The sequence below is a fragment of the Chiloscyllium plagiosum genome, unplaced genomic scaffold, assembly GCF_037043375.1.
Source record: "Chiloscyllium plagiosum isolate Xiang-an unplaced genomic scaffold, Cpla_swu_hap1 HiC_scaffold_6, whole genome shotgun sequence".
Taxonomy (NCBI): domain Eukaryota; kingdom Metazoa; phylum Chordata; class Chondrichthyes; order Orectolobiformes; family Hemiscylliidae; genus Chiloscyllium; species Chiloscyllium plagiosum.
The window spans coordinates 7,366,928-7,439,016 of record NW_028270144.1 but is presented as its reverse complement, the minus strand read 5'-3'; the positions used below and the strand labels follow the sequence as shown (position 1 = coordinate 7,439,016).

Here is a 72,089-nt window from a genome sequence, read left to right as displayed (position 1 = left end):
TTCTGGTTCCATAGCGTTTAGCAAAACAATGCTGAGGAGAAGGAATTAACCTCCTCCGAACCAGCCAATTATGTCAAAGAATGAAATGTTTAACATTTTGGGAAAGTATTTGACATTTGGAAGCTACGTTGCTGGAAAACTTCCATACAAATACTCCGCTTAAAGGGAATAAAACAAAATACTACAGATGTGGGCAATCCGTAGTGCGAGGAATTTTCTGCAAAATATGAGCTATATTGCACTGGAAAGGTTAACACTTCCTCTCTCCACAGATAGCTGCTAGACCTGGTGAGGATTTCCAGGGCATTAAGTTCACATCGCTGAAGAAACTATATTCCATGCTTTGTTCTATTACCCTTATGGTATCTGCCTGTACCACACACAAAACAAAGGTTTTTTACTGTACCTAGGTACATGTGACAATAATAAACCAAATCAAAAACATCCCAATGTTTGGGTTCTATTTAATATTTATTTCACTAACAATGGAGTTAAAGATGGAAGATTCAAATGGTTTCCAACTCACCTGCTATCAAATTGACAGTACGTGTGCCAAGGCAGTTTTGCCTGTGATCTAGTCTGGACTGTTACTAAAATTGGCAAACTTCAAGAATTGCACTTGATTGTAGATCATAATGAATTGCATTGGTAACCATCATGACTAGAATCAAAGTAATGCACTTATTCAATTAACAATGCTACAAAAATTGAAATCTTAACAAGAGGAAAGAAGTTTCCAATTTGTATTACACCTAATCTGACAGATAATAATCACAAAAGAGTGTATTGGGAATTAAGCTCAACTGTTCACTAGGAGACGAGGGTACAAGTCCCACTAGTATTTTTAATGAGCCTGTTTAGGTGGGACTTGAACCAGGACTCCTGGTTCAGAGGTAGGAACACTGTCCCGCCCCACAGGAACCACAATTTTCTAGCCAACATATTCAGAGAAGGAATTAGACATACCTGAAGAAGGTAGGACTTGAACTCAGGCCTCCTAAGGTGTGTATTTCTGAGCAGGTTGATTAAAAACAAAATTGAATCACTAAAATGGTTAATGCCATGACTTTGACTGCTACCTCAAAACATTTAATCAATGAATATGAAAACAAAATTCAGTTTTTGTAAGCAACTTATCCCTTAACAAATGGCAAAATGGATTATTAGTGGTGCCATGGACACTTAAATCCCCTTCCAACACATATGCACACATTAATTCACAACTAGGTCAGATAAACCATTCTCCTGCTCCTCAGATGCTGCCTGACCTGCTGTGCTTTTCTAGCACCACACTCTTGACTCTGATCTCCCACATCTGCAATCCTCACTTTCTCCTCTCTGAAAGAATATCATGGTTGGGAAACAACTTTGTGGATCGAGAGTCCCATAAGCCTGGAAATGAAGTGACTTTCTCAGTTTTGTTTTTAGTGATACGTTGTTGTCATAGAATTATAGAATCCCGACAGTATGAAAACAGGCCATTTGGCCCAACAAGTCCACACCGACCCTCCAAAGATTATCCCATCCAGACCCATTCCCCTACCCTGTTACTTTATGTTTCCCCTGACTAATGCACCTAACCTACACTTCCATCAACACTTAGGGCAATTTAGCATGGCCATTTCACCTAACTTGCTTATCTTTGGACTATCAGAGGAAACCCACACAGGCATGGGGAGAATGTGCAAACTCCACACAGACAGTCACCTGAGGCTGGAATAGAACCTAGCACTGTGAGAGAGCAGTGCTAACCACTGTGCCACCATGCCACCCATGGTGGAGGATGCAGGCAGTCTCAGAAGATCCTCAATTCTGTGGCTGGTCAGTTGGACCTAGGTTTTTTGTTTGAGTTATAATATTTTCTTTTCAGAGTTTTGAGAGTGTTTTTGTTATATATCAAAGAGGGTGGGAAAGAGAGATCCATTTTGGCTTGGAAGCTTTCCACAAGTCTGAGTGCACCAGCTTGTTTCACAAAACAAAAACAGTTTGACTTCTCCAAAAACCACAGGATCTTTCACAACCAGGAAGCTCCACTTCTGCACCTTTGTGTTTCAACAAAAAAAGGTTCATTTTCTGGAATACTTCCATTTCTATCATTTTATATTCCAAAAAATAAATAGCCTTTACACTTAAACAAACAAAAAAAATCTGTACCTTAAAAGGAGCATTTATACATTGTATATTTTAGGTTACTACTATCAGAATCGTATAGTACTCTGAAGTTCATATGCATTTGAAAGTCTACAATGATCGTCAAACAAAAAGCTGGAAATAATCAATAGATCAGGCAGTATTTGACAAGGCACAAAAAAATTAATATTTCAGGTCTATGAACTTTCATCAGAAATGAGATGCTGCTTGACCTAATGAGTACTTTCTCTTTTTAAGGTTTTGTTTCAGTTGTTCTGGAATTATTGTATGTATAGAATGTTTATTTAACACAAGAAATTGGAACCAACCATGTGATGCTTTGAGTCTGTTCTCCCAATCAGTACCATTCAGACTGCTCTTCAGCCTCAAACCAACTTTACTGTTCACTCCCAATATTCTTTCATTACCCGAGAGATGAAAAAAAATCCAACTATCATTGTCTTACCCACCTCTGGTTCATGTCTTTTGATATGCTACCTAACAAAGATCTATCATATCAATCTGAAAAATTTTAGTATACAGCACTATGATGCATATAATTAATGAAGTCTGGATTACCTCTTGAGTTATATAGCATGGAAACAGATCCCTCCGTCCAACTGAGGGGTGACCTTATTGAGGTTTATAAAATCATGAGAGGCATAGATAAAGGTGAATAGCAAGAGTATTTTCTGTAGGGCAGGGGAAAATCTAGGGAGCATATTTTTAAGGCGAGGAAAAAGTTTTAAAAGGGACACAGGGGCAACTTTTTTACATTGCAGGTTATTCACGTGCGGAATGAACTGCCAGAGGAAGTGATGGATGCAGGTACAATTACAATGTTTAAGAGACATTTGGATATGTGCAAAAATTGGAAAGGTTTGGAGGGAAATGGGGCAAGCATAGGCGGGTGGGGCTAGTTTAGTTTAGGAACATGGTTGGCATAGACTAGTTGGACTAAAGTGTCTATTTCAATGCTATATGATTATATATAGAAGGATTAAGGATTCAAGATTGGGGAAGAGTGACTGCAAAGGTGCTGAAATTCAAATACCATTAACCCCAGGGCTGCCGCTAGGGTTAATCAACACTGGCAAAGTCCCCACTTGGTTGGATTCATGTTAACAGAAAACACTGGCAAGTTTCCTGTACTTAACAAGAATTACTGTCTATTGCAAGTAAGTAAATTCTAATCAAAAGTAAATAGCTATAAACAATTAACTAATGCTTCTACCAGTTGAAATTCTAGCTCACTTTTAAAACCCCCTATACTGACGTCTTGATACACACGCAATATCATTGGCTTTATGGGCAGAGAAAAAAAAGAATTGAGAGCTATAGTTCCAAAGGACAACTCCAAAGAGGTCATGACAATAATCCTTTTGCCTTGCCCAGACGTTTTCATCTCCAATTTGCTTTTTCCAAATTCCATCGCTTCTTTATAGGAGGCACAGAGTAACTGGAACCTAAATGACAAAGTCTCTTCATTACTGGTTAAGGGGAACAGTTTACCACAATTGTGTGGGAGAAAAAGTTGGCTTTTTTCATAATTTAGGTATTTATATTGCAGAGAGGGTGGCATGCAACCTGCTCTGACAGTGGTCTGAAGGCTTCTCACTGCATTGTTCACACCCAAAAGCTGTTCAGCTCCTCAGGAACCAATGAGAGAGTTGTTTAAATAATCTACAGGTGTTAGGATCTGTCATCAAGTCACCCTTCATTTACACATGAAAGTCCTATACTTTAGTATTACCTCAGTTCAAAGTCAAATACCAGAATGTCAGCATCCCTGACATTCCCCTTTTTTATCTGTCAGCCAGGACTCCGTGATTGGATCGGATTAACATCCCTAATAAGTGAACTCATATTGGATGAGCTCCAGCAGGCTGACTTCTTTACCGTCACTGCATTCCTCCACCTCTGAGTCGAAGGACATAGGCTGGTCCTTTTCCTTGGAGAGACTCAGGGCGTGTTGGCACTGGGTCAGGTTTCTCTGACTCAGTACGGCTTGTGTGTAACACACGGGAGCTCGTCTCTTTCACCAGGAGCACCTCAGCAGAATTTTATTCATTTCTTCCAGTGGCAAAGGTGTTGAAGCAGCTACTTCTGTAATGTCCACCTTGGATTCTGAGGACTCAACAGCATTTGAAGGACAGGGTGAACCCATGGATTCCAGCAGCCTTTCTGAGGGGCTGTTCTGAGGGGAAGGGCACATTTTGCTACCTCACCATTTGCAAATTTGCAGCTTTTGTATGGTCCTCATGCTTGTTCAGGACCATCACACTTATCCAAACTTTATACGTCACACGTCAGAAAAATAAGACTTAACCTAGTACGGAGCTTCCTACCTATTAACAACTTTGCTGATGCTATCCCTATAGTGGGGTGGTCTTATAATAATATGAACAACTGTGATAGCTTGGTATCTAGTGATGTTGTAGGCTGTTTCTTCAAACCAGCCTCCAAAGTTTGGACTGCTCTTTCTACCGGGCCATTGGATGTTATGGAACTGGAAATGTGTTGCTGGAAAAGCGCAGCAGGTCAGGCAGCATCCAGGGAACAGGAGAATCGACGTTTCGGACACAAGCCCTTCTTCAGGATGGTATGGAACTGTCCTTTATGTCAAATCCCATTCAACTTTAAGAAATAATTGAATTCTTAGAGTCTGCTGGAAAAACTGATCAAGCTGCACTACATTGCCCTAGCCAATGGTCTTCAGCATGAACAGAAAGGCAAAAAGAGATCAAGGGTCCTGGACCTCATCAAAATGCCCCTTTCTCACAATGAGACAGAGTAGTTCCAGAGGATTTACCACACTCAAGTCTTCCAGCAGGACACTTCGAAGATGGTCATCCTTCCACCTCTACCCTGCCTGCCAACTTCAACCCTTTGAGAGCCCATGCTGACGTGGGTGCACTTGTCTCTGGCAAAGACACACTCAGCATCTCTGGACTCTCTAGAAACAAATGACTTTGTGCTTGGCCAAACAAAGCCATTGGGGTCCGCTATCAAGCAGGATCCCTACACCCCAGCTGCAGACCAGGGACGAGATATAGATAGAGTACGTGTGTGTGAGAGAGAAGACTGAGAGCACATGGGTGACCCTTAACTGTAAATAAGTTCTCATGTATGGCAAAATAGGGCAAAGTCAGCATGGTTTTATCAAGGAGAGATTATGCCTGACAAATCTGCTAAAATCCTTTGAGGAAGTAACAAGCAGGTTACACCAAGGACAGCCAATGGATGTTACTTACCTGGACTTCAAGAAGGCCTTTGAAAAGGTACCCGCACAGGAGGCTGCTGAGTAAGATAAGGGCCCATGGTGTAAGAGTCGAGACTGTATTGCTGGGAAAGCACAGCAGGTCAGGCAGCATTTGAGGAGCAGGAGAATTGATATTTTGGACATAAGCACTTCAAAGCCACAGAAAATGGGGGAGATACTAAATGAATATTTTGCATCAGTATTTACTATGGAAAAGGATATAGAAGATATAGACTGTAGGGAAATAGATGGTGACATCTTGCAAAATGTCCAGATTACAGAGGAGGAAGTGCTGGATGTCTTGAAATGGTTAAAGGTGGATAAATCTGGACCTGATCATGTGTACCTGAGAACTCTGTGGAAAGCTAGAGAAGTGATTGTTGGGCCTTTTGCTGAGATATTTATATTATCGATAGTCACAGGTGAGGTGCTGGAAGACTGGAGGTTGGCAAACATGGTGCCACTGTTTAAGAAGGGCAAGTAAAGACAAGCCAGGGAACTATCGACCAGTGAGCCTGACCTCAGTGGTGGGCAAGTTGTTGGAGGGAATCCTGAAGGACAGGATGTACATGTATTTGGAAAGGCAAGAACTCATTAGGGATAGTCAACATGGCTTTGTGTGTGGGAAATCATGTCTCACAAACTTGATTGAGTTTTTTGAAGAAGTAACAAAGAAGATTGATGAGGGCAGAGCAGTAGATGTGATCTATATGGACTTCAGTAAGGCGTTCAATAAGGTTCCCCATGGGAGACTGATTAGCAACATTAGATCTCATGGAATACAGGGAGAACTAGCCATTTGGATACTGAACTGGCTCAAAGGTAGAAGACAGAGAGTGGTGGTGGAGGGTTGTTTTTCAGACTGGAGGCCTGTGACCAGTGGAGTGCCACAAGGATCGGTGCTGGGTCCTCTACTCTTTGTCATTTACATAAATGATTTGGATGCGAGTATAAGAGGTATAGTTAGTAAGTTTGCAGATGACACCAAAGTTGGAGGTATAGTGGACAGTGAAGAGGGTTACCTCAGATTACAACTGGATCTGGACCAGATGGGCCAATGGGCTGAGAAGTGGCAGATGGAGTTTAATTCAAATAAATGAGAGGGGCTGCATTTTGGGAAAGCAAATCTTAGCAGGACTTATACACTTAATGGTAAGGTCCTAGGGAGTGTTGCTGAACAAAGAGACCTTGGAGTGCAGGTTCATAGCTCCTTGTCAGTGGAGTTGCAGGTAAACAGGATAGTGAAGGAGGCGTTTGGTATGCCTTCCTTTATTGGTCAGTGTATTGAGTATAGGAGTTGGGAGGTCATGTTGCGGCTGTACAGGACATTGGTTAGGCCACTGTTGGAAGATTGCATGCAATTCTGGTCTCCTTCCTGTAGAAGGATGTTGTGAAAAGAGTTTCAGAAAAGATTTACAAGGATGTTGCCAGGGTTGGAAGATTTGAGCTATAGGGAGAGGCTGAACAGGCAGGGGCTGTTTTCCCTGGACCGTCGGAGGCTGAGGGGTGACCTTATAGAGGTTTACAAAATTATGAGGGGCATGTATAGGATAAATAGACAAAGTCTATTCCCTGGGATTGGGGAGTCCAGAACTAGAGGGCATAGGTTTAGGGCGAGGGGGAAAGATATAAAAGAGACCTAAGGGGCAACTTTTTCACACAGAGGGTGGTACGTGTATGGAATGAGCTGCCAGAGGATGTGGTGGAGGCTGGTACAATTGCAACTTTTAAGAGGCATTTGGATGGGTATATGAATAGGAAGGGTTTGGAGGGATATGGGCCGGGTGCTGGCAGGTGGGACTAGATTGGATTGGGATATCTGGTCGGTGTGGACAGATTGGACCGAAGGATCTGTTTCCATGCTGTAGGTATCTATGAGGAATGAGGCTTGTGGGCTAGGGGCTGATAGATAAATGGCTGGGGGTTGGAGTTGGGGGCAAGGTAGCTGAGAAAGTGACAGGTGGATGAAGGTGAGGGAGAAGGTGATAGGTCAGAAGGGGAGTGATGGACAGGTCTGGAAGGCTGTGCCGAGTTGGAGGCTTGGGACTGGGGTAATGTTGGGGAAGGGAAATGAAGAAGCTGTTGAAATCCACATTGATCCCCTGTGGTTGCAGGATCCCCAGGTGGAATATGAGGCATTCTTCCTCCAGGCGTCAGGTGGTAATGGTTTGGAAGTGGAGAGGCCCAGGACCTGCATGTCCTTGATGGAGTGAGAGGGGGAGTTGAAGTGTTCATCCACGGGGCGGTGGGATTGGTGGGTGTAGGTGTCCCAGAGATGTTCTCTGAAATGATCCGCAAGACGACGTCCTGTCACCCTGGTGTAGAGGAGACCACACCGGGTGCAACGGATGCAGTAGGCAACATTGATAGAGGCACAGGTAAATTTCTGGTGGATGTGGAAGGATCCCTTGGGGTCTTGGATGGGGGTGAGGGGAGTGGTGTGGCAGCAGGTTTTGCGCTTCCTGCAGTGGGGCACGGAAAGGTGCCAGGAGAGAAGTGTGAGTTGATGGAGGATGTGGACCTGATGAGGGAGTCACAGAGGGAATTGTCTCTCTGGAATGCTGATAGGGGTGGGGAGAGAAATATATCTTTGGTGGCGGGGTCTGTTTGGAGGTGGTGGAAGTGACAGAGAATGATGCAATGTATGTGGAGGTTGATGGGGTGGAATGTGAGCACCAGGGGTCCTGTCCTTGTTATGTTGGGCAGGGTGGGGTTCAAGGGCAGTGGTGCGTGAAGTCTAAGAAATGGGCCGAAGGGCATCATCAACCACGTGGGAAGGGAAGTTGTGATCTTGGAAGAAGGAGGCCATCTGGGACTTTCTGAGGTAGAATTGGTCATCCTGGGAACACATACGGCGGAGGCGGATTAATTGGGAATAAGGGATGGCGTTTTTACAGGAGGTAGAGTGGGAGGTGGTGTAGTCTAGGTAGCTATGGGAGTCGGTGGGCTTGTAGTAAATGTCTGTGGTTAGTTGGTCACCGGAGACGGAGAGGTCCAGGTGAATTTGAGGTTGGGGTGGAAGGTGTTGGTAAAGTTTTTTCATCAGGAATGAGGCTTGTGGGCCGTCCTCACTTTCCCATGCTGTAAGAGGCAAGGTCCTAGGATGGAGGGACGCTAGGCTGTCTGGCAGAAAGCAGAGAGTGGGGATAAAAGGGTCCTTCCCAGGATGGCAGCCAATGCAAGTGATGTTCCACAAGGGTCAGTGTTTGGACCACTGCTTTTTACTTCATACAGTAACGATCTAGATGAAGGAACTTAGGGCATTCTGGCTAAATTTGCAGATGATACAAAGATAGGTAGAGGGACAGGTAACTGAAAAAGGATTTGGACTGGTGCGGAGAGTGGGCAAAGAAGTGGCAGATGGAGTGCTTTGTGGGAAAGTGTGAGGTCTTGCACTTTGTTAAGAAGAATAGAAGCCCGGACTATTTTCTAAATGGGGAGAAAATTCAGAAGTCTGAAGTGCAAAGATACTTGGGAGTTCTAGTCCAGGATTCTCTCAAGATAAACTTGCAGGTTGAAATCAGTACTTAGGAAGGTAAATGCAATGATGGCATTTATTTTGAGAGGGCTTGAATATAAAAACAGGGATGTACTTCTGAGGCTCTATAAGGCTCTGGTCAGACTACGTTTGGGCCCCTTATCTCAGGAAGGATGTACTGGCTCTGGAACATTTTCAGAGGAAGTTTGCAAGAGTGGTCCCAGGAAGGAAAAGTTTAACATATGAGGAATGTTTGAGGACTCTGGGTCTATACTTGATGGAGTTTAGAAAAATTGAATGAGGATTTAATTGAAAGTTACAGAATACTGGATGGCCTGGACAGAGTGGATGCTGGGAAAATGTTTCCATTGATTGGAGAACTGGGACCTGAGGGTGCAAAGGGGAGACCTTTTAGAACGGAGACAAGGAGAAACATCTTCAGCCAGAGAGTGGTGAATCTATGGAATTCACTGCCATAGAAGGCTGTGGAGGCTAGGTCATTGACTATATCTAAGATAGATATAGATAGGTTCTTGATTGCCAAAGAAATCAACGGTTATGGGGAGAAATCAGAAGAATGGGATTGAGAAACTTGTCAGCCATGATTCAGTGGAGCAGATTCAGTGGGCTGAATGGCCTAATTTCAGCTCCCATGTCTTATGGTCTTATGTTTGGGAATACATGCTCATTTCTGACCATCACCTATTTGTAAACTGTATAGCTTTAAATGCAACCTTAAAGGTCCTGAATCCATTCATCCTCATCTCTAGATGATGGCCCATTGACCAAGGTGTGAAGTCAGCAATTGCTGCACCCAGAGCAGGCAGTGAGGTAATCACAGGGCCTCTGACTTGCGCAACTCAACTCCATCTTTCCAGACAGTGCTCTTGTCTCACAGGCATCAGTGAGATTCAGGCATAAAATGGTCAGGGAGGATTGGGGCAAGGAGCTGGGCAGCGCATGGTCAGCTAATGACTGAGATCACCAGGGTCGCTATTCTCATAAGTGTGTTCACCTTCACGGTATGTGTGTATCTGCTGGAGTTGCCCTTTGAAGGACACAGAAAGCTTTTCCTTGCAGCTCTACCCTCAGATAACAACACTTACCCACCCAATCCTAGTGTGGTTATAGCCATTTTCATTCTCATTGTGCACTTGTAATTGACAAGATGATTGAAGGTCACAGCAGCCACTTCTCAGACTGAGAGTTCCGGGCCCTTCCTGGTGCCTTCACTGTCAATCTTATAGACATTGTAGCTCCTCAAGTCCCCACTCAACCCATTTCTTTGAGACTGAATCTGCCCACCTTTCCCCACTCCTGGTATATAAGGTGAATGAGGCATCAACCACTGTTATTCCCCAATCCATGGAAACCAGGATGCTGCTTGCTATTGACATCTCCCTCTCCCATGTGACCCTTTACCCATGATCATATCCTATCATCTCTTCCCCCCGCTCCTCATATAATGAGTTGACCCCCCCCCCACTATTCTAATTTCTCTTTGCATAATGCCTCCTCACCATTAGGTGCCTCAGCTTCCGTCTGCACTGTCAGCCCCCCAATAAACCCTTCCTAAGTTGACATTTAGTAAATAGGCCCTTCCTCCCGTACTAACCATGGGTCTTAAACAACTTACTCAGATAGCCCTGAATGTTGAATGATCAGATCTCTGACTGGTATCTTGTTAGCTCCCTGAATTTATTCCCACAACTCCCCAGACTGACTGCATTGGCAAGACCATGACCCACTTCCCAGTCTGTAGAGGTACTCTTGACTGTGCCCTGCATGGAAAATGGACTGTTCTCAAGCCCTTGCACTGATATTGGAAACAACCCCTGTCTTACTGTACCAGGACCCTGGGCTGATGGGTGCCTCCCTTGACATGAGCTGAGGACTACTTCCTTAAGGCTTACAGACATGGCCATTTGTTTACAGGTCATGCAGTGTGTTTGCCATGTTAGCTGCAGGGATGAGATGGACATTGAAAGAAGGGTTATGGTGAAATGTCCACTCCCTTGACTGATGACTGCTGGTGACCATAACAAGTTGCCTGGCTTCATATTAGCACTAAACAGCAAGGCAATACTCTGAGCCGTGCTCTGAACCTTTATGCTCTGGCTGAGGGGGGGATATGCAAAAAAAAGCAAGGCAAAGTAAGAGGTGAGGGGCAAAGTGTGTGAGCTCTAAGAAATGCAGCCTGGACCAGTCTTGATCAGGATGCTTGCCCTTACAAATTAAGTGTCTTTGCAGTTGCTCTGCAATTATTATTACCAATGTGCACTAAAGGGCAGCATCACAGTGCCGAGGCATTCTGTAAGTGGATTAGAGTCTTTCAGACTGGAGGGCTGTGACCAGTGGAGTGCCACAAGGATTGATGCTGAGTCCACTACTTTTCATCATTTATATAAATGACTTGGATGTGAGCATTAGTTAGTGAGTTTGCAGATAACACAAAAATTGGAGGTGTGGTGGACAGTGAAGAAGGTTACCTCAGATTACAAAGGGATCTTGATCAGATGGGCCAGTGGGCTGAGAAATGTCAGGTGGAGTTTAATTCAGATAAATGTAGGTGCTGCATTTTGGGAAAGCAAATCTTAGCAGGACTTATACACTTAATGGTAAGGTCCTAGGGAGTGTTGCTGAACAAAGAGACCTTGGAGTGCAGGTTCATAGCTCCTTGTCAGTGGAGTCGCAGGTAAATAGGATAGTGAAGGAGGCGTTTGGTATGCCTTCCTTTATTGGTCAGTGTATTGAGTACGGGAGTTGGGAGGTCATGTTGCGGCTGTACAGGACATTGGTTAGGCCACTGTTGGAATATTACATGCAATTCTGGTCTCCTTCCTGTCGGAAGGATGTTGTGAAATTTGAAAGGGTTCAGAAAAGACTAAAAGGATGTTGCCAGGGTTGGAGGATTTGAGCTATAGGGAGAGGCTGAATAGTCTGGGGCTGTTTTCCCTGGACCGTCGGAGGCTGAGGGGGTGACCTTAAAGAGGTTTATAAAATCATGCGGAACATGGATAGGATAAGTAAGCAAAGTCTTTTCCCTGGGTTGGGAGAGTCCAGAACTAGAGGGCATAGGTTTAGGGTGAGAGGGGAAAGATATAAAAGAGACCTACGCGGCAACATTTTCACACAGAGGGTGATATGTATATGGAATGAGCTGCAGAGGAAGTGGTGGAGGCTGGTACAATTGCAACATTTAAAAGGCAATTGGATGGGTATATGAATAAGAAGAGTTTGGAGGGATATGGGCAGGGTGCTGGCAGTTGGGTTGGGACATCTGGTTGGCATGGACGGGTTGGACCAAAGGGTCTGTTTCTGTGCTGTACATCTCTATGACTCTATGACTCTTGAGACGTGTCATGGTGGCGGTGAGGCTGGCAGGTGTCCAATGCCAGTGTGTTTATGTATGGGGTACGTGTGTAAGCTGTCCATAGAGTTTGCCCTGAGATGTTTTTGTTGTAGGTCCATTAAGGTGGTTTGGAGGAGAAGATGGAAAGCTGGAGTTACCACCAGGCACATGCTCTGACTCCCGTGTCAGGATTTCTCAGTTTCTAGTTTCCAAGTGGTAGATGGTAGATCTGATCCCATTTATTAATGAGGTGTGATTTAATGTTAATGAGGGTGATAACCAGCAATAATTTCCCTTAATAGGCATCTCACCTTTGCCTCGTGAGTATCTTGTCTCAACATATAGAACGCTGTTGGTAAATGTAACTATTTGCTCCTGATTTCGAGAAATACACCATTTGATTTCTATTCCTGAAGAAGGGCTTATGCCCGAAATGTCGATTCTCCTGCTCCTTGGATGCTGCCTGGCCTGCCGTGTTTTTCCAGCACCACACTTTTCAACTCTGGTCTCCAGCATCTGCAGTCCTCATTTTCTCCCATTAGATTTCTAGCACAGTTTTCCCAGACTTCTTGCTATTGCCCATGCCATTTAGATCTCTACAAGTTTCCACCCATTGTCTTTCTCTCCATAGACGCTGCAGACTGATGCATTTCCTTCACATTTTCTGTTTTTATTCCAGTTTCTATTAACTATTTATTTAAAAGTTTATTTTAAATAAATCTGGAACCTGGTAAAGACAGCTGTGCAGAGATTAGCTGCAATCTGTTTATATTTACATTTCTCATTCCAAGCATTCACATGTACAGCAGAGTTATTTAAATATTATCCAAATGAAATGCATAAACAAAAGTTCGCCATCAATGTGCTGGATTTGCGAGAAGTTGCCTCACTTTTGATGAACTTTGCTTCTCTGGTTCTGGAATATTAGATATTACATATGCATTTGACCTAAGGTAGGTCACAGCAAAAAAAGCCACTTTTTTAAATTTCAAAAATATACTTTATTCAGAAAAAATAATCTTTAAATACATACATAGTCACGGGAGCAGTTTGGTTCTGTACAGTCTTAGCATGGAGTTTTACTTTTCCAACAGTTCCAACAACCCAAAGACACATCTTACTTATGTAGCATATTATATACATATATCTGAGGCACCAGGAGGGTCCAAAAAACTGAATGGAACCCTACTGTAATTTGGCCAAAAGACCTCAGACAGTGGTCTTTCTCCACTGCGAATTGGCAGCAGTTGCCCCAAGGCTTTAGTATGTCCCTCAGCTGGTAGTCCTGAACCTTGAAATGTACAAGTCTGCAACACTTAGTCAAGGTCAACTCCCTGCTCTGGAACAGCAACAAGTTTCAGACAGACCAAAGATTGTCTTTTACTGAGTTAATGTCCTCCAAGCGCAGTCGATGTTTGTTTCAGCATGTATCCCAGGGACCAGACCGTAGGGACGAACTTCAGTAAAAACCATAGCATCTTTCTTCAGTTTCCTTTGCAAAGGCACATTCCAACAGGAGGTGTATGACAGTCTTTACTCCCCACAGTACTTCAAGGGCAGCGTGTGGTGACACAGAGAATCTGGGCGTACATGGAGGACCTCACAGTTGGTGCCCCTTTGATCACCAGCCAAGTGATACCTTGGTGCTTGTTGGAAAGTTCTGGTGATGAGGCATTCTGTTGCGACTGCATCAAGCTGAACGTCGACCCTTGGTACACAAACACCAAGTGTCTCCATGTACTGAGGTTCTACCTGTCCCCGATGTTGCAAAGGATAGACTGGCCTCAGCACCACAGAATGCTCCAGGTAATTGGACTGTTCTGCATCATCTGTCCTCCATGGCGAATTTTGCAAAGAAAAACATTTTTGACCACAAGTCCATCTGGAAGTGGTCAGCCCATAGCACCCTCAAGATCCTGTGGGGAAAGGAGAAAGTGGATCTGTTGCATGGTTTCCTGAGCACATTGTCAAAGTTCACAGCAAACAAAGCCACTATTGACAGTATGTTTACAACAATGGATATTCAAGAGCTAGATTACTAATCTGTCCTCTGAATTATACCTCCATTTCTGACTAGATGTTATATTGTAACATATTAACAGGCAAGGTACCTTCAGCATGAAGCCTCATTTGGCATCTGTCTGTTGCAGGTTTCTTTCTGGCAATTTTCTTTTGTTCTTTTCAGACCAACCCTAGAAAAACCCACCTCTAAATATGTATTCAATATGAACGACAGCACTATCTGGAGAGCTGTACAGCTACAAGTTATATAATCCAACTGGGATCTTTTATGTTGAAAATTAGACCATTTACATGCAAAAACTTTGTATAACTGCCTTATGTATATGCAAGCACAAATTTCCTTGTTATAAATGACACTGATTTAATGAAATTCTGATCTGCCCTCAGTGGTGAATACATTTAGTTAATAATACATAACCTCAGAAGTAAAGAAAGGCAAAGGCATATTGTCATAGAGTAGATACAGACATCCAGTAATGACCTGCTTGAATATCTGGAAACCTACTTATTTTAAGTAGGTACCTGCATATTATATTTGAAAAGAAACATGAGTTATTGCAGAAATTTGAGTACATTATTAATATTGTATGTGTTATTCAAACATAAAATGACAAGCAAGAACCTATACCTAGATGGTTTCTTTTGCATTCTCAGCACACTCCAAAGCATTGCCTATTCGACAAATTATATTGAAACAATTTCAAGGTTGTTCTAACTTGCTTTCTGACAATGATTTCCACGGAGATTATGTCTGTATCTTAAGGTACACACGTAAGTGTGGCTGCGAAAAATGGAAATCCTGTTTTCTCTCCCAGTAGCTAATGATTAATGTCTTCATGATGTGAACCATTTGCATGCTGAGATTGTTAGGTCTGTGATAGTATGGCTAGACATGGTTTATACCCCATTTAGCACTCATGTTCCCAAGAGTTCTGCCAGTATATTGTGGTCCATTGTGAAATACAATCTCTTTCGGTGTACTGCACCGACAAAGTACTGCACTAATTTTGTCTGTCATGGATGGGTCTCAATTATCCATCAATAAACCAAGAAACCATAGTTCCAACCTTTGTTGAAAAACTTTAAATTTGTGTAAGGCATTCATGGCCTTTAAGTCCACATTAAGAGATTTGGTCATCATCTTCTGATGTTGCCTTTCTTTTCCAATACTGTCAATATGTTGCGGATTTACAATCTTGCTATTCTGCAGGGAGATTCAGCAATATATTTGGTGTGTTTCTTTCTGTTTGTTTTCTCCTGTTCTGTTTTCAAATGAGTTTTCATGTTTTACACTTTTTTCTGTTTGGGAATGACATCAGCAAATCTATAAATCTTATATCTCACTGTTTAGTTAGAACAGTTTGTAGAGGAAGTTTTGGGGTTTTATTAGATTAGATTAGATTACAGTGTAGAAACAGGCCCTTCGGCCCAACAAGTCCACACCGACCCGCCGAAGCGAAACCCACCCATAACCCTACATTTACCCCTTACCTAACACTACGGGCAAAAATTTAGTGTGGCCAATTCACCTGACCCTGCACATCTTTGTGATGTGGGAGGAAACCAGAGCACCCGGAGGAAACCCACGCAGACACGGGGAGAACGTGCAAACTCCACACAGTCAGTCGCCTGAGGCGGGAATTGAACCCGGGTCTCTGGCGCTGTGAGGCAGCAGTGCTAACCACTGTGCCACCGTGCCGCCCACTGTCTCTGTATTGTACAAAGTTTTGCCAGTGGCTCTTCCTGTGGTCTTTAAACTTACGTTGCTGCCAGCATGTTGTGTTTCTACATTTGCTTAATATTAACTTACCAATCTCACACCAGGACATGTAAACCAAATGTAGATTCTATTTATCTAAGATATATTGCAGGATAACTCAGCTGACAGGATCACTATAAATGTTCAACAATTGTTGTTACAAGAAAGCATAGCTAAACTCTCTTAACTACATGGTACAAATTAGATTGTGCAATGGCTGCTGGTCACATGATTTAGATCCCAGTTACTTTCTTATGAACATTTTTCCTCCTATCACATCAGTACCCATTTTCCACAATGACTTAGGAGAACAAAGTATGTTGATATAATTTTCCTATTACTTCAATATATGCTATAAATTGTGGCAATATGCAAAAGAAAATAAAAACCCTCAGGTTGGGTAAGTAACAAAAGATAATAGATACCGCATTAATAGATGATCCATAATGGTATTTCCTAAGACAAACAGCAGATCAGGGCCAGGCATGTAGGAATGTAGAATCCATGATTATAGTGTAATGAGAAAAAAAGTCCCATGACAAACTCTGACTCTGATTCAGTGTGAACAAAACCCAGGATTATAATGAATTTGACACCACATTCAAAGTCATGATGTTGTCAAATTGAAAATCTGTTGGAAGGGGAATTTCAACTGAACTAAACACTGAAAAAATTTCACTGATTTTCAACTGTAAAAATGATATTAAATTCAGAACAGACAACCCCAGCTAGGAATAGATACAAAGAGCTACTGAAGGAAATTAATGAAGGAAAGGGTCAATTACATGCAACTGTGAAAATTACAATATGTGATTTTAAGAACAAGTGGTAACCTGGTGTATTGAATGATATAAAAACATTGAATTATAGGAAAGTACAGCATGGCAACAAACCCTTCAGTCCAACTTGTCCATGCCGACCATATATCCTAAATTAATCTAATCCCATTTGCCCAGATCTCTCTAAATCCTTTCTATTCATGTATCCATCTTGGTGCCTTTTAAATTGTACTCATCTCCACCACATTGGTAGTTCATTCCATACACGTACCTCTGCTCCTTAGATCCCTTTTAAATCTCACCTTAAACCTATGTTCTCTACGAGACTCCCTTACCCTGGGAAAATGACTTTGACTGTTCACCCTCATGATTTAATAAACCTTTATGAGGTCACCCCTCAGCCTCTGACGCTCCGGGGAAGACAGCCCCAGCCTATTTAGCCTCTCCCTATAACTCAAATCCTCCAACTCTGGCAATATCCTTCTAAATCTTTTCTGGACCCTTTACATTTTGCAACATCCTTTCTGTAGCAGGGAGACCAGAATTGAATGCTGTATTCCAAAAGTGTCCTAACCAATCTCCTGTACAGCCACAACATGCCATCCCAATTCCTATACTCAGTGCACTGACCAATAAAGGCAAGTGTGTCAAACGCCTTGTTCACTAACCTATCTACCTGTGACTCTGTTTTCTAGGCATTATTAACCAGCACTCCAAGGTTTTTTTGTTCAGCGACACGCCCAGGAACTTACTATTAAGTGTCTAAGTCCTGCTCTGATTTTCCCTATCAAAATGTAAAAAGAAAATTCACCCTACTCACTGTTATAGATTTCCAAAAAAAAAGGTTCAACTTTAAAAAAACTGAGCTGTTCCCTGCTTTGAGGAGTTCCCCATACTGAGTTTCTCCAAGGTCAGCTGTAATTTCACTGTTTGTTTATTTCTCTAAGAGGAACTCTGATGTCCAGAGACATTTGGAACCAAACAGCACAGGCAGTCAGCGGTGAAAGTTCACTGCTCTGTATTTTAGTTTCCTCTCACATGGCCCTTGCTCCCCCTCTTTTTTTTTAATGTACCGTTGTTTTAACCTTTTTTCTCCAAAGTTCCAAAACAATGCAACAGCTTATAAAGCATCTGGGGAGCAGGAGATCTCTGTTTCGGGCATAAGCCCTTCATCAGGATGTCAATTCTCCTGCTCCTCGGATGTTGCCTGACCTGCTGTGCCTTTCCAGCGCCACACTCCCGACTTTGATCTCCAGCTTCTGCAGCCCTCACTTTCTCCAACAGCTTATCAAACAGTAATTACTGCTCCAACAATTTGAGGAAATCAGCTCCAATACTCAAAATATATCAAGAAAGGAACAGCTCTTATTGCCATAATTCTCTTCTGTCCTCCATCTGGGCTTAACATATATCAGTAACTATCTACAATGTGCTAGAATTAATGCAAATCAAACAACAAATTCTGTATTATACTGGTGAAGACATTGAAATAATTTTTGTAAATCTTTGAACCAAATTCATGCAAAATGTATGTGGAACTGCAGCAATGATAGGGGTTGAGCAAGTAAAGGATAAGGTTTACCTGGAAATGAAACAAAAAACAGGAAGCTCAGTAGAGGAATAGTGATAGACATTTAAAGCAGGTATTCATAATGCTCAGCGATAATTATTCCAATTAAAAAGAACAACTGAACAGGTCAGACATTTGTTAATTAAAGATTGAAAAAAAGTGGAATGATCTTATTGAAATATGCAAGATTCTGAGGACTCTTGACAGGGCAGCTATTTTCATTATTTTTTGTATATTTTCATTGGGGGAGAATTTTGAAGTAGGGTACATAAGAGGTAATTCATTAAAAACTGAGACGTGAGGGCATTTCTTCTCCCAGGAGGGAGTGAATGTTTGGAATTGCAGAGATTATGGAAACAAGATCACTGGAGGTATTTAAAGAAGAAGTAGATAGATTTTGAAATATTGAGGAGCTAAGGGCTATGAAGAGCTGACATGAATATGGTGTTCAGGCCTGGGCAGATCAGCCATGATCTTATCAAATAGTAGTATACACCTGAGGGGCTGAATGGTCAACTACTGCTTCTATTTCTTATATTCCGATGTTCTTCAATCAGATGGTGTAGCAATGGAAGAAGAAGACACGGAGATGGAAAAAAAAGGAGGATGACAACACAGCAACAGCAATTACATTACAGCAGTGACGGCAAACTGGATTTCAACAAGTGGAGGTGGGATTTGAAATTTGGAGAGCAGCATTGAATCCTCCAAAACTATTTCAAATGTCTTCTTTGGAGAATCAAGTTGAAAAGTAGAAATTGTTCAACAAGCTTCATTCTAGTTGTCAACATTGTACAAAGACAAATTGACCCAATCTTGGAATATTGTGTCTTTGTTCAGTCAACAACAGAAAAAAAATCAATTTTTCTTTCCTAGACTCAATGATGAAAAGCTGTACAGATCAATACTTCTGATTATGATAGCCATTCCAATCTCTAACCTGTCAAAGGGGTGTGGCAAAGCAGCCAATGATTATGATTAGTGTAAGACAAGGCAATATGTAGTTAATCCAAATGTCCATACTCCTGTCAGGAACACAAGAGAATATGTGTCTTGGTATTCTGTGTGAATCAAATAACGTTTAGAAAGGAACTTTCTATACACAAACTATTACATTTGGAATGGTTGTCTCTATATCTCAGAAAATGTCTTATTCCCTATCACGTCTAACATAGTTTTTGTCATGATTGTAGTGAGGTTAGCCAGGTACACCTAATATAATATGAGTTCCCTGATTGAGGTTGTTAACCTGGTCCAATCAGGGAGTCCTGGCTAACAGATATAAACAGGAGGGTCAGATGTTCTGTTTACTCTGAGAGCTGGCTCTGAGGGAGCTGGGTCAGTGCCAAGGACTATACACATGTAAATACAGGATGACTTGGTGATGGGATACTGGTCTCTGTGGAGTTATTTAATTTCTATGCTCTTAAAACAAATGCAATTTAATATATAACAAATAATTATGCACTTAACTACTGCTTATCTATTCCAACTCTTCTTTCATACGAGCCCCACAGAATACCTTCCTAAATCACCATCATGTTCTCGGTTGTTGCGTTTCCTCGTATGGATGTCAACTTTCCAATTGCGTCCAATCCTTTTTTCTTTTAAGTTTATCTCAAATTCTGATTCCTGCCATCCATCATTCCTAGTTTAAATCGAGCATCTGCTGCTTTATTATTTCTCCAATTAAATACTGCTCCTAATCAATTACACAAAGCAGAACCCAATGACTGATCTAGGAGTTGAAACATTAGGTGGTATCTTTGCAGGTCCTGAGAGATGTCTAGAGGGCATAGGTGTAAAGTGAGAAGGGAAAAATTGAAAAAGGACCTGAGAGGGTAACTTTTTCATGTAGAGGGTGGTGCATTTACGGAATGAGCTGCCAGAGGAAGTGGTGGAGGATGGTACAAAAACAACATTTAAAAGGCATCTGGATGGGTATATGAATAGGAAGGGTTTAGAGGGGTAGGGGCCGGGTGCTGGCAAATGGGATTAGGCCAGATTGGTTTGTCTGGTCGATGCAAAAGAGTTGAACCGAAGGGTCTTTTTCCATGCTGTATGACTCTATGAAGTGCATTAGAAATATGTGAGAATCACATGGGAATTTGGGCAAGGTTTTTCTCAATGTGTGGAGCAACAAGTTGCATTTTGAAACTAAAGTCCAGAGGTTGTGGTGAGCAGTGAGAGTCCTATCAGCACGATTTATCCCTCACAATTACCCTCATTAGTACAGAATCTCACCGTCATGAACTTGCAGGTTCCCATTTTCCCAGCCACTGGATAGAGACATGAGAGCAAGAATTCCTGACATGAAACTCAAGGTGGAGACCTGGTGACTCCCAACTCCTTCGGATCTCCATCTTGGATACCTGGCACTGATGCCTCAGAGCAATGACACAGCCATTGTCCACAGCATCTGACATGTGTCAGCCTTTCTGCAAACTCCTGGGACCTCTCTGACCTACTCACAATATGCTACTGCACTGCCACTTTGTGGCGCACAGGAACCTAGCATTGGAATAATCCAGCAAGGGTACTGTGTGCGCAAGGACTGGCACCCAGCTGCATCTCAGGGCTACCCACTCCCCCTCTTAGCTTCAGTTAGTACCTACCTGGCTGCTTGCAACATCCATGCCTTCCTTCATTTGCCATTTGGAGCACTGCCCACCCATTCAGAGCTTAAAGGCTCAAGGTACTGCCTTGCTGTTTAGTGCAGACACCAAGTAGGCAGCTTCTCATACCTGCCAGCAGTCATTAGTCAAGGCTGTAGAGATCTTGCTGTATGGCACATGCTATGTTGCACCTGCATGTGTCAGCAAATTACATGGCAAACACTCTGCATGTGCTACAAAACAAGGGTCATTTGGAAGGGGAATAGTCCTCAGTGAAGTCCAGGGAGAAGTCCCTCAGACAGGATAGCTAAATCAGCTGATTGCTAAAGATACATGTTTGTCCCAAGAAACATAATATAAAGAACATGAAACAGACCGTTCAACCCAAGATGTGTCAACCATGTTGCCATTGTAAACTAATCCCATCTGACTACACATGCACTATGCATTGCCTGGTCATGAGTCTCTCTAAATGCCTCTTAAATGTTGCTATCCTATCTGCTTCTAACACCTCCTCTGGCAGCACTTTCCAGGTATGGTTAGCACTGCTGCCTCACAGTGCCAGGGACCTTGGTTTAATTCCAGCCTCGGGCAACTGTCCGTGTGGAGTTTGGATATTCGCCCCGTGTCTGCGTGGGTTTCCTCCGGGTGCTCCGGTTTCCTCCAGAGTCCAAAGATGTGCAGGGCATGGGAAATTTTCCATAGTGTCCAGGATGAGTAGATTAGTTGCATTCGTCATGGGAAATGTAGAGTAATAGGGTAGGGGAATAGGTCTGGGTAGGATACTCTTCGGAGTGTCGGTGTGGACTTGTTAGGCCTAATGGCCTGTTTCCATACTGTAGGGATTCTATGATTCTATGAACCTCTGTGTAAAACACTTGCCTCGCACATCTCCTTTAAACTTTCCATCTCACATCTTAAATTTATGCCTCTCATATTTGATGTGTCCACCCTAGGATAAAGGCTCCAACTATCCACCAAGTCTGTGCCTGTCATAATTTTATGTACTTCTATCAGGTCACCCTAACCCTATGACACTTCAGTGAAAACAGTCCAACTTTGTGCAGCCTCTCCTTGTGGCTAATATACTCCAATCCAGGCAATATCCTGGTAAACCCCTTTTGCACCCTCTTCAAAGCCTCCACTTCCTTCCGATAGTGTGTGACCAGAACTGTTCACAGTATTCCAAATGTGGCCTAACTAAGGTCTTATACAGCTACAACTTGACTTGCAAACGTTTATGCTCAATGCCCTGACCAATGAAGGCAAGCATGCTGTATATGCCTTCAGTACCATAGCAGGGAACAGCTTTTCATCATAATATGTTTTGTGAATTTTCCCAAAATAGTTAGCTTACTTAGCACAGTAAAGATAATCTAAGTACAGGAAACCATTTTGTGGAAACTCACTAGTTTTCACAAACATCTCTTTCTTCGCTGTCATCAATATTTTCCTTTGATTTCCTTTCGCATTTTTGAAGGCATTGGTTTCACCAATCATCTTATGGTAGTTTGACACAATCTTAATATTTCTAGTTAACCATGGATGTTGGACCTGTCCTTTGGAGTTTGCCCTATTCTTTAGGATACAGTACAACCTTGATTATCTGAACATCAATTATCCAAATTTCGGATTATCTGAGCAAGATCTCAAGGTCCTGTAAAAATGGCATTAGGCAACTCAGCATTCAGTTATCAGTTAAACGGCATTATGGCATGCACTGCCGGATAAGCGAGAAATGTTCAATAATTGGCAGCTCAAATTACCATTTGTTAACGATAGATCAGTTATTGGTTAAGCAGCATTATGGCGTGTATAACCAAGAAATGTTTGGATAATCTACAGTCATAAATTGCCGCTTGTTTATGATCAGATCAATTATCTGAACAATCAGTTATCCGAACTAATTACTCGTCGCCCACCTTGTTTGGATAATTGAGGCTCTACTGTGTATATAATCTGTGTATTCTAAAATATCATCTTAAATGTTTCCCATTGCAACACCATTGACCTATCCTTTACCCTAATTTGTCAATTCACTTTTGCCAGCTATGTTTTCATTCCCTCAAAATCTTCCTTATTTCATTAAAAAAATATTATGCACATACAGCTCTCTCTCTCAAACTGAATCCTATTATGGTTGCTACTACCTTCACTATGAGATCATTAATTAATCTTAAATTGTTGCCCAATAGCTGGTCTAATGCAGCCTGCTCGCTGGTCAGCTCCAGTTCTATGAACTCTACATCTAGGCTATCTTTATCCATCTTACTTTTCCAGGTGATGTGGACATTAAAATCCCCCACGTCTATCGACAAGCCTTTCTGACAAGCTTTTGTTGTTTCTGTTAATGCTGCACACTGCCTTATTGCAGCAGAGCAGGGAGCATCCAGGTTCCTGAGCCTGGGTCAAGTCCATTCTGTCCACTTTTTCTTTTTTTCTCATTTTTCTTCCTCTTTGGTTTGTTATTTTTACTTACCTTCTGGACAGAGCTCAGTTGTGGAGGCAGTGACAATGATGGTAATGGAGTCTGGAGTCCAGAGTGTGGCAGCAGCTGGCACTGGCAGAACTTGGGGGGTCAGTGGTGAAGTTGCTGGTGAGTCCGGATAGTGGTCAGTGCTGAAGAACGTAATTCAGTGTGGGGGAGAGTGAGCCCTTGCAGGGAAAGCCCAGTGTGCAGTGACTGCAGACCCATAACTAAAGGAAAAGTATAAATGTTGGACTTTTAACTGTATTTCCTTATTTTTCTACCTATCCTATGACGAACTGTAATGTTGAATTTTTAGGTTATTTATTTGCTTTTCCATTATATATACCTAAGATTTCATACCAAGGTCCCTTTGTACCGAAGATGGCACCGGGAATGGCGACTTTATATGCTTTTTGCCATACTTGTATTTTTCTGTACTTGAGTACACATGACAATAGACCTAATTCTAAACCTAATTCTAAATGCTATGATTACTGTTAAAGGGCATGTACACTTCCTAATCTCAGTTTCCAATGTTTCCACGCAATCATTTCCTGAACCTAGTTAATTTCTACTGAGTTAGTTGAACTAATTATTTTGGGACAATTAACAAAATAGAATATGTTGAAAAGCAATTTTTTTGAATGTTAAACATGTAGATTTCAAATTACATTTAAAATTGGATTAAATACCTTTCCCTTTGCACTAATATTTTGTTGGAAACATCTCATATAATTTCTCTGTGGAATGATTCTGCTAAAATTTATATAACTATTGAGTGTCCTCAATATTCACTTTGTTGCCTTTTATCTGACTCGACAATGGATTTTTAAATGACTTATTGTCATTTTAGTTTAATTTAAGCAGGTAATAAAAGTCTAATTCCATGCTATGCATTTATTTTTTAAAAATTGGATCATTTGCACGGACCTTGGTACTTTCTCCATGCAAAAAAGTGAGAACTAAGAGTGTGAAAGGAAACAACTTAATCTCCCCCACAGGCAGAATAGCAATACATCTTTGGACAATGTTTAAAAGAACATTGAAGCATCAGAGAGTTGAAGTATTTTGTGAATTCAGAGAAAAAAAACAGTTATGACTCTTAACCATGATGTAGAATATACTGTACTGAGTTTGTTAACATTTCATAATAAAAGAAAAAATTACAAATATTGACATTGTCCCATGACCATTTGAAAGGCATTTGATGTATGGACCCATGTATGTGCGATCCCGCAAACAGCATGAAAATAATGGCCAGATAAAGTGCTCTTTGGGGCTAAATTTCCCATTTTGACAATTTGCTTTGAGTGAGATTCTCTCCACAGATGCTGAAAGTTTCTCCAGCAATTTCTGTTTTTGATTCAATAAATGTGCCTTATGCTCAAAAACAATTCCCGCTTTAGTATTTATAAGAATTGCCACTACACATCACTGCACAATTATCCTCAAGGGCACATTGCAGAGATAGTTATTGGACTTCCATATGTGTGGTCACCTGCCTGATGACATACGTAAGATTAGCCCAATTGGCTCATTGTATCCATACATTCATGGGCTCCCCATGACAAATATGAAATCCCTATTTTGTCAATGATTGGCTCTGTACAGTGTGAATTGTCCTAATGGTTAAGCGAGTCACTTCAACCAGTTTTCAATGAATTTTCCATGGATTCCTTCATTGTTGTAAACATTATGCAAGTCCTACATATTGAAAGCAATACCACATTGATGACCTCAATCAATCTTGCTAGCTTATTCACCAATGTGAAGGAGCCATGAATTGAACTAAGATGAATATTGTCTGAACTTTTAAAAATATATATAACATTATTAAATTGGTGCCAGAGTATAGGGACTTAAACAACTTTCACTGTAGCTTTTTGTAAAAAATACAAGTGACAATAAATAATGAGTCTGCTGAAAGAAACCATTTAACTTTGCATGAAGGCACTATTTCTTGGCAATCCAGATGCACCACTAGCACCTGAATCTACTTTCATTAAATTCTTGTACATGTATTTAGCAACTTGTGTAGCTGCACGTTCAAACAGATTGTGCTGCCATGTGATCTTCTCTAGTCTAGCACTTGCTAGCATGTTTTTAGTAACTGTGAAAAGTATGCCTTTGATGGAATGACCACTAACCTCCTAAACCCTTGCATACTTCCAATGCAAAATCAGTCCTGATGTCTTGTTGCATCCGCACATAGATGGACTGACCAAGACACAAAATATGAAGCCCCTATTATGTCAATGATAGGCTCTGAACAGCATGAATTGGCCTAATGGTTAAGTGAGACACTTCAATCAATTTTCAATGAATTTTCCACATGCACTGTGAAGGATTTCTTCACTGCTGTAAACACTATACAAGTCCTAGATATTGAAAGCAATACCGCATTGACTTGCTTAATCAACCTTGCCAGCTTATTCACCAATGCTTGTGATAGTTGAATCTTCAGCTGCATCAAAGACTTTTTTTACCCAGTTTAATAAATTCCATCCTGCACTCAAATTTTTAATTGAAAAGGAACAATCAAACAAGTTCCCTCTCTCTTCAAAGTATTAGTTGAGAAATTTGCTAGTAGATTCTCCACCATCTATTGCAAGCCTACCTTCACTGGTTAATTTCTGTTTAATAGTTTCATGTGCTACAAGATCACGCTTATTGGCAACATGATGATTAAGGCCCAAGCCATCTAACATTGCTATGTAAATCTGATATTGAGATAAGTGAGATGATGCACCAGATGGGTGTATCATAACTATCATGCGTAATAATGGCTATCCTGAACAAATAGCCAATCACTGTATTTGATTCAAACGCATGGAAGGGTCTTATCAATTATAAATGATCTGTTAGTTATTCATTAAGTGTTATTTGAAATATAAAGAAATTAAGATAATTGAAATAAACATCAGTAACACCAGAAATGTTAAAAATCACACAACACCAGGTTATAGTCCAACAGGTTTAATTGGAAGCCCACTAGCGTTCGGAGCGACGCTCCTTCATCAGGTGATTGCCTGATTCCTGAAGAAGGGCTTATGCCCGAAACGTCGATTCTCCTGTTCCCTGGATGCTGCCTGACCTGCTGCGCTGTTCCAGCAACACATTTTCAGCTTCCAATTAAACCTGTTGGACTATAATCTGATGTTGTGTGATTTTTAAGTTTGTACACCCCAGTCCAACACCGACATCTCCGAATCATGACCAGAAATGTTTACTTTCTCATGTACTTTGAAGGAGAGAATTTGCTCTTGGTCCATTTTATTCACCTCTAACAAAAATTAAAAACAAGCACTTCAAAATTTGAAGCATGGATGGATCGCAAACCAACCATTTGATTTTTAAATTTGTAATGAGTGGTCTATTGAACTGAATAGAGCAGAAACAGCAAGCGCACTGTCCTATTCATATTCATTCCCCCTTTCCAAAACAAAATCAATTACAAAGGAGCTCACTGATGCCAGAACAATTACGTTTCCCCAAACTAATAACATGCTTATTTTGTTGTTGATAGGGTAGTGCATGTATTTTTGAAACACAATTATTTTCTGTTATACTGCATACAATAAAAACATGATTAAGCACAGAAGGAGACCCATTAATTTAATCTCAGTTCCCTGGTCTTTCCTTATAATTTTGTAAATTATTCCCCCTCATGCAATTCACACACTTATTTTGAAAGTGAATACTGAATATGTTTCTGCCACTCTTTTAACCTGTTGCTAATCATAAAAGCTGGCACCCTTTTCTTCCTCTTTGATTAACAATTCTTCTCCCAAAAGTTGTAACTGTCATTTTTTTTCCAGTCAAGTCACAAGTTTTTTTTTAAAATGAAAGTCAGTTTCATGTCCTCTGCATTATCAGATCAGGATTAAGATGCAAAGATTTTAGTTAAAGAAGCCTTTGTCCCATTTGTTGATTAAGCAGTAACAGTCTGGGCTGTATGCTCACTACTGTTGTAAGATGAATTTTGTTTACTTTCCTTACACACATTTCCTGACATTGATGACAGGATAATCCATTTAAAATGCACAAGTAACCTGAATACTATCAAAATCTTTTACACGCATTTGTGATGGAACACTTCAAAGACAATATTGCAACACATATAACATCTAAAGTTATTCAGAAGCATAAATTGGAAAAAAAAGGTGTTTCTTCGTGAGTAAGCAAATGTAAAAAAATTACATTTATTTCATGGCAAACACAAATGCAGCCACGACCATTCAATATGATCATGGCTGATCATGCAATTTCATTATTCTACTCCCACTTTCTCCCCATTCCCCTTGATCCCACTAGCTGCGAGGGCCATGTCAACTCCCTCTTGAATATATCAAATGAACTGGCCTCACTTCCCCATTCCTCTCTCCCATCCCTCTGCCTTGTCATCTCCCCATCCCTCTGCTTGTTCTCTACTTCTTGTCTATCTCTCCTGTTGGTCTCGTTATTTCTCTTTTGGCCATCAAAAGCTTCATGTTGGAGGTGACAATGGAAGAGTCAGGCTGGGTGCCATTGAAGGGCTATACAAAGCTTTTGAATTTTGGCCTGAGGCAGAGCAGTGTATGCCTTTGGAATCTGGACCAAAATCCTTTATTTAGCTCACAAGTTTGAGCTGTGCCCTCCACCTCCTGCTATTTCCACGAAGGCCAACAAACAGATCTCTCCCCATATGTGGTCACTGCAAAAGAGGGAGGAATCTCATATTTAGTTGGTCCCTAATTGATAAATTGCTTAGCCAATCAGCAGATCTATTAGCTCAGTCTCTAAAGCAAGCAATCTGTGGAGGCATGAGATGGAGTCGGTCAGGAAGAGAACAAAAACTGCATTGCATTACAAATATTGCAACTCCTTTCAGAATATCAATTCGCTATATTGTGTCGAGATTAATAAAAGCATCTTTTGTTTTAAAGTGAGGGGCATCATCAAAGGCATTCTTAGTCAAGATAAAAATAATTGACTCAAGTCAAACTTGAATCAGAAGGCCAGAGTTTGTTGAATTGTAAGTACTTAAAAGCCATTTACAAATGTCAACTGACACCCAAGTTTTGGATTTCTGCCCCAATTCCTGGTATCCACCATCTTTCAATCCAAGAAGTAAGCCCACATCCAGTACTCTTGACCTGACTGACTCAATTGCTGGGGAGAGGCATCACTTAGTTAACTGTTAAATTTTTGCAAAGTTGGGCAGGCTTCACCCTCTGGACAGTCGCAAATTAATATCTGGATTCAGCAGCCTATTGAAAGGATAAAGTCAAAAGGCCTTATCAATACTCGCTCCTTGCCAACGATGCTATGTCTGCACCCATTTGCACAATATACAATTTGTACAGAAATAAGAAATCCTGTAGGAACAGTGGCATGTGTGGAATAGCTTAAAATGCTTATTTGTAATTTTATAATAAAATTGTTATTGTTAGAGGTCTACGAAGGTATTGATTAATGAGCTCTTTGAAATGTCAAAAACAAAGCACTTGCTATTCCTTTATCATATGCAAGCAAATAGAGTAATTGTTAAAAAAAATCACAAAAAAACTTCTAATGTTACAAAGCTGTTCATCAATTCCTTTTCTGTATGTGTGTTCACATGGTTATCCTTATGTGAGAGCTTGGGTTCTCAACAAAGCCTCATCATGCCTGCTTGGTCCACAACCCACGCTCACTTAAAGGATGATCGAAGCACAGCCCCAACCTGTATTTGTAGGTGATGGACAGAGACCATCCTTCCCTCGTCCCCACCCCAGGAGCAAAAAAACTATCTCTCAGATGAATTTCTCCCAAGGTGATTGTCATGATCTGGGAGATGTTCCAACTCCAGTTATCCAACTCAGGAGAAAATTCCAGGCCAGAGGTAAGTATTTCCACCTTCACAAGGCAATGGTGGTACAGTCCTTCTTCTGGGCAGGAATCAGCTACAGAGCTTCCTCTTGGTCCCTTAAAACATATAAACAGAGAAACTAGGAGCAGGAATAGGCCATTTGGCCCTTTGAGCCTGTTCCACCATTCAGTATGACCATGGCTGATCATCCACTTCAGTCCCCTGTTCCTGCTTTCTCCCCATACCCTTTGATCCCTTTAGCCATAAGACATATCTATCTCCTTCTTAAAAACATTCAAAGTTTTGGCTCAACCACTTTCTATCACAGAGAATTCCACAGGATCACTACACTCTGGATGAAGAACTTCCTCCTCAAACCAGTCCTAAATGGCCTACCTCCTATTCTTAGACTATAATCCCTACTTCTGGACTCCCTGCTCAACCGGAACATCCTTCTCATCCTGTTAGAATTTTATAGGTTTCTATACAATTGCACCCCCTTGTTCTAAACTCCAGTGAATATAGTGTTAACCGACCTAATCTTTCTTCATAGAGCAGTCCAGTCATCTTGGAATTGGTTTGGTAAACCTTCATTGCACTCCCTCCATAGCTGGAACATCACTCCTCAGACAACACCAAAACTGCACACAGTACTCCAGGTATGGTCTCAATTGCAATTCCTGCCCCTGTAATCGAAGCCTCCTGATATGAAGGCCAATGTGCCAGTTGCTTTAAATAAAACAAAAACCTTGATGCTGAAGATCTGAGACAAAACCAAGTCTGACAATGGAGAGAAATCAGAATTAACATTTCAAGTCGAGTGAACCTTCTTCGGTTTCTGTTTCATTACCATTTGTCCAATTCGCCTCCTGTTACATCTGCAAATGTCTTTTCAGTGACTGGTCTATGTGGACACCCAGGTCTCACTGCACCCTTTCCCAATCTCACCATTCAGATAATAAATTGCCTTCTTGTTTTTGCTATCAAGGTAGATAGCCTCATATTTATCCACACTTATACTTCACCTGCCACATGATTGCCCACTCACTCAATGTGTCCAAACGTCTCTTCATCTTCCTCAGAACTCACCCTCCCATCCAGCTTTGTGTCATCTGCAAACACGCAGATTTTACATTTAATTACGTCAGTTCCTCTCTTTCACTTAACCCTGTGTGCCCTGGTGTTTTTGGGACATTTTTTGTGTCCTGCTTCGTGAAGACTCAAACAAAGTATGTATTTAATTGGTCTGCAATAATTTTCTCCCCATTATAACTTTCCCTGATTCTGATACACACATTTGTCTCCATTAATTGTTTTCTCTTCACATTTCACGAGCAGTTTAATTTTTCCTTGCAAGCTTACTCTCATGTTCTATTTCCCTTATTTTAATCAATTCCTTTGTCCTCCTTTGCTGAAAGTAACATGCTCCCAATCCCCAGGCCTGCTGCTTTTTTTCTGGCCAATATGTATGGCTCATCCTTGGATCTATTAATCTTCCAGATTTCCCTTGTTAGCCATGGAAGGCCATCTTCCCCATTTTGATTTTGTGCCAGACAGCTGTTATAGCTCCTCCATGCACTGTTTTTCAAAGTTTGCCATTACATATCTATTGGTAGCCCTTTGAGCAACAATCACCAACTTATCATATCCAGCTCACACCTCACATCCTATCGTTTCCTTGATTTAAATTCAGAATCAACTACGTCACTCTGTAACTTAATGAAGAATTCTACCAAGTTTAGATTCCCACTTGAGAAAGGTATTTCCCCAACTTCCACTTATTTCCCATTTTATTTTTGTGATATGAACACTCATCCATCCAGATCAAGGGATTCTCTCTCACAGGTCTCTCCAACCCAATGAATGCATGGGACCATACCCAAGAGTCTTGGACTATGGCCTTGTGTTACTGTTGTTCTCAACCTTAATGGCTTTCTGCTATTACCTTCATGTCCACCAGCACTTTTCTTCTATTCTGTAAATAACAAGGCCATATCTATTTAAACACCAAGCCATCAGACTATCAGATGGACTGTAGAAGGTGTGTTAGATAGCTGGTACACAGTTGTTATGCCTGTTTGTTTTCCTGATGGCATTGTTGGTAGAATTCAACCATATTTTATCATATCATTTGTCAGAACAGCAAATGTTCACATACCAAGACTCAAAAGTGCAATTGTTCCCTAATGACAGGAACTAAATCACTGTGGTATTTGAAAAACTGTTTTTTTTGCAAACAATAATAAACTGAAATTAAACTGTGTCGAGATTGTGGTGCTGGAAAAGCACAGCAGGTCAGGCAGCATCCAAGGAGCAGGAGAATCAACGTTTCGGGCATAAGCCCTTCATCAGGAATGATTCTCCTGCTATTCCTGATGAAAGACTTATGCCTGAAGCGTCGATTCTCCTGCTCCTTGGATGCTGCCTGACCTGCTGTGCTTTTCCAGCGCCACACTCTCAACTCTGATCTCCAACATCTGCAGTCCTCACTTTCTACTGAAATTGAACTGGGTCATGTTTCTGAACTAAGTCAATCTATTTTGCACATTCACTAATGAATTCAACATCAGGATCTAAGAATAAAATGGACATATTCACCCAAAATATTGTTATCACAAATACTCCCAAAATAATGCACAACAAGAAGGGTCAGTACAGACTTGTTGGGTCAATGGCCTCTATCTGGACTGTAGAGACTCTATGCTTCCATGGAGTATGGTTTTCATGGTATTGCACAGATTGTACATTTGCTGAACTAAAACCTTGAAAATAATATATTCATTATTTTGTTTAGTACAAAATTTGCATCCAGTGTTACAACCATTCATATCGATCTTCAGTTCTTAATTCTTAAATGCCATAGAGATGGAAAATTTCCTCCACTTATTCGATGCACCAAAATGGGAACTGCGTGCATTATAATGAAATCATGCTCCAAATGCACAATGTAAAGTTTTTCTATTGATGATGTCACTGTATTAGCTAGAATTATAATCATTTTTGAAATAAATTATATTTGTTTTGATGGAATAATATGACTTGCCAATAGGGTCCTTCAGCATAGTGCCCTTGGCCCAATATCTTCAGCTGCTTCATCAATGACCTTCCCTCCATCATAAGGTCAGAAGTAGATGAATACACAATGTTCAGCACTATTCACAACTCCTCAGATACTGAGGCAGTCCATCTTCAAATTCAACATGATCAGGATAATATAGAGGCTTGGACTGATGAGTGGCAAGGAGCATTTACACTACTCAAAGCCAGGCAATGACCATCTCCAATAAAAGATGATTTAATAATCACCCTAACAGATTCAATGTCATTACTATTACTGAATTCCCAATTAGCAACGTCCTGGAGATTATCATTGACCAGAAACTGAACAAGGCTAGCCAGATAATATGGCTGGAAGAGCAAGTCAGAGGCTAGGAATACTACAGCAAGTAACTCACCTCCTGACTCCCCAAAGTCTGTCCACGATCTACAAGGCACAAATTGGGAGTGTGATGGACTACTCCCCACTTGCCTGGTGAGTGCAACTCCAACAATACTTGAGAAACTAGATTCCATATGGGACAAAGCAGCTCACTGGTTGTCACCACATCTGCAAATATCCACTTCCTCCACCATTGATGCTCAGTAGCAGCAGTGTGTACCATCCACAAGATGCTCTGCAGAAAATCAGCAAAGCTCCTTACACAGCATCTTCCAAACTAAAACCATTTCCATCTAGAAGGTCAATGTAATGGGTACATGAGAACATCAGCACCTACATGCTCTCCTCCAAGACATTCACCATTATCATTTGGAAATATATCATTGTTCCTTCAATATCATTAGGCTGAAATCCTGGCATGCCCCTCCTAATGTCATTGTGGGTCTAGCTACAGCAAATGGACTGCAGCAGTTCAAGAAGACAATTCACCACCATCTTCTTAATGGCAACCAGAGATGGGCAATAAATGTTGACCCAGTGAGTGATATCAACATCTGATGAATGGGGAAAAGACAACTCCAACATGTTTCTCAATTTCTAATAATAACTGTGAAGTTCAAGAAAATTGTTTGTGGTAGCAACGTGGTGTGGCTGGACCTGGTGTGTGCATTGAGTTTTAAAATATAATTTAATATTGAATTTATTGTGGAAACTCCACCAGCTCCAGTATAATACAACCTTCACTCCCATATCTGCAGTCCATAATAAATCCAGCTCCACACTGCCTTATTTAAGGAGGGGAAAATCCCTTGACCAGGAAGTGATATTTGATGTTCAATTAGTTTAATTGTTACCAGGGTAGTTTGCTGATATATACTTTTAATTATATTTCCTGCTCCTTACTTTGAATGCTCCCTCTTACCACTAATAACAGTCTTGACAATATCATTTCTGCCAAATTGAAAATTCCAATCTGCAAGAGAGGGGAATTGAAGAAACAGCTTCTTCTGCTTTTGTCCCAGCATCCCAACAGCAACTTAGCAATGCATCTCAGGTCATTTCTGTTTTGCCTTTGGGTTTAAATGCATCTGTGAGCAAATATAGTTGCTGCATGGTCTTTGAAAAACTTTATTAATATAATTCAATAAAAAGTTCCTTCCTTATTCAGATTCTCCATTCTCTGTTTATTAACCAGTGGGCAGGATAATTTTTTTGACCACTTTAATTCTTTGAATTGAATTAAAAGTTGCAGCCTCCTTTTCTCATTCTCACTTTGCATTGCACAGATCAGGAGGGTACCAGCTTGTATTTCTGTTGGCAAATGTTTTACCTAAAATCATTGAAAACCCAAGACTGGTGTTACCTTATCACTATGTCATGATTTACCTTACAATCTAATCTGTAAGTAATGCACTGCCCTATGCATTTTGGACTTTTATCTAACTATATATTACACATATTAGCATGCATCAAGTGTGGTTTCCAACTTGCTTTTTTACATATATTCTAACAGCTAGTGGATAAACAGGCCTCTAGTACAATTATACTGTCATATTTGATGCATTAATCGATGTGGACGTGCAGCTAAAGAATTGCATTCAAAACAAAGCTATTAAAACTCCTTATTTTATATTCTTCATGGTCGCATAATCACAATCTCCTATCCAACATCAGATGATTTGCGATGGATTTAAACTTCCCTCTTAATACCATCTGGCAGGATAAAGTATCAGACTAAGGTCACAGGGATAAAGTGATTTACCCCACAAACTCCTTAATAACTCATGAATAAAACTTTTACCAGTATGCAAATAGTGGAAAAAAAACAGCTTTGGTTGTTAAGTAACAAATCTGTTTTTAGCTCTACTGCCATTTCTTCCACCTCGTTCCCATCATTATTTAAGGATTCCTGGTGCTTTGTTCTACTGCTTAGCAATCTGTCCTGAGGTCCCTGCCAGATTTCTAATGACTTTTCAATGATGGTTTAAGGAGTATTTGTGATGCCTCCCCAGGTCTTGAGAGTTTCTATCAGTCGATGTTTGCCACCACCAGCTTCATTCACTCACATATATAACACTTTTGCTTCATTGCACTGGGTGAATGTGCAACAATTCTAGTAAGGCAAGAAGATTAAATCGGTCTGAGAAAAATGTGCAGACTGAGGATTCACATTTAATTTGAATGTTATTAAGTAAGGTGTGGATAGTAATCAAAGCCGTGCTGCAATAACGTTAATTAGAAATTAATTTAATCAGGAATACAAATTTACTGTGTAGCTTCACAAGTTTAACCAAGATCATAATCACATTCCCGAGTTAATTAACTTATATATAACCACATATAATGAAACCAAAAACATAAATAATGCGCTGATCGTTATTCACTTTTAATCTATTTTTTTTCTGATTATTTAGAGCTTTGCTTATTACATTCACATTATATCTAAACAAAGCAGTAAAATAAAATTTCTATCACAGGTGGAACAGATTTATACTCGATAGTTTGCAGTGAATCAAAGGAGGCCATTCAGCTCATTGTACTCATGCCAGCTCTTTACTAATGTATCCAATTTGATTCACTCTTACTTTTTTATCTTGTAGCTGTCTTTAAGCTTTAACTTTTGGTTCCTTTCATAATTCCTCCGTTCTTTTTCTGTCCCTACCATGGTCAATAACCATTTGCCTCCTCTTTGGCTGTACCACCAGCTGTAATCAGGCAGAGCTAGCAGGACTTGCTTCCAACTCCTTCTATGGTCTCAGTCCTCCCCAGCTCTGTAAACCCCTCTAGCATCACCAATATTTGAGATATCTGTGCTCCTCCAACAAGAAACTCTTTCATATCCCAAATCTTTATTACTCTTTTATTGGTGACCTTCTACTGTTAGGGCACAAATTTCTGGAAGTCTCTTCCTAAATCCCTCTGCATCGTTCCTCCTTTATCTCACAGTTGTCCTTTAAGAGGCACCTGAAAGCATATATCTCCTCATCAATATTGACCAATTGTCCTTGTAGCCTTTATATGGGCTTAAGGAGAATTTGTGGTTATGTAAAAGATAATGGGATCAATGTCAATATGTATGTAAATGTGGAGGATTATATCGTAAATTTGTATCCCTGATTCAATTAATTTCCCAATTAACTAACACATGGGTTTCCATATAGTTTAGCCAGGTCATTCGAGGGAAAAGGAATGGATTGGATGAGTTTAAACCAAACTCATTGTTTGAATGACAAAATTTCATTTATTTTTGTGCTTTTTTTAAGCCCAACCATTTAATGTTTCACTCGTTTGAAGCTTATGAGATGGTACAAAAATGCTAATAATGTGAGGTAAAGGGAGGATGACAAAATTACAGGCAGAGAAATTAAAAGTGAACAAAAACAGAAATTACGACAAAACCTAAGCAGGTCTAGCAGCATCTGTGGAGAGAAATCAGAGTTAACGTTTCAAGTCGAGTGACCCTTGAGATGGTATTAAGAGGAAAGTAAAAGGGAATTTTAAATTGTGGTGTTCAAATTTCTGAAAGGTATGGTAGGGTAGACGTGAAGAGATTGGGTAGCTGGTTGGTGGATGGTTAACCAAAAGACACAAATATAAAATATTTGTGAGATGAATGAAAATGAAGTTGAGATGAATGATTGTCATTAAGCAATTTATTAATGTTCTGCTAGAAAAGAGCATGGAGGTAAAGTCAACAAGGGGAATGTTGAAGGGGAATTAGATGTAGACTTGGGAAGTAATAATTTGTAGGTGTATTGAAGTGGGCAGAGAAAATAGGACTAATTAGATCACTCTTTTGAAGAACAGGCAAAGACACCGATAGCCACAGGTATTCTATGATAAGAAAGGAAGAAAAAGTTAAGATTATTTCCTAACCAACATACATTCCAATCACTCAAACAGAATGCATAAACTGGAACTCTTAGATAGTACATCTCTGCAAAAACTTCGAATTATTTTGTGTCTGCATTATTTTAATGACATTCACCTACACAGTATTTTTCTCCCTTGTTCACTCTGCTGGAATGGGCTTTCTGCAAACTGCCGGAAAGCCTGGAATCATTCACAAGCAACACACTGTAGCCATTGCTGACCAGCAACTGTGACCCCTGGGAGTGTTTGTGGAAGATGTAGCTGGCCACTATAGTGATGCTCCACTAGCGATGTTACAATCAGTGCAAGGTAAAAAGCACGGCAATGGCACCCACGATGCCGATCGCTGCCAAGCACCTGAATGCAGTCAGTTATCATAGAGTCATACAGCATAGAAGCATGCCCTTCAGCCCACCATGTCTATGCTGACCAATATACACCAATCTCCATTACCTGCACTTGGTCTGTAGCCTACCATGTCCTGCTATTTTAAGTGCTTGTCCATGTGCTTCTTAAAAGTTGCCCCCTCTGATGACAGATGGAATTTTTTCAGACTGGAGGGCTGTGGCCAGTAGAGTGCCACAAGGATCGGTGCTGGGTCCACTACTTTTCATCATTTATATAAATGATTTAGATGTGAGAATAAGAGGTATAGTTAGTAAGTTTGCAGGTGACACCAGGTGGTATTGTAGGCAGCGAAGAAGGTTACCTCAGATTACAACAGGATCTTGATCAGATGGGCCAATGGGCTGAGAAGCGGCAGATGAATTTAATTCAGATAAATGCGAGATGCTGCATTTTGGGAAAGCAAATCTTAGCAAGACTTATACACTTAAGGGCGCATAGCTTTAAATTAAGGGGGGGTAGGTATAGGACAGATGTTAGGGGTGGGTTCTTTACTCAGCGAGTCGTGAGTTCGTGGAATGCCCTGCCAGTAGCAGTGGTGGACTCTCCCTCATTATGGGCATTTAAGCGGGCATTGGATAGGCATATGGAGGATAGTGTGCTAGTGTAGGTTAGGTGGGCTTGGATCGGTGCAACATCGAGGGCCGAAGGGCCTGTACTGCGCTGTATTCTTCTATGTTCTATGTTCCATGTTAATGGTAAGGTCCTAGGGAGTGTTGTTGAACAAAGAGACCTTGGAGTGTAGGGTCATAGCTCCTTGAAAGTGGAGTCACAGGCAGATAGGATTGTGAAGAAGGCATTTGGTATGCTTTCCTTTATTGGTCAGAGTTATGAGTACAGGAGTTGGGAGGTCATGTTGTAGCTGTTCAGGACATTGGTTTGACCACTGTTGGAATATTGCGTACAATTCTGGTCTCCTTCCTTTTGGAAAGATGCTGTGAAACCTGAAAGGGTTCAGAAAAGATTTACAAGAATGTTGCCAAGGTTGGAGGATTTAAGCTATAAGAAGAGGTTGAATAGACTAGGGCTATTTTCCCTGGAGCATCGGAGGCTGAGGGGTGACCTTATAGATGTTTATAAAATCATGAGGGGCATGGATAGGATAAATAGACAAAGTCTTTTTTCTGGGGTGGGGGAGTGCAGAATTAGAGGGCATAGGTTTAAGGTGAGAGAGGAAAGATATAAAAGAGACCTAAGAGGCAACCTTTTCACTCAGAGGGTGGTTCGTGTATGGAATGAGCTGCCAGAGGATGTGGTGGAGGCTGGTACAATTGCAACATTTAAGAGGCATTTGGATGGGTATACGAAAAGGAAGGGTTTGGAGGGATATGGGCCAGGTGCTGGCAGGTGGGACTAGATTGGGTTGGGATATCTGGTCAGCATGGATGAGTTGGACCGAAGGGTCTGTTTCCATGCTGTATATCTCTATGACTCTATGACATTCCATATTTCTACCACCCTCTGGGTGAAAACATTTTTTCATCAGATCTTAAACTTATGCCCTCTGGTCTTAGGCTTATCTTCCATGGGGAAAAATATTCTCATGATATATTCTTTCTATGCCTCTCATAATGTTGCATGTCTCAACCAGATCCCCTTTTGCCTCCTCTTCCCCAGGGAAAGCAAACCCAGCATAGCCAGCTTGTTCTTATCACTGAGACTTTCCTTTCAGTTGTATGTATATTTTGTGAGAAGAAAAGAAACAACAGTGGCTTTACAGTTCATTTTTAAAAAAAATGTTCACCTAACAAACAAAACGTATCTTAATTTTGCCAACCCACCCCTATTGTCTCTAAGAGAGAGAGATAACATAGATAACTGCAATATGTTTGGGAGTTGCATTTAGTATTTCATTATTATTCAAGGCCATGCATTTTGTTTGATGCAGTCCCCTGACATCAATGAGTTAATATTATTTCCCATCCCCTTATGTATATTTTAAAGGTACCATTGCATCGCTAAAGATGCAGACTTTTTCAGGTTCATAAATGAATTTGCATTGCATTCAACTCCAGTCACCAAATGTTTCTACTCTTTATATTGAATCTGTTCCTAATACTGATGAGGTATGTGTCTTAAACCAACAACAATACTGACAAAAGACACAGTTGATGTGTGAAAGGTTACAAATGATAAGTTTTTAATGGTTAAAATATATTTCACAAGGACAATAGTGAACTACCCTGCCAGATGTAATAGCCTTTGAATGGGAAATCTCTCTCAAAGTGATTGTGTTAATTTCTTAACAGTCCTGGAATCCTCTCTGTTCCAAGATTTTCACTGGCAGATGGTTTAAAATCCAAAGTGCAGACACCTGCTGCTTTCTTAATTTTTTGAAATGAAATGTTACCTTCACGAAACATGGAAGAAGCCTTTGAGGGCGCTTTTATAGACAGAGAAAAGGAGCACTGTGGTAGATCAATGAAATCCATTCTGTTGCAAAGAGTGATTGTGTGTTTCGCTGTCTAGTTAAACAGTCAAAGGGCTTCGCTGTAAAGGGACAGAAAGGGATAAAAGATTCATGTGGCGTTTCCCCTTTGTATTAAATTGACCGCACAATTTCTCTTGAAAAAGGGAGAAAGGTTACTCCTTCAATATAATAACCTAAAACTAAATCAGACAGTGATGTATTGAGTTTAACGAACTTTTAAACTGTTTCATTATGCTTCATTGGGAAAAGAAATTCTGTTTTCACTTCTAGATACAGATCTGCCACTTAAAACTCCTTACATCTGTTAAACCAACTTGCTATTGTGTCTGCAAAATATGCTTTCAGTATTTTTGCAGTCTTACAGGATAATAGCATAGCATTCATATCTGATGGGTCTGTAATGGGCCACTGAACTGATGCAAAGCAATTTTGACTTCACAATCAATGCAAACATTGCAATGTAATTTGAAATAACTCAATCAACTCGCACTATTTCAGTTTTGCATTTGCACTATAATATAATTGCAATTGGTGTGAGGTTTAAAGGTTTCTCAGGAGTCCAAATGACAGAAATAATGATTAAACGTTTGAATGCTAACGGAGCTCTGATTGACATGCGGACTCTTTGTCAACAGTAAAATCCTTTGGGCCATCAAATGCCAACAGAATGGAGTTTGTTGAATGGATAGATGTGAGTAAAGCTCTATTCTACTGGCCAGAGGGCAGTATAACATGGGTCCACTGGTTTCCAGCCACTCCAGACAGCTACCAGTGTCAAATAGATTATATGTGATATAACAGTGCCTTATATATTGCACAGTTTTGCATCAACAATATGTGCTTAAGTCATGCAGCATGAGTGAAGTTTTGCAGTAATGAAACAATAACGAATCAAATATTATATCAGGCCTGAGGGCACCTAAGGGAAGTATTTCCACACATTTTAACACTGAATTGAATGTAGCAGTTGATTAAATGTGAAATGATTCAGGTGATCTTTCAAACCACCTCAAAATTTCATGCCTTTTATTCTAACGTTTTCGTCTAAAGTATTGACAGCAAAATGAAGATTTAAAGTTGGCAAAGATGCCCTTCAGGTATGAACACAGAAGATAGAAACAGGAGTAGGCAATTCAGATGAGATTCAAACAGACCATGACTGTGAGATGGCATGGTGGCTCAGTGGTTAGTGTTGCTGCCTTAGAGCACCAGGGATCCAAGGTTGATTCTACCTTGGGTAACTGTCTGTGTGGAGTTTGCACATTCTTCCCATGTCTGTGTGGGTTTCCTCCAGGTGCGCTGGCTTCTTCCTATAAAGATGAAAGATGTGTAGGTTTGGTAGGTTGGCCATGGGGAATGTAAAGTTATGGGGTCGGGTGGGATGCTCTTGGCAGGTTAATGTGAACTCAATGGGCCAAGTGACCTGCTTATTCACTGGATGGGTTCTATGATTGGTATTCTGTTTCATTGCCATTTTCCTGCACTATTGCCATGTCCCTTAATATCTTTTACATGTAGAAATCTATTGATCTCTGTCTTGAATATACTCAATTACTAATCTTCCACTGCTTTCTGGAGCTCAAGATTCAAAAGATTCAACTCCCTCTGACTGAAGAAATTCCTCTTCAGCTCAATTCTAAATCACCTATCCCATATTCTGATCCCACAGCCAGGGGGATCATATTCACCATAAATTCCTACCTAACCCTGAAGAATTGTGTATAATTCAATGAGGCCAGCTCTCGGTTTTTCAAACTATAGAGAATATAAACCCCAGCTCCTCATTGGGCAAATGCATCATTTCAGGGGTCGCATTTCCTGTTTGGTAGATGTAAGGAGACTAAAACTGTCCACAATACTCCAGATATTCAGTTCTCTCCTCACTATAAGATAAAACATTAGTTATGGAAAATCCTCGGGGAAAATGTTGCACAAATACTTAAAGCATGAACATACAGAGCACTAATCTGTTTTCTAATCATTGAAAGCAAGCAATGTAATTATGTATTGCTTATATAACAGCTCATAAAGCTTACTGGTCTAGAATAGATCTTTATTGTTTGTTGGTGTATTTTGAGTATAACTGGCCAGGCCAGCATTTATTCCACATCCTTCACTGCCTAGGACAAAATGATGGTGAACTGCCTTCTTGAACCACTGCAGTCCAAGGGATGTCAGATGATATGACCAAACCCTGGGCAAAAGGCCCCCAGTTCATTACAATTCCAGATAGGATACCCAAATTGTCATGTGCCCAGGTGAGGAGGGATGAAGTTCCCCTCAGTTGATCTCACAGCACCAGGTTATAGTCCAACAGGTTTATTGGGAAGCACTAGCTTTCGAGGCATTGCCTTTTCATCAGGTGGTTGTCATGATAAAGAAGCAGTGCTCTGAAAGCTAGTGCTTCCCAATAAACCTGTTGCACTATAACCTGGTGTTGTGTGATTTTTAACTTTGTCCGTGCTAGTCCAACACCAGCATCTCCAAATCAGTTGATCTCACCAAGGTTAATTTCAAAAAGGCCTTTTCCTAAGTGGATACCTTTTGTCAGACCAAATATGTTTAGGTTTTAAAATGATACAATTTAACTTGGCTTTCTTAAGTTAAAGCAAAGAATGATTTATTTAATGAGTTAAACCTGAGAAAAAGAAACAAAATGTGACATACACAGAGATCAGAAATAAAACTTGAGTCCAAAATGTATAAGTGACAAAAAATGAATCATCCTTTGGCTAGTCCCTGATGAATAGACACCGAAATGCATTGGACTCAAAGTCAGTGATTCTATTAGCCCCAGCATTGGCAGTTGAGTAGCTGTTCTGAGATGTTGGTCTTGTAGTTAGCTGAAAAGAGTTTGTCCAGTTTTCTTCAACAGTTTCTTTGCTGACTTAACTTGATTTAAGAAATCAGAGAGAGAAAAAACTTTGCTTCCTTTTAGCTACATGTGCAGGGGAGTCGAGTGGAAGTTCTCAGCTGTGTCCATTCACAGCACACATGAGCACTATAAAGGTTCTGCCTGAAGCTAACACATTAGCACATTCATATGCCAGCACTCTAATGCATGGAATCCATTAGTTTCCAAATTGAAGGGTAAACTCAAACATGTCTTTCACCCAGAACTTTCTTTCTATCAAATCATATAATGTCTATATCCGGACACAACTGCAGGAGATGGTTTTCTGCTAAGCGAAGATAATCAGCCCGCATTATCTCTGTAACCACAGGAGGTCAAGTTCAGTTTGAACAGCATCTCTCCCTTAGAAGTGTTACTGTCTGATGTTTCCTCAACACTCTCCAGGTGTAACAATCCATTGTCCCTCTCACAACACAATGCAATCCACCCAGGAATTTTGTCAGTCAGCCACAGGATCAAAAATCTCAACCATCCTTTAGCTGACATGCCCTTTAAAAAAGATACACATGTTGCACTGGCATGACCAATATATCCAAAAGTATTTTGAGATTAAAAAGTTCTCTTAACAAGATACACTCATGGTGCTGTTAAGAAGGGAGTTTTAAGATTCTAATTGAGCAATATTGAAGGAGCAATGACATAGCTTCAAGTCAGGATGGTGTGTTGCTTGGAGGGGTACCTGTTGGTGGTGGTGTTCCCATGCATCTTCTTCATTGTCCTACCAGGTGGTAGAGGTTGTACAATTAGAAAGTGCTATCAGAGGAGCTTGGTGAATTAACACAATGCATCCTGTAGATAATACACACACCATTACGCATCAGTGGTGTAAGGAGCGGGGATGCTGAAGTTAAATGAGATTCTGGATTGTTATGCTTTTTTGAATATTGTAGGAGTTGCAGTCATTCAGACAAATTACACTCCTGACTTGTACCTTGGAGATAATGAACAGGCACTGTGGAGTCAGGAAGTGAGTTACTCAATGCAGATTCTTAACATCTGAACAGCTCTCATATCTACAGAATTTAAATGAGTGATCCATTCAGTTTCTGGTTAATGCTAACCCTCAAATTGTTGCTAGTGGAGAATATTGAAATAGTAATGCCGTTGATTATCATGGGAGATAGTTAGACACTGTCTTGCTGGATTCATCATTACCTGATACTTGCATGAAACAAATATTACTTGTCAATTATCAACCTAAGCCTGGATATTGTCTACATCATGCTACATATGCCCATGGGCTGCTTCAGTATCTAAAGTGTCACAAATGGTGTCGCAAACAATTCCATGTTTCACCACATAATGGAGAGAAGGTCATTGTTTGAACAGCTGAAGGTGATTGCACAATGAACCAATGAAGATCACTGAATGAAACCAAACTTACAAAGCATTTCAAAGCATTTGCAGCACAGAAAAAGATAAAGCTGAAGCATTTTCATCAATCTCCAGCAGAAGTTGATGATCAGTTTTGGCCTCTGCCAGTGTTCAGCCAATTCGAATCCCTCCACATGATATCAAGAAACAGCTAGAGTCAACCGATCCTGCTAAGGCTATGGGCACTGACAAAATTCTGGCAATAGTATGGAAGACTGATGCTCCAGAACTTGCAAGTTGTTCAGGTTCAGCTACAATACTGACATCAAGCAACAATGTGGGAAATTGCCCAGGTATGACCTGTAGGCAAAAAGCAGAACAGATCCAACCCAGCTCATCAGTCTACTCTGAATCATTAGTAAAGCAATGGATGGTGTCATCAACAGTCAAAAAGCACTTACTTAACAATAAAATGTTAACTAATACTAAGTTTGGGTTTCACAAGGACCAATCAATTCCTGCCCTCATTACAGACTTGGTTCAAAAATACACAAAAGAGGAAAGATGACTGCCCTTGACATCACATATTTGACTGAATATAGCATCAAGGAGCCATATAACAATACCAGAGTCAGTAGTTATCAGTGGGAAAACTCCACACTCATTGGAGTCATACCTGATGCAAAGAAAATACTTGTGATTGTTGGAGGTCAGTCACTTCAGCTCCAGAACACCTCTATAGGTGTCCCTCAGCGTAATTTGCCCGAGGCAACCATCTTCAGTTGTTCCATGACTGACCTTCCCTCTATTCATGACTCTTCAGATACTGAAGTAATCCTTATTCCAAAGAATGTCTGAGTTAAAGGTGACAAATGGCATTTGCTCTGCTCAAATGGCTGACAATGCAATAGCTCATTTCTAAATCCCCACAGCCTGTCACCACCTAGAGAGACAGGAGCATTAGTCACATGGGAAAGCCATCAACTGCAAGTCCTTCTCTGAGCCACTAAAGCCATGCGAGAACCTAATATTCATCTGCAATTGAATCCATCATCTCTAACTTTACCCTGTCAAACTATTTCATAAACACAAAGAACTCAATCACATTACATCTCAATCTTTTTGTTTCCTTTGAAAAGAGCCTCATTCTGATAAGTATAGCCTCTCCATTTTGTACTCTTCTAACAAATCCTTTTGCACTTTCTCCAATGCTTTTAAATCCTTATCATAATATGTAAACATACTTCTGTTCACTACCTTAAGGGTAGCCTCAGCAGGTTCTAACATGAGTATAATGTAACTTTAATGATTTTCAATTTCATTAACAGTAGAAACAAACTTCAGTACTTTGTTTGTTTTCTTATGATCTAATTAACCTTTGTCATTTCTTCTGCTCTTTGTGCCCCCAGAACCCTGTGTTAGACATTTTTCCAGTGACTTCCTTACTCTTCCTACTGAAATTTGCTACCTCACTATTGTGTATTTTGAAGTAAATTTCATCATTTCATTCCTATTCTGTAAGGTTATTAATGTATTTCTGTGTTTTGATGCAGCCATAGATTGTGGAACATAGAACAAAGAACAAACAACAGAGAAGAGTACAGTCAGGAACACTATGTCTGTGCCGACCATGATGCTATTCTAAACCAATTCCATCTGCCTGCACATGGTCTGTATCTCTCTATTCTCCGTCTGCTCATGTGTCTATCAAAATGTCTGTTAAACATTGCTATCGCATCTGTTTCAATCTTCTACCCAGGCAGCGGATCCTGTGTAAAAGAACTTTCCTTGCACATCTCCTTTAAAGATATATCATTTCCCACTCTCTCCTTAAAGCTATGCCCCCTAATATCTGACATTTCCACCCTGGGAGAAAGGCTCCAACTATCCAGCTCTCATAAATTTATATACTTCTAACACGTCTCAGCCTTTGATGCTGTAGTGAAAGGTTTGTCCGATCTCTCATATAGCTACCACGGTCCAATCCAGTTAACATCCTGGTAAACCTCTTTTGCATCCTCTCCAAAGCCTCCACCTCCTTCTTGTAGTGTGGAAATCAGAACTGTGCACAAATGTAGCATAACTAAAGTTTTATACAGCTGCAACATGACTTGCCAACTGTTATACTCAGTGCCCGGACTGATGATTGTAAGCATGTCATACGCCTTCTTTACCCCTTAATCACTTACTTTCAGGGAACTATGGACTTGGACTCCAAGATCCCTCTATATATTAATGCTCCTTAGCATCTTGCCATTAACTCTATATGTTGCTCTTGCATTTGACCTCCCAAAATGTGTCACCACACAGTCCTCCCCTGTATTAAGTACACTGTTCAGTTTAATGCCAACTGTAAGTTTTTGAATTATAGTTTCCTTTCCTGAGTTCAAGGCATATATGTAGATGGGGGGCTACAGTAGTTCCAGCACTGAAGTTCATAGAAGACTGCACCCATTGTTTTCCAAGCTGAGGATCTATCTTTACTCCACTTTCATTTACTGCTGTTCCAGACTCAGATTGTTATACTTTCTTTTATTAGAATACTAACTTTGCATTTTGTGACCTAACTTACGAGTCTAGCAGGCTGTACTTTATCAAAGGAATTTTGGAAATACAAATATGACGCATTACTTCGATCTTATGCACATCTGCTGTTTTGCTTGTACTTCATAAAGTTTAAACAGGATGCTCAAGCATAATCTTCTCGTTTGGAACCCGTGCTGACTTCTGTATTTTATGTTTGGTTTCTCGACTAATTTCTATTACATCCTTGAATGAAGATTCCATTATTTTTTCCAACCACAGGCATTAAGTTTATTAGTTTACAGTACCTGAATTTGTTTAATTTCTCTTTCTCTATGTAAGATACTTGAGTTGTCTGGCAATCCACTGACAGCTTTTATTCTTTTCTATTAAATTCTAAAGATATGTAATCATGTGTCTGCTATCTTTTCCTTAACTTCAATAAAGATGTATGGATGTAATCTATGGAACTCATTGCCACAAAAGGCTGTGGAGCCCATGTCACTGAGTATATTTAAGACTGAGATAGATAGGTTTTTGATTATTGAGGAGATCAAGGGTTAAGGGGAGGAAGCAGAAGAAACAGGTTGAGAACTATATCAGTTATCATTGAATGGTGGATCAGACTGGATTAGATGAATGGCCTAATTCTGCTTCTATATTGTAATACGTTCCATCAGGATCAATGTCTTATCCTCTGGCACTTATATTGTGTCTTTAACATAGTCAGATATTCTAAGGAATATTAATTGAGACCAGTGAGTTGTGCATGTCTCTCATGTTTGTCCAGCCAGTCTACGAGTGGTTTACTAATGCTGGAGGCAGATCTAAATAGATCTTGGCCAGATGATGGTAGGATGAGGTGATCAGAATGGGTCTGAATGGAAACCAGTGAAGGTATTTTGCAGTGCAGTAGAGATGAGAACAGAACCCCTGCAAGTCCAGCTCTTCACAGATAAATATTTTGAACAACTTTCTTTTCTGATGGCAGCTTCCAGCAAGCCCATTCAGGACGGCCAGTGATGGCATTAGTGTTGGTTATTCTGAATGCAGCAGGCCTAGTGAAGCAAATTAATCCTGTCACGAAAGTCTCAAATGGGCACTAATCCTCTTATCACCATATGTTAAGGTCTGAAGATTAGTTTTAGGCTCAGGGCCCAGGCACAGAACAGAAAGTGTGCATGCATACTATCCACCATATTGGATGCTTTGGCCTATCAATCACTTTCAAGGTCATGCTTTGAATAAATGATATATGCCAAATGACTGAGTTCCACATTAGGTCAGTGCTGAACTGCATGATAGTCAAGCAAGCTGCTGATCATAGTGGAATTTTTAATAAGGTGTCATTCCTGAACAACTTAAACATTACTCACAGAATCATAGATTCAGGGAATAGTTACAGCACAGAAGACCATCATTAAGACCTTCCTGGTTGTGCCAGCTGTCTGCAAGAGAAAATTAGTTTGTCTCACCCCTGCTTTTTCCCCACAGCCTTGCAAATATAGGTACTCCAATTGCCCAATACTTTGGAAGCCATCATTGATTATACCGACACAAGAGTCTCCCAGCAGCGTATTCCAGATTTTCTCCACCTTGTAGATGTAAGCCAATTGTACAATTACTTCATATTTGAAGCATTAACAACTTCCTGCTGAACTCTTAAAGATGTTTGTGCTTGTCCAATTCTGCCCTCTTGCACTATGCAGATTTGAAGTATTTCACTATTGCAATTATGCCTTCAACTGATGCAGCCATGTTTTTTGGAATTCCCTCTTGAGTTTCTCCTTTGAGGTTTTTCTTAAAATTAACCTTTTTGACAAATATTTTGGTCACTGTTCTCGTATTTCCTTGCATGATGTACTGTCTAATTTTGTTGATAACACTCCAGTGAAGCAGTTTAAGACATTTTACTGAGCTCGTCATGCTATCTAAAGGTAAATCGTTGTTGTTGTTAGGCTGGTTCATTTAGAACCTGAAGACTCAGCTTTGTTTTCTCAGTATAGTTATTCAAGTCCACACAGGCCTGAAGTATTGCTGACCAGAAATTTGAGTCTCTAAAGATACATTTCATCGGAATGTATTAGAGGGTGGGAAAGCTGAAATTTCTTGCAGCATTTTTGTAGTTTCGCAAACTTCTAAAAATTTAACGTGTGGTTTAAAACATTCCCTTCAGAGAAATGGTTCTTAAAGTTTAATAACAGGAAATAAATTCTTGTCCAATAATAAGAAAGGAATCATCAGTTCAGATGTGCTAAGTGGACTTTAATATTGTACCAAAATCTCATGTTAGATAAATATTTGACCATTAGGATATTATGGGTCCATAATGAGGAGACAGCAGCAAGTGGAACCAGAGTTAGTAATGTCCATTTCACACCACACTGCATCAACCAGCTGACTGTGCATCAGCCCTGAAGTATCATTTGAAGGAGATAAAGCAGATGTTTTGAGCAAGAAGAGCCGAGTGAAGGTACAATATGAGGAAAGAGGAGCAATCGGAGATTGCATTTGAAGAAAAGCCTGTTCTAGCCTCCCACAGATGGGAACCTCTCAGAACAGTACCATGCAGGATCTGTTTCAGCATCATCAATTCATTAAATGCTTGAAGGAAGAATGCTTGTTTTCTAAATTCATCCACAGGATGTGGAAATCTCTGGCCAGGCCAGCATTTATTGCCCATGCCTAATTGCCCAGAGGGTGTGGTGTGGAGGTACCAGTGTTGGATTGGGGTGGACAAAGTATGAAGTCACACTGCTCCAGGTTGTAGTCTAACAGGTTTATTTGAAATCACAGCTTTTGGAGCACTGTCCCTTCATCAAGTGGGGCAGTTGAGGGTCAACCATGATTGAATTGTGGGGCAGACCTGATGGGCTAAAAGACCTAATTCTCCTCCTATATCTTACATCTGGGGTCACATGTAGGCCAGGCTGGGAAAGGATGGCAGATTTTCTTCCCTAAAGGATATGAATGAAATAGGTGGCTTTTACCTGACGATTGGCAATGGTTTCATTGTCAGCATTAGACTCTTAATCCCAGATTTTTTAAAACTGAATTCAAATGCTACCATCTGCCATTACCTGGGTCTCTGGATTAATAGTCTAGTGATAATACTACTGGGCCACTCCTCTCTCTTGAGTCCTTGGTATTAACCAAGATGCATAGACTGGGCAAAGTGTGCTGATAGTTTTGGACATTGAAGCAAAGTTTTGAAGATGATCATAGAAGAGAGCAAAGTACAAGTTTCTCCAACACCAATTCCACCAGTAAAACACAGAACAAGTCATAAATTCACCAACAAAACCAGAAATTGCTGGAAAAACTCAGCAGGTCTAGCAGCACTTGTGGAGAGAAAAAAGAATTAACATTTCAGTTCTGAAGAATGGTCACTGGACATAGAACGTTCATTTTGTTTTCTCTTCACAGATCCTGCCAGACCTGCTGAGGTTTTCCAGCAATTTCTGGTTTTGTTGCTGATTGCCCACATCAGCAGTTCTTGATTTTTTTTGTTTAGTGTTTAAGAAATTCATCAACCCGGGATACTAAATGTATTCATTGCCATTGAGAGCTAATGATTGTTTCTGCAATGAATACCCAGTTCTTCTCCAGCTTTTTTGTAGTTCATTTCACAATGAAAACTTTATTAGAAGTTTCTAAATGTTTGTAGTAATGGGAGGTTGCAACTGTATGGAACTCTTTGGCTCTGTTTAATAATACTAGCACAAGGATCAAAATGTTGGTTTGATAAGGTAAGATGAGTCAGACTTAAAGTTCTTGAAGCACAACCTGTTCCTTCCTTTTCTTCACGCTGAGGCAATATCTGCTGCTCAAAGAATTTACAAGGTATTAACAATCACATTCAGAAGAACTCCTTTCAAACTCAGTACTGTTAAACCATCTAGTCACTTTGAGATGAATTTCCAGATTTTTCCATTTAGACTTAATAACGTTATACATTGTTGTTTTCCCTAAGGCAGTTCCTAACTCAAACATCAAAAATATGGTTCCTCACCCGCCAATTCTGTCTGAAATGAGGCCTAAACACAATCTTTGGGCTTAAGGCACGAAAGATTACCTCTGAATAAGTAGTCACTCTATCCAATTGGAAAGATCCAACTGAATGTTAATACAGTATTAACTATCGTGACCATATTCTCATTCTCAACACTGTGTCTGCCTGGAGTTGGCTTGAAAGCTATACACTTTACTGGCCCAAAGAAGACTAACACTAAACCAAAAAAAATTTGCTTCTTGGATAAACAAGTTTCATACTTTTTTTCAAACGTTTTGGCAATCTATTTCTGAAATAACTATGGGAAATGTGCAAATTCTGTCTCCAACAGATGGAAGTCAAGCTTTCTGAATATTATTTCTATGATACCTTTACCTGTCATTTTTATGCTGCATTAATATAGATGCCAGACCAGTTGGGCTGAATGGCTTTCCGATACTGTAAGTGTATGGTCCTCAAAGTGGCACAGTGCCTCAGTGGTTAGCACTGCTACCTCACAGCATCAGTGACCTGGGTTTGATTCCAGCCTCAGGCAACTGTCTGTGTGGAGTTTGTACATTCTCCCTGTGTCTGTGTGGGTTTCCTCCGGGTGCTCCGGTTTCCTCCCACAATCCAAAGATGTGCAGGTTAGGTGGTTTGGCCACGCAAAATTGCTCGTAATGTTAGGCGCAGTAGTCAGGGGAAATGTAGAGAAATAAGGGAATGGGTCTCTTCGGAGGGTCGGTGTAAACTTGTTGGGCCGAAGGGCCTGTTTCCACACTATAGGGATTCTAAGTTCAAATGAGGAGACACATTCTGAGGAAAACCTGTGATTGGAATGTTGAATTTGGGAGAGTGGATAATCTAACAGATGTAGACAGACTACAATATCTGAATAAAGAAAGAAATCAGAATCTCATTAACAGATGCTGAAAGAAACCACAGGATAACTCACTTGAGACACCATACATCAATGTCCAGTTTTGTCTCAGGTAGATAGCCTAAAAAAGAACCTCTCACTGTGTTTAAGATAATAGTTAAATGGCACATGTGCTTATTACTTTCATCTCACTCACAGTTGCAAACATAACTCTTCAAATAAACTGGGCACTAGTTAGTGATGGTAATAAAAAGGCATTTAACTCTTCAACTCTGCTGACATCTCCTGCTATGCCGATTAAAGGGGCAATTCTGCTTTTACTTCAGACTTTTATAACTGCAAGGATCACAGTTGGACCATATAAATAAGACTGTGACAGGCAGACTAAGAGTAAAGGAGCCTAGGGATTTAAACCCATCTGTGCAACAGAACAAAAACAAGGATCAGACCTGGAAAATCAAAAGAAGAGAAACTTTGGCATACTTTTAACCTTTAATATATGTCTATTGCTAATAAGAAGTAGACTGAGATGTATGAACAGGGAATGAACGTAAAATTTGGGGAGTTATGTTTCCCGGTGAAGCACAAGGTTTTAGGAAAATGCTAAAGCTGCTGCAGATTTTATGCAATGCAAGTGGTGTATTTTTATTTTGCAAACACTTGTGAAGTGTGACTAATAAAGAAACCCACTCCTTCCATCTCTCCCAACTTGTACAGGAATACTGTAAAATTATGGGGTAAGACCTGGATTTGTAAAAAAACAAATGGGATAAATGCTTGATTCTTCTATATTCGAAGATTTACCTCAGTCACTAACATTAAGGATATGCACTTTGAGAAAAAATACTTCCTTGATTTTGGTATTTTTCAATGTTATTTAATCTGAAATCTAAGCACTTCTGTCTCTAAGGCACCATTACCGAACAAATGGATGGTGATGCTGAAACAGATCAATGTTAGGTAAGTTATGGTTGATAGAAATTGTTGCCAGCTGAGTGATGGAGATTTCAAGATTTGTATAATTGTGGCATTACATAGTCTATTTGAGAGTATATGGCATTTGAAAATGCATTTGCAAACCCTGATCACCAGTCATTATAGTGACAACCAACAGCTATGATGCATCAATTATTTCAGGGTTGCAAACTAGTTTTAAGTATCACCAGGGATAAAGGACCTCCTCACTAATTGGGCAACATGGACAAGTTGGGCTAAACGGCCTGTTTCAATGCTGTCAACCTCTATAACTGTATGACTTTGACCTGACTGATGATGCACAAGTTGGACTGGATTGGACAAGGTCAAAGATCAGGCGACACCAGATTATAGCCCAACAGGTTTATTTGAAAGCACAAGCCCGATATAGGAGCAGTGCTCCAAAAGCTATTCTTTTCAAATAAACCTGTTGGACTGTAACCTAGTGTTGTCTGATCTTTGACATTGCCTTGGTCTGAGACTGAACAGACTTTTCCCTTAACTCTCTATCCTGTAAAAAGGACAGCTGCTTTTGTGATGTGTCTCAAAACATGATTGGCAAAATGAGGATCTTTTTCTTCTGCCAGTACTATTCAATATCTGCATAGTATCGTATGGAGAAGCAGAAACCTGCACCACTCGGTTCTACCTTTGACCCAAAATTCACCCATCGTCTCTGCCTGCTCCAGTCCCACCCAAACCTATCTTTTCATATCTTGACACTGTCCTGTCCACCTTGGTCCAAGATGGGGAAAGTCAGCCAGAGTCCTGGTCTTATGGTGCTAAACCCCATCAGTGCCTTTAGGATGGAAGTGAAAATGATGCAGAATTGGAAAGGAGCTAAAACTATGAAGATGGATATCTGGTCAGTGCACTAGACCTGACTGGTTACTGAAAAAGAAAGACTTTTACACATGCAGATAAAGAGAATATCCTCTTATTTTGATTAGAAAAATCTGAAGCAGTGGCAAGGTATCTACTTGCAATCAATACTGATTATGTTGAAAAGAAGTTTGTGCAAATCCAAATTCAAGAGAAAGATATCAACTCACTGTTACATCTTCCTCAACAAAATCAAACCTACATTACTGACATAAGTTACATATTATTCAAAATTTTCAGCTTAATTATTATCCCATCCACCTTCCACAAGGTGAAGAGTTTGTATCTGATTTAGAGGGAGCACCTATAATGATATTATTTATTTTTTTCTGTGAAGACCCTGACAATTTCTGTGCGACAGATTAACTGAGAAAATATGCCACGAACAGAGGATCAGCTTGGGAGAAATAGTCATTTTTGTTCTAATGGAACAAACGAACAACACATTTGACAAGAACAAGAATTTTGTTCTAAGACGTTTGGTATGGCTCCTTTTTAAAGAGAAAATGTTTTAATTGAATCAATCACAAATGTAATTTTGATAGTTTTGTACCTCTATTATTTCACAAAAACATCAATAAAATTAGTCAAATAGGATTTAAAGTTGACAAACTCAAAGCTGATGCTTATTTATTAGTCTGTGATTTTCCAAACTTTTTAAATTCATTCCCAGGTTGAGGGCATCACTGGCTAGGCCCGGATTTATTGCCCATCCCCCAGAGGCCAGTTCAGAGTCAACCACATTGCTCTGGGTCTGGAGTCCAACAATCAACAATAGACTCACAGTTGTCATTAGACTTTTAATTCCAGATGCTTTGAAAAATTGAATTCAAGTTCTTCCATCTGCTGTGGCAGGATTCAAACCTTTACCCAGGTCTCTGGATTATCAGTCCAGCAACAATACCATGAGGCCATTTCACCAGTCCCCCACTCCCTTGCAGTGGTTTACTTAATGGAATTTAGTATGTCCCAGACTATCATTACTCCATGTTTCCCCGTAACAGATTGACCTGCACCTGTTGGGTTTGTTTACTTGGAAGAAGGTGTGAGTTTTGTAGTCTTTCAGTATCAGCTCCATTTCTGTAGAGGAACAGAGGATTGTGGCCAGAATGTTTACAATTGCCACACTTACTTCCCTCAATAACTAACAATGCATCCTGATCACTCCACATGACTTTTCCATTTATAGTATTTTTAAGTACATCTTTCTTATCTATTTCTATCCTTTCCAAAAGTTGCTACTGCTTCCACCTTGACTGCCAAATTGGCAATATCCTTTTCACTACTGAGGGCAGATAGAAATATCTCAGCTTTATGCCTCTGCTTCTGCAAGAAAATTTTGTTTCTTGTGCTTAATTTATTCCAGCCTTCTTTTTTCAATTTACATGCCTATAAAATAACTAGGTTCCTTTTTATGTTTGTCATTAATCTGCTGTCATACTTGGTGTTTAATTTTCATACCTGTAGTTTTGTATTTTCTCCACTTTAGGCACACCGCAGTCAACATTGAAAGACACTCTCCAATTACCGACAATTCTTTGTATGATTTACGGCAAGTGACATCACGGCAAATTCACTTAGAAGAGACAAAATGCTGAGCAAATGTTCCTGGGCATTAATAGAGAGAACAGAAATGTATAAAACTGCAAAACCTATTGGCCTAGCTTAGTCAATGCAGCCAACTGTTTGAAATGGTACCTTAGTAATGAGATGTTGTAAAATGACTAAGTCAGCATTGGCATTCACTTCTCAAATGAATGATCATCAGCAAACCAACTGAACTAATTCTGAACTTGCACAACATCTTATAAATATCACTTTGACAGTTACAGATAACCTTATTTTGATCAGTCGGCAGAAAGGTGGTGAATGGTTGTTTGGGCGTATTATAAAATTATAGAGATTTTACCTGCATAGGTTATTGAACCCCTGAGCTCTGACTGACCACTTGCTGAAGTTATCCAGGATTGGCAATGGTGTGTGTGGTCTGCCAGCTGCAATTTAAACAAATTTCCTGTGAATCGAAATTTGATGTAAACCACAGGAGTTTTGTTGTGAATGCTGCATTTGCGCCAGGTTGATCTCGTGACCTGGAGCTTTCCAATACATTCAGCTGGAGCAGTGTGAACTAAAGTAGCTGGAGCAGTGAGGCGCTGAGTTACAACAAAAGTCTTCTGTGTGTGAATGAATGGGGACTGTTGGCAACAGAGAGTTGCAGCCAATGGAAATATTTGAGAGCCGGGGAAGCGTCTCAAATCCTTCTTAAATCATCATTGAAAAGTCATTAGAAAATGAGCAAGGACCTCAGCACAGATTGTTAAGAAGTAGAACAAAACACCAGCTTCTTAACATAATGATGGAAATGAAGTGGAAGACACAGGGAGGAGCTGCAAAACAGATTTCCTGGTCTGCAACTAAAGCTTTTGGAACTTTGTACAACAGTTTTACTGGAGAAGGTTACATTTTGTTCATGTGTTGTTAAGCTTGTTGCTCACTGAGGTGTTTTATCTCTCTGACCTCCAATCACATCTCACGTCCTCCCATCAACCTCCAGCCATATGGTACCAAAAGAGAACCCTTTACATCTGAAGAGTATTGTCCCAAGAATCAAACACAAGCCCTATTACATTGCCATGAATGTTGAAAAAGTCCTGCTATCAAGTGAAGACAAGTCAAAGAGCACTCTTGCATATCCAAGAATATAAACTCAAAAAGTTCCCCTTTCTTCAAACCTAGTATTTGAGTCTTTCATCAATATACCCTCAAGTTATTTCCATTATTCCACTCAGGCCTCTAATTGTGCTTAAAGTTGTGTATTTTTACTGCAGTAAACATGGAATCATGGAAGTTTTATTTAGTTAAATAAAAATTCATATCTATAACTTGAAGGCCGAACAACATCAACAATAATTCCATACAGTTTCTGCAATCACTGAAGTTTGTACAGGGATAGCAGCACCAGATGTTCCCTTCTGACAGTCAGTGAGATGCTAATGTAAATTAACTCTAGTTTTGCATTATGACCAAGGAGACAGCTGAGTTTTTAGTTAAGTCTAATGTTAGTTCACTGGATTGGGAAGCATAGTTTAGTGACTGTGAGAACTGGACATGATGTATAGCAATGCCAAATCTGCAACTTGGAAATAAACATTTGGAGCCTGAACTGATTCCAAGGTGAAGAAGAATAAAACATTTCTTAAAAGAAAACCTGAATACTGCAGATGCTGGAAATTTTAAATAAAATGACCTTTCTCTAGGAATGCTTGCATCCATATTCTTCTAGTGTCAGATCAGACCTTTTCTGCACATCTGTCTGAATTGACTATGAATAAGTGAAACTTTTTTGCCTGATTGTACAGTTGTAAATGCACTATTTTAAAATGTTGATGGTATTTGGTTGTTTGCACGGAGGCAGCAACAATTACCCATCTCTAATTGCTCTTGAGAAGGAGACAATGAGCCATCTTCTTGAATGTGCAGTCAGGGGTAACCTTTTCACACAGAGGGTGGTGCGTGTGTGGAATGAGCTGCCAGAGGAAGTAGTGGAGCCGAGTACAATTACAGCATTTAAAAGGCATCGGGATGGATATATGAATAGGAAGGATTTAGAGGCATATGGTCTAATTGCTGGCAACTGGGACTGGGTCAGATGGGGATGTCTGGTCAGTTGGACTGAAGGGTCTGTTTCTGTTCTGTATAACTCTATGACTCTATGTGGTTTAAGTACACTTACAGTGCTCTGAGATAGAAAGCGCTGTGTGATTCGAAAGGGAATTTGTAGATGGTAGCATTCTGATGGGCTTGACACCCTTATCCTTTTAGGTGGTAGGAGTGTTACTTTTTTGAATAATTCTGTCAAGGAGCATGGATTGGAGGGGGGAGCACAAACTAGTATATTGTTCTGTTATAGTGTTGAGGTTCTAAGGTTTTGTTGGTGCACTCATTCAGACAGGGTGTAGGGAATATTCTATTAGGTCCTGACTTGTGCCTTGTAGATCGTATACAGAGTTTGGAGGTTCAAAAGAGTTCCTCATTACACCTTTCTCAACCTGCCCTAGTAGATACTATCTACTCTCATAGCCACAATACCTATGTGCCTAATGTAGTTAAATTTATGATCAATGTTTTCCAAAGGATATTATTGATGGAGTATACAGTAAAGTAATGCTATTAAATTGCCAAAGAAGATTGTTGGGTCTCTTTTGATTGAGTTTATCATTGCCTGTCACTGTTTGGTGAGTATGTTATTTCCCACAAATCAGTATTTGTTGCCAGCTCTTCACTACACTTTCATTACCTGCAGTCATTCTGTGGTATTTTACACTGCAAATTACTCTGGATTTTTTTTAACCAGTCCATCTGAACAACTGTTAATGAACAATGCAAAATCTGGACCAGGAAGTGTGAGTCAGAATATTTAATCAAACCAGATGCAGAAGGCAAAACATTACAAGAAAGGAAAATAAAGACAGAATTATGACAGAGAAAAAGAAAAAGAAATGAAAGTACAAGTAAAATCCTCCTCCATACCCAACATCTCCTCACACAGCACCCCTCCACAGAATCTTCCCATGCAATCACAGAAGGCATAACACCTGCCCATTACCTCCTCCCTCCTCACTATCCAAGGCCCCAGTCACACTTTCCACGTGAAGCAGCAACTTACCTGTAGTTTATTCAATTTAATGTACTGCATTCACTGTTCACAATGTACAGAGGAACTTCGATTATCCGAATCTCAGTTATCCGAATTACGGAATATTCGAAGAAAATCTTAAGGTCCCATTGAAACACTACATCAAAGACATGTTTCTAATACTGATCGCGTCTTTTGTTTATAATGATTAAAAATGAACTCGGCTTGCTGAAATGCTGCCGAGAACAGTCCTGGACATCGATGGGAGTTCAGGCACTGTTTCCAAATGATTGACCTCCCACCCTCTCTCTCCCCAAACTTTCCCTGGAGTTCTACACATAGGTGTACCCTAAACCCCCACCACCACCCCCAGATAATCTCTCCAACATTGTCCTGTACAGTAAAAAGTTGTGTGTGTGTGCATCTATGTGTGTGTGTGTGTGTGTGTGCATCTCTGTGTGTGTGTGTGCATCTCTCTGTGTGTGTGTATCTGTGTGTGTGTACCTGTCTGTGTATGTGTGTGTGCGCGTGTATCTGTGTGTGCATCTGTGTGTGTATGTGTGTGTGTGTCTGTGTGTGCAACCTTGTGTGTGTGTGTACCTGTGTGCATTTGTGTGTGCATATCTGTGTGTGTGTATATTTGTGTGTGTGTGTGTATCTGTGTGTGTGTTTGTGTGTATCTGTGTGTGTGTATCTCTGTGTGTGTGCGTGTGTGTGTATCTGTGTGTGTGTGCCATTTTGAGACTCACACTCCAAAGGCAGCAGCAGTCTTGCTGTTGGTGTCCAGTTCAGCTACCCCAGAGCGGGGGGAGGATTGGACATGGGGGTGGACGGGGTTGGGAGCACGAATAGGGGGCATGGGTGGGGACGGACGGGTAAGTTGCGCGGTATGTTGCTGAACGGGGAACGGTCTTAGCAAGTGCTCGCTGTGTCAATCCCATTGAACTGATTGGGGGTGGGGGGTGGGGAGCAGGAGGCTTCAGCAATGCAGCAGGTCCCTTCCACACAAGTGTGTGTGTGCTCAGAAACAAGCCCTGAGACAAAGAGAGGGAGCAAGGCAGGCAGAGCAAGGAAAAAGGAAACTTCAGAAAACTCCTGAGCCCCAGAGGAGAGGCATTGAATCAATGAAGCAAATAATAAATTATCTGAACGAAATATTGCCCACCGATCTCATTCAGATAATCGGGGTTCCTCTGTAAGTCAATGTTTTACATTGGGGAGATGAAATACAGATTGGGTGATCAATTTATGGAGCACCTACATTCTGTCTGCAAAAATGCACCCAAGTTTCCAATTGGTGTCCACTTCAACTTCCCTCTGTGTTTCCACACTGACATTTCTGTTACAGGCCTACTGCAGAGTTCCAGGAAGCCTCAGAATAAGCTTGAAGAACAGCATCTCATTTCCACTTGGGACCTTGCAACCTCTGGGAATCAATATCTAATTCAATAACTTTAGAGAAATCAAAGTTAATGTTTCGGGTCTGGTGCCCCTTCCTCAGAATTGATGGCCGCAAGGAAATGTTGGTCTATATGCAGAAGATAGGGTGGAGGGAGGGAGTAAGGTGTAAATGATATGTAGGGATAGAGCCCAAAGACAGAGAAGATCAGTCGGACAGACAAAGGAGTCGATAACGGTCTGGCTGAGAGGGTGAATAGCTGTGAGTGGATACTGTTAAGTGGCTATCGGTAGGTAGTGTTTAATGGCAGCCAATATGATAACAAAATAGACAAATAAGAGGCTGGAAAAACAAAGCAAGCCAGGCAGCATCAGGAAGTGGAGAAGTCAACGTTTCGAGTTGCTACAGATAAAGAGTGAGGGGGATGGGTGGGGAGAGTTGCAGAATGGTGAGGTAGTGATAGGTGAACACAGGTAGTGGGTACAGCCTGGTTGGTCAATGGGAGGGATGAATTTGGTTAGTAGGGAGGAGGCGGGGCTGTAAAGGGAACAGGGGGATGGAGGGGGAGGTTATTTCAAATTTGAGAACTCATTGTTAGCTCCCATGGGCTGTAGGCTGCCCAGGCGGAAGGTAAGGAGTTGCTCCTTCAATTTGCAGTCTGAATCGCTGTGCCAATGGAGAAGGCAAAGGATGGACATGTTGGAGAGTGAGTGGGATGGGAATTGAAATGGGCGGTCACTGGGAGGTCAGGCTGGTTGTTTTAGCCCAGGCGAAGATGCTTGGCGAACTGGTCACCTAGTCTAGGTTGGGTCTCCTCGATGTACAGAGGACCACATCGGGAGCACTGGGTGTAGTAGACTAGTTTGGAGGAGAGGCGGATGAATCTCTGTCTTCCCTGGAAGGACTGTTTTGGGTCCTGGATGGAGGTGAGGGGGGTAGTGTATGGACAGGTGTTACATCTTTCTCGCTTACATTGGAAAGTACCAAGAGGGGTTGGAGGGGTTGGTGGGGAGTGTAGTGCAAACCAGGGAGTGGCGAAGGGAACGGTCCTTGTGGAATTCTCTCATCGGCCACTCTTGCTCCACAATCCTCTGGCATACCAACTCTTCACGTCCCCACCTACCCCTTCCCCTTTCCTAACACCCTGGGCCCCAGTTCTACCACTTGATGGGTTCAATGAAGGGGTGGATCTGCGAGCGGCAGTGAGTGGGAGACTGCCAGCTGGAAATCATGAGCGTTTGAGATCAGCAAAGCTGGAGATGTATTGGTCTGTGAGTGAGGAGCTGGCAGACAGGAGGCTTGGGAAGGGAACATACAAGTGGGAGCATCAGCAAGGTGGACTGCTCAGGGAAGAAATAATAAGGAGAACATCCCGTGATCTGGAGGTCAGTCGCATTCAAGAGGAAGTAAATCTGAAACATTGTTAATCTATTAATAAGAATTTTGTAAGGGTTAGCAAGAGGATTTTTAGGCCAGTTAGGTTTAAGGTAGACAATAGTTTTTTTTATATAAAAATTACTGGTTAGGATCATAACCCAGCCTCTATTATATGGTTTCTTCTAGGAAAGTGATAATTGTTTAGCATGTTTCATTTCCATGCAGTTGTTTTTTAATAAATGCAGTTGAAGTGTAAAGGGGAGTCAGCTCCATTTTTTAGTGTTTCTCTTTGTTTTTACAGTCTGTTGCACCTACACTTCTCTGTATTCAATTTCATATGCCACATGTCAGCCTGTCCCACCAAGCTATCTCTTCTTGAGTTGCATCTCTATCCTCTTCCCAGTTTACAATATTTCCAAGGTTTTGGAATCCACAATTTGAAGTTGTATCAAAAGTCTCCATGAACCAAGTCCTTAATAAAGATCAAGAAAAACAGACTCTATGGAAAATAAAGAGCATGAAAGCATGGGAAGGGTTAAAGCATGAAGACCACTGGCAATCTGTGATCTGTGGAAGGCAGGATGGGATAAGAATAGTGGACTGCTCTTACACTAATTAGCAGAGTAAGGTTGAGGCTGAAAGGTCACTATGGTGAGATGAGATAACACAAGTAATAAAGCAAGTTTCTCTGACAAGATTGGGACAATAAATATTCGGGACATGACATTAAATATCTAATTAATAGTAGAGTCAGCTTGAGACAGGAGACTACAGTAATAGTTGGAATAGCTAAATATCTATCATGACAGGTTAGTCTGGAATGGAAGATCACTGTAGCAGAGGTGATAATAAATATCTAAACGTGACATTAGAATAACATTAAGTAGAATGTACAACTAAGGAGATAATGGGAACAAACATCACTGGCTTATTGTGTAGCTAGAGTGAGGTACTTTGATTAATATAGTTAGACATGCTGATAAGCTAACAGAAACATGATAAAAAAAATATAAAAATTCATGGACCCTGAGGTTCGTGGGCATTTGAGAATCTGCTTTCTCAATGTCACAGTTTTTTGTTTGCAAATAAAAGACCTACTTCTTGAAGAACTCTCTGCATCTCCTGGTGATTCTCTACATTTTCTCCATGACAACCCTAGTCAGCTGTCCCTGTTAAACTTCACTATTCCTCCAAAAATAACTGCTCATCACCACTCTCTGCTTCCTATCACTCAGCTACTTTTGATTGTCACAGCTTCCTATCACACAGCTAATTTTGATTGTCACAGCCTGTTTTACTTTTTGGACTTTAATTTTGCTGACAAGCCTGCTAGGTGGCACTTCACATCAAATGTTATCAAGAAATCCATGTACCCCTCATCGACTACATAGTCGGCATCAAACAACTTTATTGCCTCATCAAAATAAAACTTAATACCATTTGCACTTAACACAAAACATTGGTTTTATTTAATTAATCCGCATGTCTAAGTGACTAGGTTAATGTTTCTTCCATTTTTCCAGTCAATAAGGTTAAACTGACAGGCCTGTAGTTCCTGGAATTATCTTTGCATGTGTTCTGAATAAGGATGTAACATGTGCAGTTCTTTGGCACAAACTATGTACCTAAGAAAGATTAAAGTTATGGCCAATGCCTCTACAATGTTCACTTTTATTTACTTCCAAATCATTGAAAGCATCTCCTTTGGTCCTGTCAACTTATAAACATAAAGTGTTGCCAGCCTTTCTGATATGTTCTCACTATCAATTTTTTAGACATCCAGAGTCTCAATTGCCTCCTGTCTCACAGTGATTTTGGCAACATAGAATCCTTACAGTGTGGAAGCAGACCATTCAGCCCATCAAGTCTAAACCAACCCTTTGAAGACCATTTCACCCAGACCTACCACTACCTTGTAATCCTGCATTTATCATCCTATCCATCTAGTCTGCATATCCCTGTACACTAAAGCCAATTTAGTATGGCCAAGCCACCTGACCTGAGCATTTTTGGACTGTGGGAGGAAATACATGCAGACACAGGGAAAATGTGAAAAATTTAAACAGACAGTCACCTGAGGCTGCAATTGAACCTAGGTCCCTGGTGTTTTGAGGTAGCAGTGCTAACCAGAGTCACCATGTAATTCCAAACATCTTCTTGCTTGGTAAAGACATGCAAATTTCTAGTTCTTCCAGCAATTATTTTTCTTCATTTGTGACTTCCAGCATCTGCAGTTCTCTGGCTTTCTTTTTGCAAATTCTGTCTGCTGCGTTAAAAAAGGGTTTAAACTGTTTGAAAACCAAATGACTCGATTAACAATAAGTTGAACTTCTGGGATAGCTGAAATGAAAGTTAGAAGCAGGGAGTTCTTAGATGTGAGTCTCCAGAGTTAGAGCACATCTGTACTGAGGTGTATCAGTGTACAATATTAGAGACATGTGTTTTGGACTGAGAGCTGACAATTCTTGGAGAGTTGGAAGAAATTTTAAATGACAATCTTTCCAGATGTTAGTGAAAGGTTGAAGAAATCTTAACCCTTATTCAAGTGTTTGAAACAGTTATCAGACCAAATGAGTAATTTTCCAACTTCTGATAAGTATCTGACTTGAGCTTTTTACAATTACAAGCCCAGTGGCTGCAAAAGGAAACTTAAGATCAAGAGCTTTGATGGGAGTATAAGGAACTGTGTTCGCTGTACATTCAATATATATAACACAACTGACTATGGAAAATAAAGTGTCATTATTGGTATTTATGTTTATTGATTTTTATACATTCAGGTTGTTTTGTTTTAAACTGTGAACCTTCACAATTTATTCTTTTGATAAAGGTCTGGGTTTTCAGATTTTGAAAAATGTTATTGGTCTCCATTGAGATCTTAATATCAATGAACAATTTTGCAAGGATTATGCAGTATTCACTGTCCTTGCAGAATGTAAATAGTCAGTCTAGCACCACACAAGCAGTATCATGCAAATAAATTCTTCCGTAGTCTGCCTGCTTGCAAAAATAAGCATTTGTTGGTATCTAATCATCTTTCTTAATACTCTGTGTTCCAACGGAAGGTTATCAGACTACCAAGAAATTAGGTTCCAAAGATATGCAAAGAGTGAAGCAATTAATTACGAATCTTAATGCTTGAATAGCACACCAGCATTTCCTACTCAAGCACACAAATGAAAACTAGTCACCAGGGTATCTCTATTGCAAGTGGAATTGAACTCTAGAAGTGAGGAAATTGAAGAAACTCCTTCACACTGCACTGAAGTCTTCAATATTTATGGTGCCATGTGTCTGGAATTGGGAGGCAGTAATTAATGCAAAGTGCAGAAGTCCAGGTTTGTTTCCTGAATGCATTTTCATTTTTATAATCGCCAGATCACTTTTATATAGCTGTTGCTTGTTTTCTTTGAATCAACGAACATACAAAATAGAAGCAAAATTTAGGCTACTTGACCTCGATGTGTCCTTCAATGAGAACAGGGCAGATCGGTTTGTATTTTGAATTCCACATTCTCATTTGCTCCTGATAACCTTTGATTAGATTAGATGACTTACAGTGTGGAAACAGGCCTTTCGGCCCAACAAGTCCACACCGACCCGTTAAAGCGTAACCCATCCATTCCCCTACATTTATCCCTTCACCTAACACTATGGGCAATTTAGCATGGCCAATTCACCTAACCTGCACATCTTTGGATTGTGGGAGGAAACCGGAGCACCTGGAGGAAACCCACGCAGACACGGGGAGAATGTACAAACTCCACACAGGCAAGAATTGAACCCGGGTCTCTGGCGCTGTGAGGCAGCAGTGCTAACCACTGTGCCACCGTACTGCCCTTGCCTAATAAGATGGCATCTATCTTTGCCTTAAAATTATCTAATGAACATTCCTCCACTGCCTATAAAGGCAGAGAGTTCCAAAGCTGCACAAACCTCTGAAAGAAAATATTTCTGCCCTAATTGGGTTATCTCAAATTTTAAAACTGCCCTCCCTAATTATGGACTAACCTACAAGAGGAAGCATCGTTTCCATATCTACCTTATTAAGACTGTTCAGGATCTTTTATCTTTCAATCAAGACACTCCTTTCACGTCCTTCTTTAAATAAGGAGTCTGAAACTGAACACTGTAGTCGAGATGTGGGCTCACTCTATGTAACATTGATCCTGGCAGCTGATAAGGAGGCATGCAACAAAGGGATGGTATTGAGCAGAGAACAGACAGCTGTGAGGAAGAGATTGCAGTGGGTGGGAGCACTGTGGGAGGGAGAGGGGTGCATAATGGTTCAGGAGCAGTGAAATGATGGTTAGGAGTAGTGGGTCGGGGAAAGATGTAGTGGGTCAGAGGGGAGATGGTCGTTGAGGGGCTTTGTTTGAGATAGTGGTCACAGTGATTATGGAAGGGTGTAATGATGGTTGGGAGGCAGCAGAGTTGGGGGAATATTATTGGGAGTAGATGGTGTTTGGTGCGGAGGCTGTTGGCTGTCAAGAGGGTGGTAAAATGGTCTTTGTAATAAGGGGAGATTAGTCTTGTGATGGTGGAGTTGGAAGTGTATATGTGAATCTGTGGCAAAGGTAGCTGCTCCTCTTGATGCATAAGCCATTCTATAAGAACGACAACAGAACCTTGTTACAAAGGACACGTACACCTTCCTTAAAAATCATTGACTGATCCACTTCCAGAGGGTGGATTGGTCATCTGCTCTCGCTGACCTGGTTGCCTCCATTAAAACCTTACCTTTGGCTGTGTTCAAATTCAAATTGGGTTACATTTGAAATGTGTAAAATATTAAATTCCTCTCTGATCTTTTCCTGCTTGTATGGGAGTTAAATTAACACTGAAGTGTCAACCTAGATTGAGTGTTCATGCTTCTGGACTGCGGTTTAAACCTACAAACATTTTACTAACAGGTGAAAACATCTCATAGAGGTCTACAGCACAGGCAAATGCCCTTTAGCTCCTTGAGTCTACACCGGTCAAAAGCAAGCATTTAACTATTCTAATCCGATTCCCAACATTTGGCCCATAGCCCTGTATGCCTTGGCTTCACTCGTGAATGTCTAAGTACTTCTTAAATGTGCTGAGAGATTCTGCCTCCATCACTCTTACAGGCATGAGTTCCAATTCTCTCTGGATGAAAATGCTTTCACGTACACCTCCTCTTAACCACTTTAGCCACATCTGGCCACCTTAAAGTCTAGAATGTAGAGGCTGATTTACAGTTGAAACTTTGAAAAATCAATCCAAGGATCAACAGATTGAGTGCTGGAATAAAACAGGCATATCATATTTACTTAGAGAAAGATGTGCCTTCAACTGATATTTCACGTCCAAGTTAATTTAGCAAAATATTATTGATGTAGATACCATTTATAGAGCTCTCTATTTTGAGTAACATGTTATATCCACTAAGAAAATAAAATCTTCTTGTTTGATGTGCAAATATTGTTTCTTGGAAAAGAGATGGCTGAGTATGGGTCATTAATACTTAAAGCATTTCAAAAGTTTGGGGTGGGCAACGTCATTGTTCTTCATTCTTTCAGGTCTCCAGTTTAGATTGCTTAGCCGAGTGGAATATAACCAGTATACGGGACCTAACTGGACAGGTGCAGAATCTTTCTTATACCTCAGCATTCCAAAAGGGTTTGGGGTGGGCAATATCATTGTTCTTAGTTTTTTCAGATCACTGGTCCTTTCCACTTCGTGCAGATCAACAATGTATTCCTCAACACAGGTGCAAAACTTCATCTTTAGTGCTACTGAGACTTTATAAAGCTCTGGTTAGGCCCCATTTGGAGTACTGTGTCCAGTTTTGGACCCCACACCTCAGGACGGACACACTGGCACTGGAGCGTGTCCAGCGGAGATTCACACGGATGATCCCTCGAATGGTAGGTCTAACGTACGAGGAACGGCTGAGGATCCTGGGATTGTACTCATTGGAGTTTAGGTTAAGGGGAGATCTAATAGAAACTTACAAGATAATACATGGCTTGGAAAGGGTGGACGCTAAGAAATTGTTTCCATTAGGCGAGGAGACTAGGACCCGGGGGCACAGCCTTAGAATTAGAGGGGGTAAATTCAGAACAGAAATGCGGAGACATTTCTTCAGCCAGAGAGTGGTGGGTCTGTGGAATTCATTGCTGCGGAGTGCAGTGGAGGCCAGGACACTAAATATCTTCAAGCCAGAGATTGATAAATTCTTGATGTCACAAGGAATTAAGGGCTATGGGGAGAATGCGGGTAAGTGGAGTTGAAATGCCCATCAGTAATGATTAAATGGCGGAGTGGACTCGATGGGCCGAATGGCCTTACTTCCACTCCTATGTCTTATGGTCTTATTAATCTGTGAATGAGGAAGTCAGCAAAAATTTATAGAGAACTGTTGATCTACAGCAAGAACATGCAACATGCAAGTAAATAGCAAACAATGTTAATGGTTGACATTATAAAAAACAAAATTCAACCCATTTGTTCAACATTATCTTTCAATTAAATATCATGGTTGGCTGTCTGTCTGATGCTCAATCCCCAGCTTCTAATGTCGCAGTATAATTATTATTAAAGATATGGAAATTGGAAAGCTCTGTTTACCCATTACAAAGAATAGAAAATCTCACAATTTTATTCAGCTTCCAGAAGCAATTGTAAACATTTTTTTGGTTCACCGGCCTGCGTATCACAAAGGAATACAAACAGCACAATGTAGCTGTAATGAGCCACAATGCATTTCATGGCATCTAATTAATTTCCACAGCACTGGGGTGTTTACACAGCTGTAAACTAAATTGGAGCCAAATTAGATCTACACCCTGGAGATCAGAGTTTTTGCTCGGCAATAAATTTGCAATTTTTCAGCATTCACTCAACTAAAGCTAAATAAGAACAAATGTGAACTCACTCTAAAAATGAGTTAGTACTGGCCTGAATTAGGTGAGTTCCGTATGCCTACACTCAAAGAAAAATAATTTGCATCTCTATAACAAGTTTCATGATCTCAGAAAGTCCAAAAGTGCTTTGCAATCAATTGAATGCTATTGAAGCATTTGTGTAAAAAACAGAAATGATGTGCAGCATGGCCCCTCAAGTAGCAATAAGATAATGACTAGATAGTCTGCCTTTTAATGATGTTAGTTGATGGTTAAGACCCCAAATCAAATGCTCTGCATTTCTTTGAATCACTGTTGAGGTATTTTTTACACTGCCTGATAGGACAGACTTGGCTTCATGCCTGAGAAAGTTGGCATCTCTGATAGCACAGTATTGCATCATTATTGCATTAGAGGGTCAATAAGACCAGAAGACCATAAGACATAGGAGTGGAAGTAAGGCCATTCGGCCCATCGAGTCCACTCCGCCATTCAATCATGGCTGATGGGCATTTCAACTCCACTTACCCGCATTCTCCCCTTAGCCCTTAATTCCTTGTGACATCAAGAATTTATCCATCTCTGCCTTGAAGACATTTAGCGTCCCGGCCTACACTGCACTCCGCAGCAATGAATTCCACAGGCCCACCACTCTCTGGCTGAAGAAATGTCTCTGCATTTCTGTTCTGAATTGACCCCCTCTAATTTTAAGGCTGTGCCCAGGGGTCCTAGTCTCCCTGCCTAACGGAAACAATTTCTTAGTGTCCACCCTTTCCAAGCCATGTATTATCTTGTAAGTTTCTATTAGATCTCCCCTTAACCTTCTAAACTCCAATGAGTACAATCCCAGGATCCTCAGCTGTTCCTCATACGTTAGACCTACCATTCCAGGGATCATCCATGTGAATCTCTGCTGGACACGCTCCAGTGCCAGTATGTCCCTCCTGAGGTGTGGGGCCCAAAACTAGACACAGTACTCCAAATGGTGCCTAACCAGAGCTTTATAAAGTCTCAGTAGCACAACTGTGTTTTTATATTCCAACCCTCTTGAGATAAATGACAACATTGCATTCGCTTTCTTAATCACGGATTCAACCTGCATGTTTACCTTTAGAGAATCCTCAACTAGCGCTCCCAGATCCCTTTGTACTTCGGCTTTATGAATTTTCTCACAGTTTAGAAAATAGTCCATGCTTGTGTTCTTTTTTCCAAAGTGTAAGACCTCGCATTGGCTCATCTTGCATTATGATCTACATTATGAGCTCAAAATCACAGAGCGACACTTGAATCCACAAATTCTGAGTCAGAAGCATGTATTACTCATTGGATAAGGCTTCTTTCACTTGTGCTACTTCGACATCTTCCTTCCTAAGGGCCGATATTTCAAATTTGCTGATTTTACTTAACATTGATATTTAGGCATGTTTAAAGTATCCATATGATAGGTTTCAGTACATTAAGCATTGAACTCTGATTAATTTTCTCCACATGTTTGCCTCGACTTCTTCAATATCCTAAGTAGTAAATACGCAGCAAAACAATACTTGCGAGTGCTGGAAATTTGAAACAACTTGTGAAATGCTCAAAATGTACAGAAAGTCATTTAGCTGAGGAAATTGAAAAGACCTAGTTCAGGTGGAGATCTTCAAAGAACAATAGAACATAGGAACAAGCCCTTCAGCTCACCAAGACTGTGTGATACATAATGCCTTTCCAACTAAAAGCCTTTTGCCTCTATGTGGTCCATATCCCCCTATTCCCTGCCACTTCATAGATTTGTCAAGATGCTATTGTATCTGTGTCCACGGCTTCTTCTGGCAACACGTTCCAGGCATTTACTCCCCTCTGTGTAAAAAGCCTGCCTCTCACAACTCCTTTAGTCTTACCTACTTTTATCTTAAAACAAAGAAAAAGACTGACTATCCATTCTACTCACGCCTCTCATAATTTTGTAAACATCTATCACGCCACGCCCCATCCTTCAACATTAAACTGAATATAAACCATGTTTATCTAATCTTTTCTGATGGCTAATACCCTCCAAACCAGGCAACACCCTCGTAAATCATTTCTGCACTCTCTCAAAAATCCCACATCCTTCTGTTAATGTGGTGATCAGAAGTGGACACAATATTCCATAGGAGAAAGTGAGGATTGCAGATGCTGGAGATCAGAGCTGAAAATGTGTTGCTGGAAAAGCGCAGCAGGTCAGGCAGCATCCAAGGAACAGGAGAATCGACGTTTCGGGCATAAGCCCTTCTTCAGGAATGAGGAAAGTGTGTCCAGCAGGCTAAGATAAAAGGTAGGGAGGAGGGACTTGGGGGAGGGGCGTTGGAAATGCGATAGGTGGAAGGAGGTCAAGGTGGGGGTGATAGGCCGGAGTGGGGGTGGGGGAGGAGAGGTCAGGAAGAAGACTGCAGGTTAGGAAGGCGGTGCTGGATTCAAGGGATTTGACTGAGACAAGGTGGGGGGGAAGAGAAATGAGGAAACTGGAGAAATCTGAGTTCATCCCTTGTGGTTGGAGGGTTCCTAGGCGGAAGATGAGGCACTCTTCCTCCAACCGTCGTGTTGCTATGGTCTGGCGATGGAGGAGTCCAAGGACCTGCATGTCCTTGGTAGAGTGGGAGGGGGAGTTGAAGTGTTGAGCCACGGGGTGGTTGGGTTGGTTGGTCTGTGTGTCCCAGAGGTGTTCTCTGAAACATTCCGCAAGTAGGCGGCCTGTCTCCCCAATATAGAGGAGGCCACATTGGGTGCAGCGGATGCAATAAATGAAGTGTGTGGAGGTGCAGGTGAATTTGTGGCAGATATGGAAGGATCCCTTGGGGCCTTGGAGGGAAGTAAGGGGGGAGGTGTGGGCGCAAGTTTTGCATTTCTTGCGGTTGCAGGGGAAGGTGTCGGGAGTGGAGGTTGGGTTGGTGGGGGGTGTGGACCTGACGAGGGAGTCACGGAGGGAGTGGTCTTTTCGGAACACTGATAGGGGAGGGGAGGGAAATATATCCCTGGTGGTGGGGTCCGTTTGGAGGTGGCGGAAATGATGGCGGATGATACGCTGTATATGGAGGTTGGTGGGGTGGTAGGTGAGGACCAGTGGGGTTCTGTCCTGGTGGCGGCAGGAGGGGCGGGGCTCAAGGACGGAGGAGCAGGAAGTGGAGGAGATGCGGTGGAGGAGGGCATCGTCGATCACGCCTGGGGGGAAATTGCAGTCATGCAACTGAACTGAAGATCAATGCAGTTGCAATTTTAATAGATCATAAACCTCGTGACATTGGTTGAGAAAAGCTGGGAGTGGGAAGCAAAAAAACCCAAGAAAATGAAACTATTTTTTCTAGTTGGGAATCTCAAACTTGGACTTAAGCTCATATCCAAATCATTTATATAAATAATGAAAAGTGGTGGACCCAGCACTGATCATTGTGGCACTCCACTGGTCACAGGCCCCCAGTCTGAAAAACAGCCCTCCACCACCACCCTCTGTCTTCTACCTTTGAGCTACTTCTGTATCCAAATGGCTAGTTCTCCCTGTATTCCATGGGATCTAACCTTGCCAAACAGTCTGCCATGGGGAACCTTGGCGAAAGCCTTACTGAAGTCCATATAGATCACGTCTACCACTCTGCCCTCATTAGTCCTCTTTGTTACTTCTTCAAAAAACTCAATCAAGTTTGTGAGACATGATTTCCCACACACATGCCGTGTGTGGGAAGCCGTGTTGACTACCCCTAATCAGTCCTTGCTTTTCCAAATACATGGAAATCCTGTCCCTTAGGATTCCCTCCAACAACTTGCCCACCACTGACGTCAAGATCACTAGTCTATAGTTCCCTGGCTTGTCCTTATCACCTTTCTTAATCAGTTGCACCACGTTAGCCAGCCTCCAGTCTTCAGGCACTTCACCTGTACCAATAATACAAATATCTCAGTAAGAGGCCCAGCTTCCTACAGAATACAGATGATCAGGTCTTGGGGAAGTATCCACTTTTATGCGTTTCAAGACATCCAGCACTTCCTCCTCTGTAATATGGACATTTTTCAAGATGTCACCATCGTCTTCCCTACATTTTGTATCTTCCATGTCCCTTTCCACAGTAAATACTGATGCAAGATACTCATTTAGTATCTTAATCATCTCCTGCGGCTCCACGCAAAGGCCATCTTGTTAATCTTTGAGGAGCCCTATTCTGTCCCTAGTTACCCTTTTGTCCTTTATGTAGTTGTAAAAACCCTTTGGATTTTCCTTAACTTCATTTTGCCAAAGCTATCTCATGCCCCCTTTTATGCCCTCCTGACTTCCCTAAGTATACTCCTACTGCCTTTATGCTCTTCTAAGGATTCACTCAATCTATCCTGTCTATACCTGACATATGCTTCCTTCTTTTTCTTAACAAACCCTCAATTTCTTTAGTCATCCAGCATTCCCTACACAAACCAACCTTTCCTTTTACCCGAACAGAAATATACTTTCTTTGGACTCTCTTTACCTCATTTCTGAAGGCTTCCCATTTTCCAGCCATCCCTTTACCTGTGAATATCTGCCCCCATCAGCTTTTGAAAGTTCTTGCTTAATACTGTCAAAATTGGCCTTTCTCCAATTTAGAACTTCAACTTTTAGATCTGGTCTATCCTTTTCATCACAATTTTAAAACTAATAGAATTATGGCTGCTGGCCCCAAAGTGCTCCCCCACTGATACCTCAGTCACCTGCCTTGCCTTATTTCCCAAGAGGAGGATAAGTTTTGCACCTTCTCAAGTAGGTACATCCGCACACTGAATCAGAAAGTTTTCTTGTACACCCTTAACAAATTCATCTCCATCTAAACTCTTAACACGATGGCAGTCCGAGTCTATGTTTAGAAAGTTAAAATCCCCTACCATAACCATCCTATTATTCTTACAGATAACTGAGATCTCCTT

The 72,089-nt window shown here is 40.8% G+C and overlaps 2 long non-coding RNA genes across 2 annotated transcripts in view; both read left to right on the top strand.

Annotated features, from left to right (window-relative positions):
- LOC148149703 (uncharacterized) overlaps nt 1-430 on the top strand; it is a 7,491-nt gene extending 7,061 nt beyond the window's left edge. The window contains exon 3 of the long non-coding RNA XR_015757320.1: nt 273-430. This is a non-coding gene — a long non-coding RNA (uncharacterized LOC148149703). The remainder of the gene's footprint in view (nt 1-272) is intronic.
- An 18,478-nt stretch (nt 431-18,908) lies between these two features.
- On the top strand, nt 18,909-55,057 carry LOC148149702 (uncharacterized). The gene is made up of 3 exons (XR_015757319.1): nt 18,909-19,023; nt 45,197-45,312; nt 54,384-55,057. It is a non-coding gene; the product is annotated as an uncharacterized LOC148149702 (long non-coding RNA).
- The last annotated feature ends 17,032 nt before the right edge of the window (nt 55,058-72,089 follow it).